We start from the raw sequence: 72,089 nt of genomic DNA on the forward strand, positions 1-72,089 counted from the left end.
ATTACAAGAAACCCCCGGATTTAAAACCACGTTTATGATTTTTAAAAAAAAATTACAATATTAGATTAGATTCGATGTAAATATTTACATCTAACACACTTTATGAATGTAGTATTTCTTGTTGCTCTTGTTATTATTGTTCTTATTATTTCATGACCTGGAAAATTTCAGAGTCTGACTTATTGTTGTTAAGACTCACGTATTTTTTTTTTTTCTTTTAATATATGATTTTGATGTGTAATAAATTCGTGGAACATGCCCATTTGCAGCTTAGTATTGAAATCTTTTCTGTAAAGTCTGTATCCCATAAACAGGGACTGCCGTGTTGTAATGTCTTTCTCCTGAAAGCTTCATGTATTTATAATGAATATTATCATTTCTACTTACATCTACTTAATACATACGTTTCTGATTTTGAATTTATTTCAATATATTTGAATGCGTGACAATTTCAATGAATCTGATTAACCATGGCGTAAAATTTAAGGTAAAAGTCCACTATATTTAATTAGCATAAGGTAAGCTGTGCGGTGAAGCAGGGTTACTCAGGGTGAGTCAGCATGTTGTGAATGTTCCAGTACAGATGAGTTAATTATTGGTAGCATGTGATGTCATGTCACTGCTGTTGTGAAACATGAACCTCTGCTTGAAGTCTGATCAGGAAAGAATCTCTCATTTCTAATTCCGCCGTCTGTACACGTGCGTGCGCGTGCACGGTCGTTCCCGACTGTCCCGCATGGGTCCTGCTTTAGAAGTACCTGATTGTTATTATCTTCACCCGTTCGTTTACGTTCTCATCAGAAGTCCTTGTAAAAGTCGTGCGTTATTGAGAAGTCTTCGAGTCATAGTCTTGTGTTTTGAGTTTAAAATATCCTTGACCTTTGACAAGTGCAAACTTTTGGCATGACAGTCAGAATTCCTACGGAAAGTTTCAATAAAGCCAGGAAAGGCTGATGCGATGCCGATCATACGCCGAACAATAATGCGTCATTCTTTCCTCCAGCAAACTCGCAAGGTTGAAGCAATGAAAAGCCTCGTATAACGATTGTCAGTGGTTATGTTAACTATGCCAGAGTTAGTATTGAAAATGCAGAATAAGTATATCAATGTATTAAAAACTCCAGCAGCCACATTAAAGAAACAGTACGTGAGCTTCTCATGAAGACGTGCTGTTATGTGTAAAAGGTGTTACCAGATCGTGTGTCTGAGTGAGACATTACAACTTTTCTCTCTTTATTTAAAGTTAAAAGCGTTCACCATGGCATTCAACGTGGCAACCTAAAGCTTCTCCTTTTTATGAACCTTTTTCGGTTCGTTTCCGTTGTGTCCATCTCAGAAAATGCTGGATATTTTGAATGGCTGCCTGTTCCTAAGTAAACACTCATTTCCAAATACGATGAGTCCTTTTGAGTCAGTGACCTCAGCACTGTGGAACAACAGTGTAATGTAGAAGCTGCCTGTACTTCTGGACGTGTGGTTTAGTGTACACACACACACCTCCACCGTGTCGGGCACGGCCCCCCGATTACACAATCACCGACCTTCCTGCGTCACTTATCAGTGTCAACAGGAAACACTGCCAATGGACTAACATGGACAACACTGCGTTAAAAACATAATGATGAAGAAGCGTTCATTTATAATAGTTTATCATCGTTATTTCTAGCAGAAGGATTCATACGTGTGCAGTCAGGTGCGAGATTGTATTTCGTGCTGTATTTCCTGTATTTAAGAGCACTCCTTTCTGCGTGCAAGAGGAATACACACTGGATGATTACAGTGTTCAATCCCCTTAACTTTTCCACATTTTGTAGCATTACAACCTGGAATTGAACTGAAATAAACTGGGATGTTTTTACCATTTCTTTTACACACTATGCCTGAAATTTGATATTCGAAGGTGTGGAGTCATATGATCACAAACACCTGAACCACACTGATACACAATGAGCACTAGTATTTAAGTCACGTTTGTATAGCACTCTTCGTCTAGCGCCTGGTGTAAGTAGTGATGTTGTTTATTGTGCTGTCCATGCCATGGTTATGTTCATTCCACACTCGTCTAGTTTGTGTTTATATTACATAGCCCTTGTCCTTGTTCTCGTGTGTTTCACTTGCATCCATCTCGAAACTACTGATCGAAAGGTTGCGAGTTCAAACCCCAGCGCTGCCAACCGCCACTGTTGGGCCATTGAGCAAGGTCAGTGTGCCACTTTAATTTCACTCGTATTGATTCGATTCAACTGATTATGTTAGCAGTAGGGGTAAATACTTACTTACTACAATGCTCCGAACAGACAACATTTTATTCTTTTAATGTGTAAAACATTTCCCAAAAACGTTTGATGCCCAGTTCAATATTATGGCCAACATTATGTGTGTACATTAATGACATATAAATCCATTTGACTTCCAGGTTGTAACACTACAAAATGTGGAAAAGTTCAAGAGGGGTGAATACTTATGCAAGGTAGTGTAGATGAGGCTGATCCAAATTGGTGTGATATTTGGGATTAGTTGCGCATTGCATTACCAAATCAGACTCCTTTTTGGAAGACGACTGCAGCGCAAGACAGAACAAACCTGTCGCTGTGGTCCTGGCTTTTTCATTCGGATTCTCTGATTTTTCTTTACATTATAAATTGAAAAAAATTACAGAACAGTACCGCACACTGAGGGAAATATACCAACACAATTGTGAAGTCAGTACTGAGTGTAAACTGGGGAGAGTTCACCCCTTACAAATCTGGGAATTACGTAATGTATGTAGAGGAAAAGTCACGGGATTAATTTATATAAAGAATTAAAGAACTACAAAATGCACAGTGAGGGTCGATATTCGATCATCAGAATTGTGTGTTCTGAGTGATTAGGTTTCCGTTGTCTGTTTATGGAAGAACAAGAACACTGAACACCCTCACCGCTCTCCGCAGGTCCCCGAGCAGCAGGAAGTGAGGGACGGGGTCAGTCTATCGCTCGGCACAGTCGGAGGTCCGGATCATAGAGGCCTCCAGCATTTCTAATGCTGGGCTGCTGCTTTTAGCACATTGTCACTAACTCCTTAGTTTGTGTGACTGCTGTGAAGAACGTGTAAAGGAACTAATCTAAATGGTTGCTTAGGATATAGTTTACTGGTTAATATTAGTACTAATTAAACAAGAACAACAAAAAAACTGCTCAGTTCTGTGTTTCTTGGTATGAGGAAAGGTCACACTGGTTATACGCCTGAAAGAACAGTGTATGAGCGTCCACATGGGCGAGTATACACACACCTTTTCAAGACAACTGGAAAAAAAATATAAAGTATGTATACTCACCCATGCGAACACTCGGGAAGGTCCAATGACATCCAAGTTTCAGACTCGGTGATGCCCTGGGGCTGCTTTGCATCCTCTGGCACTGGAGACCTGCAGCGTGTGGAAGGCGAGATGGATTCATTAAAGTATCAGGAAATCCCAGGAGAAAACGTCATGCCTCTGTGAGGAAGCTGAAGAGTGGGTATCATTGGACCTTCCAACAGGACAATGATCCCAAGCATACCTCAAATTCCACCAAGGCTTGGTTGCAGAAGAAGTCCTGGAAGATTCTACAGATCCATCACAGTCACCTGACTTCAACCCCATCGAAAATCTCTGGTGGGATTTGAAGAAGGCGGTGGCAGCACGCAAACCCAAGAATATTACTGAACTGGAGGGCATTGCTCATGAGGAACGGGAGAAGATTCCTCAGGAACGCTGCCAGAAGCTCTGCATCTCGTTTGCAGCAGGTCATAACAGCAAAAGGGTTCCTTCAGTACTAAGTCCTGAAGATGCTCGCCATGAAGGGGGTGAATAATTTTGAGACTGGAGAAGTCATTATAAGTTGCATTTTCAGTTGAATTTGGGGAAACCCCTTGAAGCATTCGTTGTGTCGAACTATTCCAATTGCTTTTGTTTGATTTGTTCATTGAAAATAGCTGAAAGTCTGCGTGTTTTGATAATAAACCTGATTTGCAATGCGAGTCGAATCATTTTGACTGCAACTGTATAAACGTTCTGTGTTTGTTGGTATGAGGAAAGGTCACAGTGATAGTGACACGCCTAAAAAGAACAGTGTGTGAGCGCCCGCATGTGTGACATGTAAATACACACTGTATCCCCCCCCCCAATTTTCTAGAAAAGGCGTGTGTATACTCGCCCATGCGGACACTCACACACTGTTCTTTCAGCGGTGTATCGCTAGTGTGTACGTTCCTCATACCAACAAACGCAGAACTCTTCCTCACGATCTTGTTTTTGACGTCAGCACAGCGGGCTAGGTAGAAACATTTCTGCACAATACATATTGGCTCTGTCTTGTCAAAGAAGCAGCGCAAAGAAAAGTTTAACTGAGAAAATTCAGAAAGCCCGTGTGGTTCAGGACGGCTGCACATCTGCTCAGCATCAAAACATCCCAGTTCACCAAAACACTCTATGCTCATGAACCCTCCAGATCTGCTCCTTTACCTAAGAAAAAACTATTAACAAAAGTCTTAACTAAATAAATATGTTTCCAACCTAGACTTATATATATATATATAACTTACTATGCCAATTAACTGCAGTTAATAATAACAGTGGGGTTTTGTAAGAGGAAGCTCTGGCCCCTGCTGTAGCCTTCACTATTCGTGGTACCAACAAAGAGCCTGCACCTTTTGATCGAAGCAGGCGTGGTGGATTAATAAAAGACCAAATGATCGCTCAGGTACTGCGGCACAAGACCATTCAGTGCTCTATAGGTCAATAGTAGTATTTTATAACCAATGCGAAATTTTACTGTGCGGTGTGGATAAGATCGGGGTGATGTGGTCGTATCTTCTGGTTCTAGTAAGGACTCTTGCAGCATTCTGGACTAACTGGAGATTGTTTATGCTCCTACTGGAACATCCAGAAACTAAGGCAATACAATAATCAAAACAAAAGATGTAACTAAAGCATGAACTAATTTTTCTTAATTTATCTTAGGAATATTTCTGAGATGAAAGAAGGCTATCCTGGTAATATTATCTACATGAGCTTCAAATAAAAGTAAAAGGAAGTTAATAAGCATCCAGTGTCCAATGTCCTTTACACATTACTCAACTTTATCTGTCATCTGGCTTTGTTGCAACATACAATGGAAGCGAATGCCATGTTTATGAATCATTTTGCCCAGAGATAGCATATGGAGACAAAAGGGCAACGGGCCTAAAACAGAGCCTTGTGGAACTCCAAACTTTACCTCAGTATTCATAGAGAAGTCTCAGACTTCTACAAACTGATAACGATCAGTCAAATAATACCTGAACCAGGAGAGGGCAGCCTGGTGAGATATTCTTTGACTGGATAAAGGTGTGTGTGTGTGTGTGTGTGTGTGTGTGTGTGTGTGTGTGTAGGTGTGTGAGATCAGTTTTCTCTACCTGAAGAGTTAATTACTGCTTTGTGACTAATGCGTTTTATTAGTCAGACTAGAACCCATAGTAACCTGAAGCAAAGAACTGAGGTATTACACCTCTGCTCATAAATGTGTAAGGCAAATAAGGAATACATCTCCATGGATTTAACAAATATAAATAAATAAATACTTCAGAGGATGTGATTTATTTATGTATTTTTTTGGTACATCAAGACATCTGAACACTGTAATATTTAAAAGATGATAAATAATGACCTCAGATTAACACCAAGCCAGCACAAGAAAGAAGTTGGTTTCTCATTTTTTATTTTTATATTACATAATATTGAAACCGCTTCAATGATACAAAACAACTTTGACACAGTAAATACGCAAATCACGTATGGTTGATCCACGGGAAGCAGAGCCGGCTCAGCCAATCGCATGCGACTGCTCCTTGTGAGTCAGATGGCACTCTGTAGGTAGAGCAGTTGAAGAGACAAGTAGAGCTCTAGCTGTGTCGTTGAGCTTCATCGGTGGAGGGGCTTCTAGAGACGTGCAGAGCTTTCTGTGTCATGATCGGCACTTTTTGAAAATCAAATCAAAAAGTACAGCAATAAATATCCACAAAAAAATCATTCTGAGGTATTAGGGAAAATCAGTATGGGACCCCTCCACAAATGAAACTGATCCAACTTTAAAATACCTGAGGGAAGGTCAAGGCACAGAGCTAAAGCCCATCCAGCATGACACTGATATCAGACACTGAGCGCACACGTAAGCGTGCAAAACACGAGCGACTACAGCCTGTAACAGTGTGCACAAAAGAATCAGTGTTTATCTGCCGTTTTATAGGTGGACTGGACCCTGCCCCACGATACACCAAGGCATTATCGTAGAAAAAAAGTGTACAAACATGAGTAAAGAGATGACCTTCAGCCGTATGCAATACAACCATCCAGGTTCTGTTATGTACCATCATGACAAACTGACAAACAAGTAGCATTAAAAAAAAAAAAAACACTTCAGTTTTTTTTTTTGTTCATTGATAAAAACAGCCAACAGGACACTACGTAATAGAAATACAATATTGTTTTGTCCCTCACAAAATTTACAAAGCAAGCACGTAAAGAAAGGAAGGAAGGAAGGAACGAAGGAAGGACGGAAGGAATAAAGGAAGGAAGGAACGAACGAAGGAAGGAAGGAAGGAAAGAAGGAACGAAGGAAGGAAAGAAGGAACGAAGGATGGAAGGAAAGAAGGAAGGATGGAAGGAAAGAAGGAAGGACGGAAGGAGAGAAGGAAGGAAGGAAGGAAGGAACGAACGAACGAAGGAAGGAAGGAAGGAACGAACGAACGAAGGAAGGAAAGAAGGAACGAAGGATGGAAGGAAAGAAGGAAGGATGGAAGGAAAGAAGGAAGGACGGAAGGAAAGAAGGAAGGACGGAAGGAGAGAAGGAAGGAAGGAAGGAAGGAACGAACGAACGAACGAAGGAAGGAAGGAAGGAACGAACGAACGAAGGAAGGAAAGAAGGAACGAAGGATGGAAGGAAAGAAGGAAGGATGGAAGGAAAGAAGGAAGGACGGAAGGAAAGAAGGAAGGACGGAAGGAAAGAAGGAAGGAACGAAGGAAGGAAGGAAGGACGGAAGGAAAGAAGGAAGGACGGAAGGAAAGGAAAGGAAGGAAGGAAGGAAGGAAGCTAGTTGACTAACTAATAGTACTAAAATACATAATAGTAAAATGGTATCAGTAAATCGTTAAGCGTACCTTATAGCAGATTATTTACAAAGACTATACAACTGTCAAAAAAGACCATGATCCAAAACATGCACAAAATATACCATTTCATTTGAAATATCTGTCTCTGTCTACGTAGATCAACAAATGATCTATAAATACTGTCCACTTTGGAGGGATAGGAACATCAATAAAAATGTTTTTTTTTTTTAGTGTATTTTTTTTTTTTAAATTCTGCACAAAATAGCAAATCAGCAGTGTTTGCTTTGTCTAATGGTCTCTGCACCCAACGAGGACACGACTCCACTCGGACATGACGAATAAACCTTTACCGCGGTGCGACGGCGTGGCGCACTCGAGCCGTTTACAATCTTTTCAATATTTGGGAATACTATGATAGGGATAACAGAATAAGGATTCGGTGTTGAGGTGAAAGCTGCGCTGATTCACAGCATAACCCTACCAGCAGTACCACCAACGCAGCAAATTACTCCAGCGTAAACACACGGGCGGTTCACGGCTGCCGTTGCATTAGCTGTACGGTACTGCGCAAAACGCCGAGGCTTTCTTCTAACCTGCTCTGACGGTGTTTACTCCCTCACTGTGGGTTCTCCTCAACACAGCAATAGCATTAGTGAATCGTAAGCACATGTTTAATACTAGTACCGGTACTACTACTCACATAGTACCTGATGACTAATACGATGAAGTTCTGGCATCAAGCTCTCAGATTTCACCTAACGCCAAAAAAAGGTCAGAGCCAGTTGTTCTATTTTCATGCGTCGCTTGTGTGATGTGGCAGTTTCGGAGCTGGAATGAAGCCGCGCGTTTAGGATTCACGCTCAGCGTTTAGGGAAAAGATCCCCAAGGCCTTACTTTTGGTTTGCTGTAATTGAATAATTTCACATCATCTTGCACAGAGGTCATCTGCAGAGGTTTCGTTCGTGCATTACAGAGTGAACGCAATAAAAGGCAATTGCAACGCACTCGACCCGAGTCCTGGGCGCGTGCACCAGCATGAACATCGTATTAGTGGGGAATCTTTTTTTTTTTTTTTTTTACATTTCCCTTAAAACCATGAAAAACTACAATTAATGCTATTTGATCAGATGACTATCGTACTATTTACATATACAACAAGCAAAAATGCAATGTTGTTTTTTTTTTTTTTTTTAAAAAGAGACTAAAAAACAAATTTCTCTGTGTTGCTTACAATCATCTATTGGTGCCAGTGGAAAAAAAAAATCCCCCTAAAAACCAGTGTTGTTAACGTGTGTTTGTGTCATTCGCGCCCATCTGTGAACATACATAAAAATGTTAAAACGCAATACAGAAGGGCTCCTCAGCCATCATGAGAATGACCTCCTGAAGCACCGCGGCAGCCTTTTCTTCTGCGGGGTCCGAGGCAGCCAGATCAGACTCTTAATTTTGCGTCTCTTTCTCTCTCTTTTCCAAATCTCCTAGAGCTGAACGCCGACGCCGTCCACACGGCTGGAGTTTCACGACTACATCCGCTAAGAGCGCGGCATGTTCGGTGTTAAAAGACGACGTACGATGACGTTGGGAGAACGTTAAGACATAGAGAGAAAAAGAGATCACGTCAGCTGAATGTCCGTTTGTAACGCTGAGAGGGTGTCCTTCAGCAATGTGCCATTGCTTATAATAACCCTCGGTTCCGCATTTTTGGCGCGTTTAGTGGCCGCCTCCAGATCCAGGAGGATTGTGGATCCAGTCAAGAATGATGAGAGACAAGCTGCCAATCATGAAGATGATGCCCACTATCAGGAAAATGACTGCCTGCGGACACAAGGCAATATTCTGATCAATTATCTTAGCCAGCTAGCTTATGTCCAACAGTTTATCCCAGAGACCTTCTATTGTTTGAAAAAAAAAAAAAATCAACAACAATAGAAACCCTCAAAGAATTTGTAATGGTTTTAATGGAACATGTAATGGTCCTTGTGGGTCTCTACTGGTAATTTGTTTCCTTCTATTGCTGGCATGTCTAGTAGATACCATTAAGGACCAATAATTGTAATGGTTGATGGTTTGTAATGGTATTTGTAGTGGGAACCATTAGAATTTCTGTGATGGTTTCTATCGCTTTGTTGTTGTTTTCCAGCAGGGACTACAAGACTAAAACGAAACGTAATTAATCGCTAGTATGTCTGTGCAGCGTTGTACATGAAGTCAAAATGGTAGAGGTGAAACGGTCCGTTCCAATAAGTTACTGGTTACGTTATACGTTAAGGTATTTCATTTTGAAGGCAAACGTACCGATATCTTCTGGGTGGATCTGAACGGGACGCTCTTGACCAGGCGCAGGTAGAAGGCAGCAGGTAGGATGAAGATAAGCATGGTGGCAGCAGAGGCGCCTGTAGCAGGAGGAAAGTGTCTTCATTTCGGTATTATGATATAGTATACCTTCAGCTCATCACTTCTACAAAAAGAAACCCCTCATGACAACAGGTGTGTGTGTGTGTGTGTGTGTGTGTGTGCGTGTACAGGTATAATAAGTACATAAAGTTCTAAACCTGATATGAAGAGGACTACATGTGAGGATCAGGACAAACGGCAGCTTTTTTTTTTTTTGGATTGCTTCTGCAATACTTCTGCCAATTTTCGAAAGAACCCGATTCAACCATACGCTGCATGTCTATGGAGTAATGCTGGACTACCCTGAACAAAATGGCTGTAAGCTGCCTTGTGTTATGCTTATGCAATGAATTTCGACAACGTTTGATTTGTTACAGCGGTCACATAGTTGCGTCATAGTTGATTTAAATGTACTGTAAATATATACACAGTCAATATTGAGCTCCATAACAGATCCTTTGGTTACCACTTATGTCCGAACGACGTTTTAAAACGAGTCAAACATCACTCACCTATAAAGCCGAAAATATCTCTGATTGTTGGGACGCAGATGACGAGAATGTTGTTGAAAGCCAAGATGCAGGCGGCAATGAGGATGTGCCGGATCCAGCTGAATTCTCGCCCGGCAAACAGCAGCGTGGTGATAGAAGAGCGAATCTAAAAATGTTAACACTTCAGGTCATTACACTTGCAAGTCCTTGACCTAAGAAATGGTTCACTGTTATAAAAAAAACCAAAACAACAAAAAAAACAAATAAAATCAGTTCACAGACTTAATACACGTTATGAAAGTTGAACAGTTATCCCTCCGTGTAGACAGGATATTGTGGTTTTGTGGTTAACTGAAAACAAATCGAAAGCAAACAGTAGAGAAGCAACACCGATTTTCAGCGCTATAAAACCTTCAGGGAGGATCAAGTCCGAGAATACTGAAGTAATCCGTACGACGCGTCTTATTAACTTTTTCATTTCGAAGGGAATCCGTTTCGTTTTAACAAACGGACAAGCGATACCCCCGGACGCTGAGAAAAGCACAAGCCGTCTTCAGCCTACTTCAGTGGTAGTAGCCATCAGTTGTGGGAACTGTAACTCGAAAGGAAGGTTGTGTTGTGTGTTCATCCCTACTATACTAAGCAACAGCCTTCTGATGTTAATTAGCATCGCATGCCTTCCATAGACGTGTTTAATGGACAACTATACAATGGGCTTGAAAAACAAGCTCTACAGGGCTATTTCACTACAAGTGTAGGTTTACAGTGTTCATCAACTGATAAACTGTACATCGTGTCCATGTTTACATTTAGCTAGCTAACATGAGAATATCTGCGTATGTAACTTGCTAGCTAGTTGTTTACTAAGCTAAACGACTTTTTTTTTTTAAGTTAAGAAAAGGCTAAACAACACAACACGTAGAGGTAGGATATGTACGTTAAGAATGTTCTGACATGGATTTTATATTCACGCATAACTAGATTTCAGTGGAAGTTTAATGAAAGCCATTGTGTCTGACAAAAAAAGCAGCAGCAGGTGGCTAACAGAGTGCAGCTAACGAGCTGAAGCCAGTTCACAGGACTAGCACTGAGCAGCTCAACAAAGGCCTGGGAAAGCTAATGCTAATTCTAATGCAACGGGCGAAAGTTCACCAGCAGGAGGTGAGGAGAAACCACACACAAACACACACACACACACACACACACACACAGTGTTGAAGCTGTGAAATGCCCTGAGAGAGTTGCATCAGCCAGCTCAGCTCACAGGAGGAGTGGCATCTACTGATGTGTCAGTTTATTATCCAGGATTGACTGTTTGAACTATATTAAACTTTAGTGTTAGCTCATTCAGATCAAAGACCTGGACAAAAGTTGTGTTATACCTAAAACCTCAAATAAAGTGGCGTTAACGAAGTGTGTAATGAAGAAAATTACACATCAGCTTCACACGTTGAAATATTTATTATGTAGAACGACTCAAATCTAAAATAGCATCGATAGCCCTTGAAAGTACTTTGAATCTAAACGAGAGTGTCTGCAGTGAAAGCTGTGAACAATGAAAGGCCGAGTAATTTAAGTGTGGAGGTTAAATATGTACAAGAAACAACAACAACAAAAAAACACAAAACCCCTTCAAGGTTCTTTGGTTGTCCTTCCGAGGGACTCGTTCAAGGTTCTCTGTAGAACCATACAATGGTGTGCTTCTAATTAACAGTAAAAAAAAGCAGATACTACCGGTGATAATGATTAACTTTAGAGAGTATTTCTCGCTCTCTCTCTCTTTCTCTTTCTCAGCTAGGTGTCAAGGTTGTATTTTTAGCATGCCAATGTCCCACTCTTTTGTATGGGATTTTCACATTAAAGAACTGCCACTTGTTACCACCTGGTTGTGACATTTCGGTTGCCCCAGAGCTCTAGACTGAAAAATTTGGCGTCCACTCGTGAACAGCAAAGAGTCTTTGGAAGTTGCAGGTGTGATCTTTGTCCGATGTCTGTTTCTCTCTCTCCTGCCAGTTACCAAGGAGGTGAAACATGTGGCAACAGGCCACTGCAGTATATCACGGGCCACCAGTGGGAACATATCAGACTTTATTCTGGTATGTTCCGATTAAGCCACAGAACTCCGATAGAAGCAGGGATGAATGGAAATGACTAAAACTAGGCTAGAGTTCAGTTCGTAATAATCAGCGCTGCACTGTTGGAATCAGGGTGCGTTAATCCTGAACTAAAGCCGCGTTAGCTACGAAGTTAATCCATCTGCTCCGACGGCAAAGCTAACATTTCAAATTCCAGAGCCGATATATTCAGTATCACGGTGTCAAAAATGACATCCTCGCCTGTTAGCGCCGCTCTGCGCCATATCCAAAAAAGAATGACTGATATGACGTGAGGTCAGATGTAGGACTTCTTTGTTTCTCACTGACTGGGAGGACGGTCTATCCTTATCGATACAGTCCAGTAATATCATGAATAGTTATTTATTTCACTATAAAAAAATATATATACTGGACCTCATTTCTGACAGTCTCAGGATTGGGTGTTAGCATATTATTATCGAACTAACAATGAACTAACAGGCTTGTAGCGCTTCTCGTCCTCATATTTAGGTTCAGAAGCATTACACAGCACTAAAAGCAGCCATTTTGGCTTCTTAGACCATGCAATAATACTGAATATAAGTCTGTGTTCAGAGTGATAAACTCTGGTTGAAAATTTTTACCACCAGGCAAATCATACAATAAACATCAGTCATATTTTACAACGCAGGGGGTGGGGTGGAAGTGGGGGTGGGGGGGGGGCAGACGTAGTAAATGAACCTGTGCCATCCTGTCCAAGCATTTTTTTTTTTTTTTTTTATCATTCTTTATCACTGTTTCTAAGCCAAGGACTCTGCAGCCTGGAGACACAGCAACCGTAATCTCACTTTGTCTCTCTCTGACCTTTCAGAAATGCAACTGCCAAGAAAGCACAATGTGCCTCATATATATATATATATATATATATACACATATCCAGCACTTAATATCAAAATGTCCTCCTTTCCCCTCTTCTCTAAAAGGCTCCAGCGTTCTAACACACACGATCCAAAGTCAATTTAGATGCAAAAGCATGCACACTGAATTCTAATACCGGGACACGGGCACTTCAGAGGACGACGTGAATACGTTCCAACTTCTTCAGTCATCTCTAAGTAACATTCCAGTCATCATAACAGAAGTACGTAGTTCAGTAGTAATAGTAGTAGAGGGCAATTTGACTTAAGTGGAAGAATGTCTAGGTTAAATCCTGTTGCCTTGAGTTGCTACAGCTAGATAGAACTGAAATGTCAACCTCCATGTCGACCTAATGTCTATCTATTTTGACCTGGATGTAAAGAAAAGAGAGAGAGAGAGAGACAGAGAGAGAGAGAGAGAGAGAAAACATTAAACATTTTAGTTCTGTGATTATAGTTAAGAAAAACTGTAGAAGAACTACCGTTGATCTAATGTGCTTGTAGCACACCTAGTGGCAGATGAGTGCTATTGCATCATTTATCGCAAGGTCATACACACACACACGCACACACACGCACACACACACACACACACACACACACACAGAGTCTGCACAGCACCTAATCACCACAGTGGAATATTCCACTCACCCTCACTGTCTGCACTTCCCCCCTCCCACTTCCCATGGATCTCCTGCAGCCATGATGGGCCCATGAATGGGTCCTTATTCCCTTTTGTAGTCACAGGATCGTCCTGTAGTCACAGTACTCTATCCACAGAACCGATGCAGAGGGTGGTCGATACGAGAGATGTTTGGGTTTAGAGATGCACAGCACTGCTTGCTGAAATCATTGTCTCTTAGTCCTAAAGCTAGTTTCAGTACTGTACTGCTTCATCTGCAGTTTTAAATGCCTAAGGCCGTTATATTTATGATGCAAATGACATCCACATGTGTCAGTGTGGTTATGCACCACACCTTTAACATACGTAGCATTGTTGTATGTGTGTGAGTGTGTGTGTGTGTGTGTGTGTGTGTGTGTGTATGAATAAATGGTGCCCTGTGATGGACCGCTGTCCCATCCAAAGTGTAATCCTGGCTCCGGGATCCACCAACACACACACACACACACACACACACACACACACACACACAAGCACCATTTAAGTTGTTGTTTTAATTCATTTTAAATGGCAGAATCTAGCCCAGGTCACTATTAATAGTCTATGAGGAAAAAATAAAAGCATGCAGTCTAAAAATATTCATAATTTCCAAGGCTAATTGCACAATTGCACCCCCTAGTGGACGGTTCATATTACTTTTTTATTTTTATTTATTTATTTATTTATTTATTTAAAAAAAAAAAGTCTTAAACTCAGTCTGTTAAATTATGTGCTGTAATCTGAGTTTGTTAGTGTTATCATCTTACGTAATATTCCGATGTTTTAAACATGTATCAAGCTGCTTTTTTTTTTTCGTTCTAAAGTTTTTAAACTTTAAGTTGAAAATCTATTCGTCTTGAACTCATTTTTAAAATGAATGGAAATAAATCACAGAATTTACTGCACAGGATGGATGGGAAACCATGAAGTGGCTAATGAAAGCCGTTTCTCAACAAGGTTAACACTTGGGCTAACACAAGGGTGTGTGGGACATATTTTTTATATCTTGGTGGGACACCGAATGTCCCCACGAGGATATGAATATCGAGGATATTTTTTTCTTATATTATTTGCCAAGACACTTTCTTTTAAAGTTAGGTGTAGATGCTTATCACTGTCAATGGAAGGTCCTCACAAGGACAGCAAGACGGACGTCTGTGTGTGTGTGTGTGTGTGAGACAGAACCCAACTGGGCCCCCAACATCACGCTCTTGCTACTCTCAGTGCTCGAATATAGCTGCGGCTATATAGGGGCCTCGGCCATGGTGACAGATCTCGCCCCCTCTGCCCTCTGGACTACATAAAACATGAGTACAGTGACATGTCTGGCGCAAAAAGGCACAATGACACACAGACACGTTCTACTGCTGCCATTCAGTGTCCTCAAGATTTTTACAGACACTCAAAGTGCTTCACATAGTATGAGAGGGGGGTCCTCCTCAACCACCACTAGTGTGTAGCATCCACCTGGACGATGTGACAGCCAGAATGCCCACCACACACCAGCTATTAGTGGAGAGTGGTGTAGCCAGTTCAGGGATGGGGATTATTACTGGGCCATGATAGAGAAGGTTCTACCCCTACTCTTTTACGAGAAGTGTCCTGGGATTTTTAGTGACCACAGAAAGTCAGGACCTCGGTTTAACGTCTCATCTGAAAGACGGTGCTGTACTGCGGCATTAGGTCCCACACAGACCACAGGGTGAGCGCCCCCTGCTGGCCTCACTAATACCACTTCCAGCAGCACTGCATTACATTTATGGCATTTGGTCGACGCCCTTATCATATATAAATGAGATAAATGTTAGAGCAACTTACATTTATCTCATTTATACCCCTGAGCAATTGAGAGTTGCTCAAGGGCCCAACAGTGGTAGCGTGGCAGTGCTGGGACTTGAACTCCTAACCTTCTGATCAGAAACCCAGAGCCTTTAACCACTGAGCCACCCCTGCCCCCTTAATTTTGACCATCCAGGTACTGGCCAGGCTCAACCCTGCTTAGCGCCAGTGGGAAACCAAGTGCAGGGAGATATGACTCTGGTACGAAGGAACAAAGTGTGCTTTTAGGCAGGACAAAACAGTAAAAAATATATAAACAAATAAATAAATAAATCTCGACTGCTGAATACTGTAGAGCTATTCAAAAAATGTCACTTATATCATCATTTATTTCCCACTATTCTGGTATTTTGTACATTCCCCATAACTCACAAACATTTAAGAGTCAAATGTAATTAAATACCAAATCTGCAGTTACGAAACGTTCGAAACATAGGAACTCTCCTCAGAATAACTCGCACTGACGGCGAACACGGGCTCGTCTTTATCTGTTACGTCTCAGCAAACGAAACGGCTGCGACCGTAGACCAATTCATCTAGCGTTCCCTGCCCTGTGTTTCCCATAAACCAAATCCTTTCTAGACTTTATTTATTTATTTTGACCAATTTCAAGTCATTTAGTTTCTTTCTAGAAATAAATACTTAAAATGAGCAAAAACGATCCACCAATAGACCCAGACTATTCGGTTTGATGATCATGAGGTCTGTGGTTTATTGTGATCTTATACAATCATAGATTATAATCAGATAATTCTGTATGAAGGATTTTATCTGATAAAATTATTAACCCATGGTCACCATGTGACTCTAGATACTGTGTGTGTGTGTGTGTGTGTGTGTGTGTGTGTGTGTGTGTGGGGTGCTTGGGTACTCACAGGGAAGAGGACGATGGGAACGGTGAGCGTTACAGCTGTCAGCACGGCGAGACGCACACACAGAAGCATGGTGTCAAACTTATAAACCTTGGTAAAGGTGTGCAGCAGCTCTGCCTCCACATTATCTGTGTGTCAAAGCGTGTGTGTGTGTGTGTGTGTGTGTGTGTGTGTGAGAGAGAGAAAGAGAAGAGCGTGGTGAGAACAATAATAATCACATCTCATACATGCTGATAATACAGAACATTACTGCTATGGTTACCAAACACTGTCTGTTGTGTGTGTGTGTGTGTGTGTGTGTGTGTGTGAGGAGGACGTACCATAGAACGTGAGGTAGCCAAACAGCGCTGACAGCATGTACATGATCAGCATGGCCAGAATCGACAGGTTGGAAACGTTTTGCATTTTCCTCCGACTGCGACTGTAAAACGAATGAAACGTGAACACTCGGGGTTAGTGAACTTTCTTTCTTTTTTGTATGTCGATCTACTGAAGCGAGGAATGAAAAGGTACTCACTCTTTGAGCTCGCTGTAAATGGGAAGGATTTCCGGGTGACACACGAAGGCAAACGCCAGAATAGGAATAGTATATGAAGTCTGGAAGAGGAAACGCACAGAAAACGTGTGAGACATACCGAGGCCACGTGTCACGCGAAAGGAATAAAAGACTTTTCCGGACGCACTGTTACAGACAAATAAGCGTTGGCGTGCTGTGTGATGCTAATCAGCACCTTCTAACCAATCAGCTTCAAGAATTCGACAGCACTACGGTATAAAAAAAAAAAAAAACGATGAATCCATCCTCATATTACCATAATGCCATATTACCAACGTTATTATCGTCCTTTTGTGAGTTTTAAATATTGTGTTGTTCGATAAATATTTATACTCATGATAATCAAGATGAAGATCGGATGAAGAAGAAGAAGAAGAAAAAAGACGACTTATTGCTGTTGAAATCGAAAGACACACTGTGAGCCCTCACCTGGGAGTTGAACACAAAGTATTTGGGTGTGCACATGTCCTCGTGGTCGTCCGGGTGAGAGGTGTAGTGGACGCCAGAGACGGGTACGGCGGTAGAACGGGGATCCGGGTGAATGCCGCTCAGGTCTGCGCGAGAGAACTCCATCAGAGCCGAGCTGTTAAGCGACGCATACGGATTCATCAGCTCCGACCCGTTTAGACTCGTATTGGCCGAGTGGTGGAAGAAGAACGGCAGAGGACAAGGGAGCTGGGTCTTCTTATAAATCAGCTGACACACACACACACACACACACACGATATAAATCAATAAAGATAGAGCGAGTCTTTAAAAATTGGAATGCATCAAACAAGAATAAAAACACTTACCACGCCCAGGAAGAAGACCATACAGGAGAGAGAGAAGCCACTGGTGTAGCCCAGGTATCCTGCACGAGAGCGGGACAGACATAAGACACGCAGATGGAAAAATACACCAGGTGAAAAGTTTGAAACCTAGCGAAACAGTGCGAAGAACAGGGCTTACCCAGGTTCTTGAGCAGGGCCAGGGGTAGGATGACTCCAGCAGACACGAACACGACCAGGTAATTCCCGTTCAGATACCACTCCCTACAGCAGAGGAGAAACCACACACCATACTCTCACCCGCTCAGCAATCTCACACGAATCTTATCATACGAATATTCTCAAAGCCACGGCGCACAGGCCGTAAAGGTGAGGAGCGCAAACTTTTGCACGATATAAAATAATTTTAAAAAACCAAAAAAAAAAAACGTAAACACTGATGTAGAATCTATGGGCGCTTCAGTTAAGCAGTTAAGCAAACTAATTTTGTCACATCGATACGGCGCCCTCCGTTAATATTGGCACCCCTGAATATGTAAATATGTGCAAAAAAGAAGGCTGTGAAGAATTGTCTTTAATTGTCGAAGATTCACGAAAATACTCTGCTCTCATGGATATCAAACTATTGCAAACAAAACAGGTTTATAATTTAAAAAAAAAACAAAAAATCAACAACTCTTTTGTTAAATATAGGTGTGCAACAATTATTGTCGCCTATACGAATTCACATGAGAAAGGACTGATAAGAATGACAACGTGTCGCCACCACTCACCCAGAATTCTCCTCGAGTCTCAGGAAGGCTCGGATGACCTCCGGCAGCTCGTATTTCACTATGAACAGGTAGCTGGACATGGCTGGGCAAAGACAGTTTCATCACAATCTGTTCACACTGGACAGCTGAGCAAGTGTAAAAGTCCCAACAGACTGCGTGTGTCAGTTATTACAGCACAGTAAAGACTGAAAAGCAGTCACAGCTGTGCCTCATCTCCTCACCTCCAATATTCTGCATGATTATAGACCCAAACGCCGCCATTTTCCCCGGCCAGCCGAACGCCCTTTCACCCAGCTTTTCATAGATAAGGGAGCCTGGAAAATACATAAAAAAATTATATGCTTACAAAATAACCCCGAACACTCCTACGATACCATTTATATCTAGCAATAGAAAAGAAGACGCCTACGATATCAATTATGTTCTTGTGTGTGTGTGTGTGTGTGTGTGTGTGTGTGTGTGTGAGTTAATGATTACCTCCTTCTTTAGCTGTCACAAGCAGCAGGTGAATAGAGTAGAGTGACAGAATGGCAACAGCGAAGAGAAGAACACTGCAGGACAAAGTGAGACATTAAAATCAGACATTAACCACAAGAAATAATATCAGGGTGTACTTTATGAAGTTCTCAGATTGGTCTGTGTGAAGCGACACACCACGGGTTAACGGACTGTGGTTATGCGGAGGTTATTTTTAAATCCGATGTATATCCAGTAGAGGCCATCAATCTCCTCCGACATTCTAACATCAACCTGTGTATTCCTGTCAACCTTCACTACTTGATATCTGTCACAGTGTTAAAGAGAAGGTGACAGAGCGCATGAGTGAAAGAGAGCAAGAAAAAGAAGAAGAGTTGAAGGGAAGCCTCAGTATCGGGTTACCGGGCACCAGGAGCGTATACACAGAACAGAAATAGCCGCCCGACGTAGGCGAGAGTAGAAGAGTGATGGAGACGAGGCCAAACGCTGACCCGCTAGTCAGGTGAAAACCGGATCTAGCACCGACGACGGTGTCCTCTTCATCCTCAAGCTGTGAGGGGAATGTGAGGGCCCCGCGTGGGAACGTGCGCGGAGCCGAGCAGTCCAGCTGACTGCCATCAGTCAGTCAGTCATTCAGTCAGTCAGTCAGTCAGCGCATGCTCAAGGCAACGATGTCCAGACGGACACGGAAACACAGCCCTCTCTTAACGTCTACCTCTCGCTGTCATATTCTCCGTCTCCACGTTTCAGCGTTTCGTTCAGTCAGCACCCCGGTCCGCAAGAGCTTAGAGACGGGAAGTTCCTTAGCCAAAAATAGTCCTGGCTGAGAAAGTTCTGTAAGTGCACCCTTACAGGAGATGCACTTACGGCTAATATCATATACATGTCACAAAGTCACGGAAATCAAAAACAGGGCTGGATTAACCCTTCTGGATAAAAAGACATAATAATAATAATAATAATAATAATAATAATAATAATAGGTTTCCTTGACTGTCTAAAATCTTTTGCATTCGTGTACTATTCTTCATTTCTTACACAGTCTCTAGCGTTATATCCAGAGCGACACGGGTTGTAGACTAGAAACCAAAACGCTGCTCGGACGTCACACCGTAAACTAGAATCAGATGTTCTCCGGTTCGTATGTATAAACGGCGTCCAGATCTCACTCACGACAAGATTCCGACACCGTTCTGATACCCTACTGACCAGAAGCGCAACCCGCTGCACACACACTTACAAAAAGAGGATGATTCCAGTGTTGGCCATGGCGAAAGAGAGGCCCAGGATCCCACTTCCCATGATGGCGTTACTGAGGTTAAACACAGACATCCCGAAAGACGTATGACCTGGGTGCTGTGACAGAGGACACAAGCAGGAGAGAGAAAGAGAGAGAAATCAATTAAATGTCATCTGTAATGAAGAAAAAACAAAACATGTTTATTTAGTAGCCTACATACGTATCCATATGTGCTTCAATTTGCTACATATTTTTAACAACTGAATAGAGAGACTGGTTGTAGGAAACACCACGGCTCTGGGGCAACTGCTACAGTGAATGCCTTAAGAAATTCTGTGTAATAATAATAATAATAATAATAATAATAATAATAATAATAATAACACTCTTACATATTCTTCATGATACTCCTCAAACTTCTTCTTCTTCACTATTCCATTTGTGAGAAACTTCTGACTCTCGGCATCCTCTTCATCAAGGAACTGGCTGCAAAAAGCGAAGTTACAGATGTCTATAAATTCATGGACAGATCAGATCAGCCTCGTCTGTCTATAGGATGATGTTCCAGAACTGTACGGACTTTGCAGATGTTTCTTTTGAAAAGCTCTAACCTCGTCTTCCTGTTTCTGAGGCTTAGCAATGGTTTACATCTTGTAGTGAAAACCCTCAGTAGCGATCTGATGAAGTCTCCTCTTGATTGTTGACTTTGACACACTTTTTACACCTTCTTTATCTGGCCAACACTTAGAAAGGGTTCTACCTTCGGATCTTGTGATGTTCCCGACCTCGCCAGAGGGTTCTTTCTTTTTAAGAACCTCCCGGAGAGATGATTCGACCAAACCTAATGTTTTTACGGTCTTTCTGATGGGGTTCGTTTCAATTTTTCAGCCTCACGATGACTTGCTTCACTGGCACTGAGAGCTCTTTGGACTTCATATGCCTAACGTAATCAACTCTAGACCTTTTGTAAGTGAAATAACGGAGGAACATCGCACACCTGGCCACGGAACAGCTGAGCAACCAGCTGTCCAATTCCTTTTGTTGGGACCACATATTAAAAGTGCTGTACTTCTTACACCCCAGATGATGGATGTACACGTCCACAAATTAAAGCTCATATTAATTATTTAATTTCACGCCAATATACCGTGTTAGACAGCTAAAATAAAGATAACTTTGCCAATGTGCAAACATACAAGAATGTTTGAGTACATGTGATGAAATTAAGAGCGGTAGATAAACAGAAAGGCAGAAACGAAGAGGGCTGGGAAGCAGATGGACGTAGCAGGGTCTCAGGCTGCTGACCTGTTCATGGTGGCCTTCTCGGAGTCGATGGGTCTGGGGTAGCACTCGTCCAGGCTGTCGTTGCTGTCGTCGTCCACCTCGGGGCTCACTTTCTTCAGCTCCATCCGCTCCATGGCGAGTAAGCAGAGACGATCGCAGGCAAAACGACGACTTCTCTTAATCCTGAGGAGAAAAACGCTGCCTGAAAAATAAGAGCGTGAGCAAATGGGTCAGGAACAAAGAACTTCCAGTAATGATGACATTTAATACAGCACAGCTAGAGCAACATTTCAAAGCGTACCAAAATGTGTTCATGCTATGCAAGTCACACGCGAGTAAACCGTCCTCTCATTGGCCGGAGTGCGCCTGTTTATGTTTCGCTGTTCCGCACATAGCGGTCATCCGTCGAGATGGATAGACGGCAGCTCCGTGAACTTACTGTGACATTCTTTTTAGCCGTAGTTATTGTAATCAATCAGTCTGAGTAGGAATTGATGTTCCACGGAGCGATTAAAGCCCGTCTCCTTGAGACGCTCGCTAAACACCGTGTAAACCTCGGCGCCGTTATGCGTTTTTGAAAGCTGTTCAGAAATATGTCCGTCAGACCAAATATCAGTGAGGCGTTTTCCCTCGTCTCCGGTCCAAGTTAAACCGCAATTCATGTTCCGAGCCACTATTGAAACACACACGCTGTTTACGCAACGCAGTTCCTATCACGCACTGCTACGTAGGTGGGTCCGTCGGGCGTCGGATCGCTTTCTCACCACAAGCCGACCGCTCCGGAGTTCATTCGCAATTGGGCTGAGACCACACCGAGGCCGAGTGTTTGGGTGCGGATCCGAGCGCGATTGCCGTGCTCGTATATCTCCAAACGAACCAAAAACCACGAGAAAAAAATGCACCGGGTTCCGAAGCGAATGCTCTAAATGAGCCAGATGTGCACACACCCAAAGACTAAATCATATGTCAAAATGCTGAAGGACAAATATTTGTTGCCGCTAAGTGAGGCCTCATGCTTAAAAAGAGCATTATACTGTGTTCTACATGAAAAAGAGCTGGTTGTGAGAAGATATGTAGTAAATCTAACGTGTAAAAAAAAAAAATCAATTGTTCCCAACTGGGGTAGTGGACTTTGACCTTTTAGCAAGGCCTTGATGCATTTCAAATGCCACGTTGTTTACGCTGCCAACACATTTCCCTCATTTTCCAGTCCTTCCTGTGCTGGTTGCAGTCTGCTATGATTGAACAAGAAGGAAAGCTGAACACAGTCTATTAATTTGGCTTGACAGCGCTTTATAATGATGTAAAGTGCAAAGAGTTCACATGCTCTGACAGGAGCCCGGTGTAGCAGGTTTAAATAGGACAATGTCTCATCCCATCGAACAATACACAAGCTCTGGAAGTCTCAGCAGAACTCGAGCCACAGTCCAATTATCTTTTTTTTTTTTTGACTGTTGGCGTAATGATGGCAGCATGGAGAGAACACACCGCTCCTCAGAGCCAACGGGCAAGAGCGTTATGTAACACCGCACCAGGCGGCAAAGACGTCTGCACAGCAAATTCATTCATACCCCAAATCCTCCTCTTCCTCACACAATGCTCCCTTGGTAGAACGTGACGTGTTGCAGTCAGAGTTGTTTCAGACCCCAGAGTTACATTTATGGAAAGCTACAACGTTTCCAGCAGCACTGGAGCTACGGTAGTGCAGCAGTGAGGTGCGTCAGCAGCTGTGCAGGGAGAAAGTTCTGAGCAGTAAGATCACCGAACGAGGTGTGGTTTGTTTGCTCGTGAATAAACCTAGACGTGAACGCTTATACGCGAATCGTTAGTTTGTTTCTATACAGAACAATTCTGAGTGTAACTGAATAAAATCCTCTTTTAGTTTTTATTTATTTATTTATTTATTTATTTTTGCATGACATCTAAAAAAAAAATAAAAAAATGCACATTTATTTTCATTTATTCGCAGGTAGTACACCTAACTGGTGAGAAGGAGTAACTCGGTTCAAATATTGGAAATATCACGCATATAGTAAAATCTATCTAGTGTTTCCTATTATAAGATTATAAAAACAACCCGCCCCCCCCCCCAAAAAAAAAACAAAAAACAAATATAAAAATATCACACCTATTTCTAGAGATTTCTAACAAGTTTCATAATCTTATATTTGGTTTACTGTAATCTTATAATAAGAAATGCTAGATAAATGTGACTACAGTCAGAATATTTTCATGCTGTCATTTCTGCAGTGTGTATTATCCATTAAAAACACATATTAACCCCTATGAAGCTCTGAAGATCACAATAATAGCAGTTTTCATTTTATTTCCCATTCATACTTAGATCTTACAACTTAACGCAAATGTTCACAGAGATCCCTTCTGAATGAGAGACACCGCTGGTCTGCTCCTGTGAGGAATGCAGACCAGCCGGGAGCCGTGTGAACTTTTACGACAGTAAAAAACACTCGCTCGGCTCAAGCTTGGACTCATTTCCCATGTTCACAGCTAATACCAATCGCACAACCATTCCAAGAAGCACACCACCCCCTTGGGGGATAAAGGCAATTAGACTCAGACGTCAGACGTACTGAAATACTACCGCACGTACAAATCACTGACAGGAAGACAGTTCAAACTGCACGTTGGTTGATTTCAGTGTAAAAGAAGCCGTTTCGGATGAATTCGGGTACTCACGTGCAGGGTAGGACTCTGAGCTGAAAGCAGAAGTGTGAGCTTTTACTCCTGCAGGTGAGTGGCAGCTATAAAGAGCAGAGGGTGGGCCCTTCTCAGCCAATCGGGTTTTCTTTCACCCTGAGCTCTTGTCCCAATGCACGCACCCCCCACCCCACCTCCCCGAAACCTGCGTCATCAGCCACAGAGGGCACACAGGATCCTAAACTTGTAGACAAGATAACACGCGTTGCATCAGCTGCTCTTTGCTCCGTCCTTCTGGGACACTAAGGATGAGTGACATTTTTGGATATTCATCCACATATCAATTTATTCATGATCACATAAGAGTGCACATAGCTGCACACACATGTTCAATCATGCACACACACACCCACACACACACCCACAGAGCTGTCTGGGTGTGTGAGGCAGACAGACGTGCTACTAATCACCACAAAGCGTCTATCTCACGCATACACATTCACACTGTAAGGCGAGCGTCCACCCACACGGTGATGATCTGAACCTCACGTTAAAGTGACAGAACCAAACGATTTTTAAACAAAAAAGAAAAAAAAAACCGAAGGCACGTATAAAATCTCCCTTTGAGCCTCGTCTGGTAAAAGATACGAGAATCGCTTGGAGTTCTAATCGTTACAACTGAAACATAGACTCGGACTAATCTCACCGAACGTAATGAGTTCATCTCCCAGATCAGTTTTTAGAAAAAACAAACAAACATATCAAACCACATCAATCCATAGCAAAAGAGTTGCTGCAGAATATTATCCAATGTGAGAAAGATCTCTAAATGAAAAGAGTACCATGCTGGTAAAATAATAAAAGTCACTCTTACGTTGTTGGTCTAGATGCGTTTTCTTATCTCAAGGAGAAAGAGCTTTCCTTTGCTGATGCTCATTCCTTATATGGAGTCAGCCATCTATAAAGTCCATAGCTCAACCCCCTCAGACCAATCACAAGCTTTGGCTCAACTATCAAAACAAAGCAAAGGTTCCCCACTACACCCCTGGTGACATGCTAAACTCGCACCAAGTTCAAATTGCCATGGATAGCCATCCAAAGCCGAGCAGGACTATCTCCAAACTCTCCTTCATCTAACACACGAGATGCTGCACAAGCCAAATGGACTCTTACCCGTGTACCTCACGAGTGTGACCTGACCTGCTCCCGTAAAATATGCAAATTAGCCTTGTTTACGGATGTCGTAAACAATAAGGACCATTACTTCATGTTTCAGCTTTCGCACCTTAATATAGGATAAATATATAATATCACCGACGTATAGGCGAATCTACGGACGCATTACGGTTGCACAGCAACGCATCACATACGTATCTGACTGAAACAGACCATCCGGATTGTACTATTCAGATCATAAAACTAATAAACGGATGACCAAATCGCAGCGTCGCCGGATGGATTGTACGTTCATCTACGCCGTCTTTGTACGCGATGGCGTCCGAAATTTGTGGATCTCGACGGGGTGTGACGGTTTCTCCAAAAAATCACAAAGCACCTACAAGGAACTGGACTTCAGAGTAAAATCATATAACCATTATGGCGAAGTAAACAAAACACCTCCGGAAACTCCACAGCTTGAAAACACCACGGTGGAAGCAACAGCGAGGATATCGTGCTTTAATGTCTCTGGAAACATGAAGAGAGGGAAATCTGCATCGAAAATGTTAGTGTTAGTATCTAAAGGGCAGTTTACACACTGATAGTGCGCTGTTTCAGTCACAGCGAGATGGCTCGGACATCATAAGCGCCAGGTGGCTTACGCAAGAGAGCTGCCTACAACACTACCCTGATAACGCTGGACAAATAACGTTACACCATGCAAACGTTTACAATACTCCTTTCATGAACTGCAGGTCAAATGGAAGAACATGACATCTTAGCAAGTGAAATGTAGTCAAATTTCTCTCATATTTCCTATTATAAGGTTACAATAAGCCTCATATAAGATTATTAAACCTATTTCTAGACATTTTTTACTCACTCATTTACTCAATGTCTTGTGTTCTGCATCAATAAATAACCCAGTCTACATCGTCTCATTGCTATTTAATGTAATGAATTAATTTATTTATTCATGAAGGTCTCTAAAAAGATCGTTATAGGACCTTGGTAACAGGAACTATTTAGAAAAACCTCTTGTGAAAACACTGCAAAACAAAAAGGTGTCTCATTGAGGGAAAACATCTGGAATATTTGAATAATCTTTGAATAGTAAGATTACAATAAACCAAAGAGAAGATTATTATACTAATTTTCCTATTCTGGCAGATTTGTAATCTAGATAGATTTGACAGTAGCTTTGTAATGCATGCCATCATTTCGAAACATTACAATGCAGAATATATTTGTAATGATGCTGTCCAGACTTTTCGGCTGCTTTCGTGACACATCTGGATCCCTTAGCTGCACTTAGACCTGTTGGAGTTACAACGTTAAAAGTCTATGAAATGATGGTAGTAAAATAATGCTCCGAAATAGGTTCACTGTATTCACGTCATTTTGTCGCCAAAAAGAAAACCCAGGCTTCGGAGAAGCAGTTGAAAGTATTCAGGAGTCATATGCGATATATGAGAGTCCACATCGTTGTCGTTGTTCATGCACCGACTACAGGTGGGTGAAAATGCACAGGAAAACCCAACTGCTGTCAACGTTTGGAGTCATAGAAAGGTGTTTTTTTTGTTTTCTGTACCCTCGATTGGCACTCTGTCCACAGCCTTGGTGAACTTATTTATTTGCTCAACTTTAGGACGAGTGGCACAGCTGAACATGAGATATCAGTTTAACTAACACCTGTCTTTAGTAAAATACTTGAAACGGCCTTGAGACAGAAACTGGCCACTGCCGTCCCGCTCAAAACATGTGACATGTACTTTATATATTACATGCTACTCATCATTATTGGGGATCTCGTTTTCTTTTTAAACTCCACTAGTTCTGACAGTAGTGCTAATAATAAACGTGCTGGGAAACCTCGGGTCCTGACATTCATGTGGATGTTACTTTGACACGTACCACCTATCTAAACATTGTCGCAGACCAAGTACACCCCTTCATAGCAACGGTATTCCCCAATATCAGTGGCCTCTTTCAGCAAGATAATGCGCCCTGACACACTGCAGAAACTGATCAGGAACTGATCAGAGTTCAAGGTGTTGCGCCGACCCGATCGTCTAGACATCACAATTTAGCCCTTGTCAAAGTCGCTCAGATCCTTACGCTTGCCCATTTTTCCTGCTTCCAACACGTCAACTTCGTAAACTGACTGTTCGTTGCTGCCTGATAAATATATCCCACCCCCTCCCCCGTCGACAGGTGCCACTGTAACGAGATAATCAATGTTATTCACGTCAAATGTCAGTGGTTTTAATGTTATGGCTGATCTGTGTATACAGCCTATGCACACATAAGTAGCTTTCATAAGTATTGAGTTGTTTTTTTTTTTTTTTAACTATACTATGTAGCTACCTAACACTAGTTAGGCTACATAAATTAGTTAAACTTGCAATCTACAAACACGCACATGACCGTATGGTAAAGAAAATGTTAGGAATGAGACGGTCAGTTAACGTTTGTTGACATTTACACTGGTAAGTTTCTCTTTTCGACCACACTCCATCGCGTCTCTGTCCGTTTCGTAAAGGGAGCCATGTTCGATAAAGACAATTATCATAGCCCAGGAGCCTCTTGATTAAAACGCAGAATCGTGACACTGTTGTGAGGAAGCACGTATAAGAGGTTGTTCGCCAGATATCACGGCGTAAGAGCAATTTAACATCGGCCACTACGTGGTTCTGATGGTTTGCGGCTTACGGATCCAGAGTTCCCATTTCGATCCTGGGATGGAGTTATTGTCTCCGTGGAGTTTCGCCTGTTCTCCCTGTGTCCGTGTGGGTTTCCTCCAGGATCTCCGGCTTCCTCCCACCAGGCCATCTGGACTGGCGTCCCATCCAGCATATATTCATGGCTCGTGCTCAGTATTTCCAAGACGGCTCCAAATTAAATACGACCCTGACTATATAATAAAGCGGTTACTAAAGATGAAAAATGAAAAAGACCTCTCTAAGAGATCTCTCCGGTTTGGATGCGTCTCTCCCCACGGTAGCTTCAGATTCCTGTTCGTGGCTGACAGGCGTGGGACCCGATGTGGTCTTTCTGCTGTTGTCGCTCATCCACCTCAAAGTTTCGACATATTGTGCGTTTTGAGATGTTTTTCTGTTCACCACGCTTGTAAAGGATCATTATTTGAGTTACCGTATCCTTCTTGTTCAGCTCGAACCAATCTGGCCGTTCTCCTCGGACCCGCCCTCATCAACAAGGTGTTTCCACCCACAGGCCTGCTGCTCACTGGATGTTTCTCGCACCAATCTGTATAAACGTTGCTGTGTGTGAAAATCCCAGGAGATCAGCAGTTTCCGAAACACGTAAACCTGTCTGATCTGGCATCAACAAACACGCCGCGGTCAAAATCAGTGAGATCACATCCTGTAAACATGAGCCGATGCTCTTGATCTGTATCTGCATGAGCAACATGATTGACTGATTGGATAACTGCGTGAATGTGTAGATGTTAGGTGTTATTAATAACGTGGCAGGTGAGTGTAATTAATAACAATGCAGGTCATTCGACATTCATAAACCTCACAACAGCACGCTCAAATCCCTGCTTGATACACCAACGATGCTACACGGAGTTCCTGAGACCTGGCTGGCACCAGGTTGGGGGTGCACAGCTAAAGGAAGGATGTGGTCTTCTCTGGGAATGTACAAAGCTGGTATCTTTTGGTCAGTTGTGTGAATATGTGTTCAGGTCAATGTAAGAGGCCTCAGTGTAAAGTTCACATACTGAGGTTTGTTTCCAGTGACTTATCACAAACAAAACTGTTGACATGCTTCTTTAAAATAAGCATTTGTAACCGGATATATATTAGGCCAGACAATAACTGGGACGATTGCAATACACAAAAGCAATACAACCTAAAGAGGATCAGTGCTTGATTTCTAGCATCTCAAATATCTAAGACTATTGTAAAACAATTTGTGGTCCTGGAAAAAAACAACAACAACCTGAATGAGATTTAAAGCATTAGAGAGTGTAATAGTCCACACTAGACAATCTTGCATAGTCCCCCCCAACCCCCCCAACACACACACACCCCCCCAAAAAGGTCATCAGTGTAGACGACTACATTATAATGATCATTTCCAGTCTTGAAAATGGTTCTAGGAGTGTGATGATATGGCAGCACAGAGAATAGAACATATTATTTAAAGCTTATTTATTAAAGGTGGCGCAATTACCGTGTTTTCGTTCCTGCTACCAGTTCTGCTAATGAACCCTCGGATATCAGCCAATACTGATACCCGTCCCATATTGTTTTCTTTAAAAACTGCTACGCTTCAGATGTTTCTGCTTTACTGGATCGCATTTCAGAGCTCGACTCTTTCACACAAAAATCACTTACATTGTAAATTGAATAAATATAGTATAAGGTATAGACTAAATATAATAAAATCAACCTTAACACAAGGGGGAAAAAAACAACAACATTAAGTCCGTTTATATGTAAACATTTCCAGTTCTAAAAAAAAAAGAACATTATTTTCAAACCTTCTATTTGTTACAGGATCCGATATTCGACATGTTTTCTTTGATATCCAATCCAACATTTTTTTTCGATACCGATACTGCGTGCTGGATCAGTGCCATCGCTACTACTTCTTCATCTTCATCTTGTTATTATTATTATTATTTTGAACAATGTTCATGTTACAAAATGGTGCAGTTTCTTAAAGATGACCGCACCGCAGTATTATAAGTCAGATTTATACACTGTATAGCTGATATACACTGTATGGCCAAAAGTATGTGGACACCTATCCATCACACCACACATATGTGGTTCTTCACCAAACTGTTCTAAGCAGACCATGGAAATGCTGTAGAATTACAATTTCTCTTCACTGGTACTAAGAGACCCAAAACCGGTTCCAGCGTGACGAAGCGCCTGTGCGTGACGAAGCGAGCTCCATGAAGACGTGGTGTGTTAAGGTCGGAGTGGAAGAACTCTTCAGAGCCGTGATCTCTCAACCCGAATGAACACCTTTGGGATGAACTGGAACCGGAGCCTCCTCGACGTCGCATCATCAGTACCTGACACGAACCTCGCTAACGCTCTTGTAGCTGAATGAACACAAATCCAAAATCTACTGGAAAGCCTTCTCAGACGAGCAGAGCTTTTATTATAACAGTGCAGGAGGACTAACTCTGGGATGTAATTTTCATCAAGCACATCTGGGTGGTGTGAGAGTCACAAAGGTGTCCACAAACTTTTGGATTTCCAGCCTACTTTTGTGCAATATTTAAGATGTGATCTTTCAGAAAACACAGCCTACTGATAAGATTAAAGCGGTCTCGAGAGCTACAGCTGGTGTGAAGTAGTGGGCGGGGCTCACTCTTGGTGTACATTAGGAGTTGCCTCCCATGCACAGAAACGTGTTTTTATTCTTCTTGTAAATAAATAAATCAAACAATAATCAATCAATCAAGCCCAAACCAAACATGCATGTTGACCTTAGTGGACAGCTAAATGGTTAAATGCTAAATGGTTTTTATTTTCAATCAGTAACTCGAACGCAGTCTAAATAAAGCACGAGCATGATCCGAACCTCGACAGAAGACCAAGCTGTACATTATAATGAGGCTATATTTTATATATAGACCTAGCCTAGTGAGATTTCACCACAACACTAAAAATAAATAAATAAATAAGTAAATAATAATAATAATAAAAACAAAAGAGCCACCCCCCCTCCCACCCCATGTCGGTCAAAATACATCAAATAAATAAATAATATCCAAGAATAAACTCGATTCAAACCTTGAACCAACCCTCCTAGTGCATGCAGTAGGTTATTAATTAACAAGTACACACTGTACCTTAAAACAGTGCAGCCTACTGTATATCCTTAATGCCCATCCATGCAGCCTTGACGGCACTGGTGTAAATAAACAACAACAAACAAAACAAAAACAACACAACAACATTTTGCACTTCGCTACTTCTTCCAAACAAATCTCTTTCCAGCCCTCATGGGTACACGAGTCGGAACGGATAAGCCGTGCGGTTTTATTTATGTGCACGTGCTATTTTCACGCGGTGAAAGGGGTTGTAGAGGAATCGCGCGCGCGCATGCAGGCAGACACAATGCAGCGACGCGTCCTCGCGCCAATCAAAACAATCCAGACTGTTTGAAAGAGAATAAATAAATAAATAAAAAACACCCAAGTTGACAGCAGTTATGCACAATGCAGTGATGCACAGACCTGTATCTTCTGTATCTTTGTTTTCATAGAGTTGCTCGAGTACAGTCACACACCCCTGGTTACTCGTGCAGCTTATATCCGTCAACCCAGGCAATTCTACAGTAATAATAATAATAATAATCATAATAATCATAATAATAATAATAGTTGTGCTTTTACTATAGTTTTGTTTTGTTTTTTTTTTCATTCCCAAAGTCAAACCTCTGAGCCACTTTGCATAAGATCACCCACACAGGTACATGCAGGTTATTTATGAAAATGATCAGCTGCCATAACGCAAGCATAACATTTTGCTTGCAGTCGATGCAAAAGCGTTAAAAGAAATTACGATAGGCATCTAAATAAACAAAACTCACCTGGTTTGGTCAGGGAGAGAGAGAAAAAAAACAACAACAACAACAGCACACACTTGAGATCTCTGAGATGAAGCCGGCAACTGATCTTCAGCTCTTCTAGTCCATACCCATTTAAACCAGGAGAAGAGCATGGAAATTTCCACCATGTGATGATGCCAGAGCCCTCCTACCGCATCAGGTTACAGCGACACACTCTGATGGTGATCGCCTCTATACCCAGTCTGTCACTGAACAACAACACAGCAAGGCTGATGCTCAGGACTTTCTTCCCCATCAGCTGTCTTTGGCTCTCAAGATTCCTTGAGCGAGTCGTTTGGAATGTGGTGTCACTGATTTTCTAATTAGATAAGATAAAATAAGATAAGATAAGATAATAAGATAGTAGCGATACCCTTTATAGCCCAAGGAAGTGTTATTGTTATCCTTCAAAACTCATTAAAAGCAATTAAAATGGTCTTTAAACTACTCGTAGTAGACCTGTAGGTGTCTTCGCCTGTTGTTGCAGGATATTAGTAATGGTCTCCAGTAATCGTATTCTGTCCCAGGTGGAGTGCAGTTATGGAGACTTTGAAGTTTAAACCCTCACCAACCAAATCTCCAGCCAACAGTGCTCATTAACTGACCGTTAATGAAAGAGCAAGAGGATGATCAACAACAACAAAAAAAGAGCTAGCGTATATGTCTGTACTGTAATTATATAGACCTGATGAAACTGTCCTTAGTTCCATGGGGTGGGAACGGTGGCTTAGAGGTTAGCAAATTTGCCTCACACCTTCAGGGGTTGGGTTTGGAATCCAGTCTCCGCCCTGTGTGAGAGGAGCTTGCATGTTCTCCCCATGCTTTTGGGGTTTCCTCCGGGTACTCCTACAACGCTCATTGGGTAATTATTTCGTCGAAATCTTTCTGCTGTTGACCCTTTAGCTTCTGAAGAGAAGAACAACTGATATTGCATTTCTTGCCATGGAGTCAGCAAACACCTCTAGCACATTATGATCAGAATATCAAACTAATGTACAGTAAGCTAAAATATATATATTTTTTTAAACCCCAAAACAAAACACTGTTTTATAGAATGTGCAGCAAGCTTGAGCGAGTCATTTAAGAACCCAATTCCACACCATTATTCATTTATAGCATTTACAGCAGGTTCGTTTTCTAGTTATTTAATAGTTGCGGTTTTTTAAATACGTGATTGGATATAACCTGCAATGAGGAACGCGAGTGTTTAGTATTACACAGTCCACTGAACTGCGTTTCTAGCGAAATATATTTACAAACCTTCCCCTTTTTTCTACAGCAAAAAACAGTTCAACGTTTAATTCACCCCGTTCGTTGCATTAATTTACTTTTTTTAACATTTTAATGATAGTCAGAAAACAGTCATGTGATTTTCACCTGTTCGAATCTGGCAGTGAGAAAAAAGAAAAAAGAAGAAAACCACAGAGAAATGCGTAGAGACGCATGTATAGAGATGCACCACACACAATCCTCCACGATTTTTTCAAATCTGATTTCACTCTGTTAACTGGAGACAATGTTTAGTCATTACTGGAACACGTCTTCCTCGTTCACTACTACTACGATATTGCGATCTGTATTATTGCACAGAGATTTGCGCATCCTCTGATAAATCTGCACTTATTTATTGCATTTGTTGTCTTGTTGTCTTTTCCTGCGATTGTCTAGTGTGCTGTTTATTGTTCAGTGTTGCGCTGTACCAAACTCAATTCTCACCAAAACCGTTGTATGAGAATTAAAGACTCTTGCATCTTATGAGCGTTATGTGTTAAAGGATATTATCTAATATTTTTGAAGGCAGTTATTTTTCTGTGGCGTGTGGTATGAGTTTCCCTGAATCAGACTGAAATCTTTTGTATCATGTCTTCTGGCTACACTGTTAGTGTAGTAACACTAGGGCGGCTGTGGCTTAGGTGGTGGAGCGGGTTGCCCACTAATCATAGGGTTGGCGGTTTGATTCCCGGCCCACATGACTCGGCACGCCGAAGTGTCCTTGGGCAAGACACTGAACGCCAAGTTGCCTTGCATGGCAGCTCTGCTACCATTGGTGTGTGAATGGGTGAATGAGAACCAGTGTAAAGTGCTTTGTAGAACCGCTAAAGTTAAAAAAGCGCCATGTAAGTGCAGATCATTTAGTATACGGTACATAAAGTCAAGTTGGTTTTATAATAAAGTGTTTAGTGTCTGAACAGATACAAACCAACCCAACACAAATTGTGTTTTACAACAGACAAACTGTAAGATGGTCTTTGCAGAACCTTAATAGAAGACTGATGCAATAAAACAGAGAAGTGAACAGGTCAAACAGTGCAGATCTTTTGAGACTGCGTGGAACATCATGACATTTTTCTCGTTTGCAAGCTGAGTTTTGCAGAGTCAGTTTTCTTCCCTATATATTTACCATTCTTAACCCAATGAAAAAGGTCCAAAGTTGACATGGAGTCCTGGACTTGTCAGGGGTGGATGAAGCATGTGACCGTTTGGTTGGGTTACTCTCTGTGTGGCAGTGGATACACTAAATTTCCCTAGGTGTGAACGAGTGTGTGAAAACATGTGTGCACCGTGCCCTGTGATGGACTGGTTTCCCACTCAGGGTGTATTCCTGTCTTGTCTCCCCAGGATAGGCTCCAGATCTTCCCTGGCCAGGATAAAGCGCTGATTAATTACTAAAGATGAATGAATAAGGTAGACTGTGCTCCTGACTGTATATAAACAACATGTTTTATGTTAAGGTATTAGAATTATTTGTAGCATTTTCCATTTGTAATCGCTTGTTCCCGTTGTACGTCACAGAACTGTACAGTAGCGAGTAGTAAGTTCCTGACATTCGGTTTGTGCTGTAAGGATTGTACAAAAAAATCTGCTTCAGCCAATCATCTAATTAAAAACTACTAAATGAATAAAAAGGAAACATATTCTCAATCCAAAAGTATACATCAGTTAGTGCACTCACTGATCATCTTTGTCCTGTGGTGAAATACACTCAGTGAGCACTTTATTAAGAATACTAGGTAGGGCCTCTCTTTGCTCTCAAAACAGCCTCGATTATTCATGACATGGATGCCACAAGATGTTGGAAACATTCCTTTGAGATTCTGGTCCATGTTGACATGATTACATCACGCAGTTCCTGCGGATTTTTCGAATCTCCCGTTCTACCACATCCCAAAGGTGTTCTATTGGATTCGGATCTGGTGACTGGGAAGGCCACTGAAGAACATCAAACTCATGTTACTCATGTATGTTCATGAGTTACTGTTACTGTCATGTTACTGGTATGAGATGACTTTTGCTTTGTGACATGGTGCGTTATCGTGCTGGAAGTAACCATTAGAGGATGGTAAATTGTGGCCATGGGGGGATGCACACGGTCAGCAACAATACTCAAATATGCTATGGCCTTCAAGCCATGATTGATTGGTATTAACAGCCCCAAAGTGTGGCAAGAAAACATTCCCCACACCATTACATCACCTCCACCAGCCTGGACTGTTGACACAAGGATCCATGGATTTATGCTGTTCGTGAAAAATTCTGATCCTCCCATATGTGTGCTTCAGCAGAAATCGAGATTCATCAGACCAGGCTATGTTTTTCCAGTCTTCACCTGTTCAGTTTTGGTGAGCCTGTGCCCACTGCAGCCTCAGCTTCCTGTTCTTGGCTGACAGACGTGGAACCCGACGTGGCCTTCGGCTGTTGTAGCCCATCCGCCATTCACCTCACGGTTCCACGTGTTGTGCACTCTGAGATGCGTTTCTGCTCACTACAATTGTACAGAGTGGTTATGTGAGTTACTGTAGCCTTTCTGTAAGGCCCAACCAGTCTGGCCATTCTCTTTCGACCTCTCTGTCATTATCAAGGTGTTTCCGTCCGCAGAACTCACCGGATGTTTTTTCTTTATTGCGTCATTCTGAGTAAACTCTAGAGAATGTTGTGCGTGAAAATCCCAGGAGATTATCGAAATCCTCAAACCAGCCCATCCGGCACCAACAATCATGTCACGGTAAAAATCACCGAGATCACATTTCCCCCCATTTTGATGGTTGATGTTAACATCACCCGAAGCTGCTGGCCCATATCTGCTGTGCACTGCTGCCATGCAATTGGCTGATTAGTTAACTGCACGCATGAGTAGATGTTCAGTTGTTCCTAATTATGTTTGTGTTGAGTGTATCTCTATCCTGATGGGAGTAGTCTCTTCCAGGATCACAGTGTCCTCAAGCACAGAACATAAAGGCTTACTGACTATTTGTTGAGTATGACAATAATGTAAATCATATATAATCGCATTCTCAGTGACCATCTCTCAATCCAGTTGAACAGCAGTGGGAGATTTTGGACCAACACACTCCTCACCACCATCATCAAAACACTACCTGAGGAAATATCTTTTAGACAAAGGGAGTTCATCCTCCACTACAGTTCCAGAGGCAGAGCTGGTCTTGCAGCTCATGGTGGCCCAGCACCTTATTAAGACACTTAATGTTGTGTATATTTCTGGGTTGTTTTTTTGTTTTTGTTATTTGAGAAAGCTATATTCTTGCTTCCTCATGAGTAGCATACTGTGGATACACACTAGTACTTTGTTTGAGGCTGTCATGCGCCTGGTATTTGCCTTAATGAGTCTTCACAAACAAAACTAATGTGCCCTCTATACTAGTGCAGAGTGTTCTCTGTGTACTTTTCCTTCAAGAACTTGGGCATAATTCCAAACAGGTCAGCTAGAGAAACAGACACAGGATCTTCAGGTGCCGTCATAGTTTACACCCAGAACTGTTAAAAAGTAACACATGGAAAATTTGTACAGGTTGGCATACACAGTCAATGAGTGAAATGTCAGATATTATGCCATGTTCTTGTTTTGAACAAGCTGATTCTTATGAAAAGTTTCAGTGAGGCTGACGTATGATCCTGGTGATTGTTGCTTTTCTTTCTATTTTGTAAAATTGCGTATACTTAGTAAGATCAGCTCGGCATTTATACTAAAAGTAGTTCAATTTCTATTGGAAGAGACTCTTGAGAGTTTGCATGCTACTTGTAAGAGATACAGGTGGGTCTGAGAGTTCAGATCTTTACTGCATTTGCATGAAATACACCAAAATTCTTGAACACTGCCTGTGGGAACTCCATGGGAAACACACAAACATGTTAGCACTTTTTGCCACTGCCAATGCTTGAATGTAAAAAAAAAAAAAAAAAAAAGACCTGCATAAATAAACACCAGAGTGAATGAAGTAAGTCTTCGAGGCATATGTAGCATCTGTGTTTATCTGTTTGAAACAGAACCCACCTAACTTTCCCCCACTTCCCGTCACTGCTCTAAATATGCACTCAACCTCATGACCCTCGCATCTTTCCGACAGAAGATCGGAAAGGAATGGCAGCTTCAAGCGGGCCCTGGTAGGAGATCCCTGGTGCTCCACTGTTTGTGATACACAGTAAAAGCGTGTACACAGGTGCTGTTACACTCCGGGGTTTACCACAGTGATGCTGTTATCGAAAACATATTTTTCAAAAAGTTGTTTTCTGGACTGGACCTGCAGCTGCAATGTGAAGGGTCATGACAGCACATGTAAAGACAAACCATTCTGGGACAAACTTTTTATACGTCAATTGTATTACTGGTGAGCCAACAGTTATATATAAAAAAAACAACAACACAGATGTCTATCAATGTACCTATTAGTAGTTCTTCTGAACTTCCACCAGACTTCATCCTAATCGCACACAGTCTTTAAATGATTTATTTGTTTTAGATGTTCATTTTTATGACTTCGCATTATTGGGCCCCATAAAAAAAACACTGTAGGTTTCCAAACATCCGCCACAGCCAAAAGCATCTTTTATTATTATTTTTGTGATATCAGTTAAAATCAGGCATGTTGGCAACCGTTTTACTGCTTTGCATTAGTGATCTTGGATCGTGGAATGATCGGAATGTGCACTTCAGGTCAGACCAGTTGCTCTTTCTTTCAGTTAACTTATTTTGTGTTGTGTTTGGTTATTGTCTAGAAAGTAATTGCAATAGATCACTTAGATTTTGGCCAGAACTTCCTAATACCTGTAGCACATCAGACGCAGATATACTGTAGCATCACGTCAATCCTTAAATATGACCCGTGTTGCTGTGCGGCTCCCGGCTGTCTCACTTCTCAGCCGAAGGAAGATGGGTTTTGGAACCTCAGGACTCTGGGCCGGCCGCTGTCGAGGCAGCCAGCCGGCTCAGATCCTGGGGGTCCCGTATGGATCTCGAGGGGAAGTCAGAGACGAGCTTCTCGCTTTTTCCTCCAGATCCAACTCTGCTTCTGGGTTTTGGAGCTAGTGAAGCAACTTCTCCTTCCGGTATGGAGAGTCTAACCACCCGCTCTGACTCGGAGGAGCCAGAGCGGAGAGCCAGTGCATCATTTTTATTGGAGTGGAGCATGCTGCAGGAGCCCTTCAGGGGGCTGACTGCACTCACTGTGAAAAAAAAAATATCACCAGCTGTATACCTACAACTCTCACCTGGTTTCCCACTGAAGCTAAGCAGGGTTGAGCCTGGCCAGGACCTGGATGGGAGACCCCCTAGGGAAAACCAAGGTTGCTGTTGGAAGTGGTATTAGTGAGGCCAGTAGGAGGTGCTCACCCTCTGGTCTGTGTGGGGCCTAATAGTGGTGGGGACACTGTACTGTAAAAACAGTACTGTCCTTTGGATGAGATGTTAAACAGAGGTCCTGACTCTTGGTAGTCATTAAAAATCACAGGATACTCTTGTAAAAGGGTAGGGGTATAACCCTGGTGTCCTGGCAAAATTCCCCTATTGGCCCTTATGTATCATGGCCCCCTAATAATCTCCATCCCTAAACTGGCTATATCACTCTCCTCTCCTCTCCATTAATAGCTGGTGTGTGGTGGACATTCTGGTGCATTATGGCTGCCGTCGTATCATCCAGGTGGATGCTACGACCTACGTGTGTACTGTGGTGGTTTGAGATGGTTCCCCCCCATACAATGTAAAGCACTTTGAGTGTCTATAAAAGCACTACATAAAGCTCAGGTATTATTATTATTATTCATCCATTTTCTGTACTGCTTATCCTTACTGCATCTGCACAATGAAGCAGCTCCACTCTCAGCTCTCTCATTTCTCATCCGGTATGAGGGGGGGAGCCAGTAAGAAGGAGAGCAGAAAACTCCCCTTTTCCCCGGAAGTGCACCATGCAGTGTCGCGCTCCTGGGGAAAGCCATGTTAATAACCCCGCTACGGCCATCGTGGGAGATAAACAGTGTAGCTATTATGCTATGCTAATGGTGGAGGAGGCATTTGTGAGCCACCTCTCTCCATCGATAGCAACAAAATCAGGGAGGCTGGCTTTGCCATCCAGGCCGTGAAAGACTACCTTGGCATTGGTTGGCGAAGCCTATGCAGCAGCAGGTCTTGCTTGTGGATCTCAGCGTACACTGGCATTGTTTCAGGCCTACCAGGCAGACCTGCTGAACTGTGAGGGAGGCACAGAAGACGAGTGTGGTGGCTTGCCTCCCCCCCCAGCAAGAAAGCCAGGGGGACCGGGCAGCTACAGTCGCAGCCTGCAGGTAGGCCTGATTTAAAAATGATAATCAGTGCCAGAAAGGCAAAAGAAGCGATCCTCAGAGGCTGCAGAGGGAGGTATCAGGGGACGAGAGGTTGTTAGGGCAGTTAATCCCCAGTACTACTGTAGGGCTCCCTTAGTCAATGTCGTCCCGAGTTTTCAGTTTTCTCTGGTCAGCGAGCTGTCACAGGGCAACGAAAATCTGATGTTTTCCCTCCAACAAAATGTGGAAAGTTAACGTTACTAAAGACCATCTGGCAGCCTGGACACTACTGCTAAATGTCTCCATGGGTTATGTCCTCCATAGAAAAGGGTACTGGGTCCAGTTCATAGCTTGACCTCCCCCGTTTCAGTGGCACGGTTACCACAGTAGTCAGCACAATGCAGAGCCTGAAATTAGCCCAAGAAGTAGATCTCTCTTGGACAAAGGGGACATAGAACATGTACCTCATTTTCTGAGGGAGAGAGGTTTTACAGCCATTATTTCCTGGTCCACAGAAAAGACAGGGTATGTGGCCAAATTCAACCGTACTTATCAGACATACAGGTTCAGGATGTTGACTCTCAAACTTATCATTCCACAGACTCAGTTTGAGGATTGGTTTGTGACGATAGATCTAAAAAAGATACATATTCCATTGCCCAGTCACTGGAAGTTCCTGAGGTTCACGTTTGGAGGCAATGCCTATCAATATCAGTTCTTCCTTTTGTTAGCTTCATCCCTTGGCACTTTCACAAAATGCAAAGTCACCAAGGTAGTTTAGCACATGGATGCCCTGGAGTCTCAAAGGAACCAGTGCGGCATCCATGTGCTAAACTGCCTTGGTGACTGGTTAATTCTAGGTCTCGGTCCAGGAAGTTGGTGAGTTGTTCAAATATGAGGGTGTGTCTATCTACAACATGCATAGGGCAATCCTATCAACATGGAGCAAGATAAAGTTAGGTCTGGGCATCCCCTCCAGTCTCTATGAAACTGTTGTGGCTTATGGCAGCAGCAGCCAACGTCATACCATTGGGCCTGTTGCACATGAGACCACTCAGTGGTGACTGAGAGTAATCAGTGTCACGCGGCGATACCTACATGTTCTGAGAACTTGGAGGTGTCCCTGGTTTCTAGCCTCAGGTCACATGGTCAGGGGTGTCTCTCATCGCAAAACGATATTTTCAGACGTCTCCCTCATCTAGTGTGGCATGTAAATTGCCTAGAAGTGTGCGCTGTGCTCCTAGCACTGAATTCTTCTCCTCAGTTGAGAGATCACCATGTGCTCGACAGTACAATGGTGGTCTCATATGTCAACCACCAAGGAGGATTACATTCGTGCCCAGCCTCAACTAATTCTTCTCTGGCAGAGGACAAGTTTTGTCAGTGAGTGCAATGTACATTGTGGGCAACCGGGGCTGAGGTCCAGGGATTGGAGGCTCCATCCAGAAGTGGGTGAGTCCATATGGCGGAGGTTCGGCCGAGCGGACATGGACATGTTCGCGTCCGAGGAGACAAAATGCTACTCGCTGTGGTTCGCCCTCACTCCTCCCTTCACCAAAGAAAAAGAGAAAAGGTCAGGGCTGGACGCCAGGGTACACACGTGGCCAAGGTCACGTCTGTATGCCTTTCCCCCGAACACTCTGCTCCCACAGGTTCTAGCGAGAGTACACCAAGATCGTGCTACGTCTGCTGCTAGTAGCACCCGACTGGCCAGCTTGAATTTGGTTCTCGGAGATAATATCTCTGCTGGACGGCACTCCCTGTGAGATTCCTGTTCACAGGGATCTATTGTCTCAATCCAGAGGGTTGATTTATCACTTTCAGCAAGAATTATGGAAACTGTGAGTCTGGCCCCCAAGGAGCTCATAGATTCCGGTCTCTCAACCGAGGTTGTAGAGACCATGTTAAACGCTAGAGCACCATCCATGTGAAAATTGTACGCATTCAAATGGCATCGTTTGCGAAGATGTGATTTTAAAAAAAGAAAAGTAGAGATATTATCTCAGAGACCCATATACATTTCATTGCTTGTAATAAGCACAACTTGCTTAAATGTAGGCTTTTTGGTCTAGTTTTAAGATCCAACAACATTTTTAGTGACTAGATATCTATGCTCTTTTCAAGAATTCTTACCAAGTTAGGTTTGCTTACCCCATTGACAGATTTTCGCTTGACTTTAGTACACTTCAACTACATTTAAGCAAATGAAATATTTATAAAGCACATACACAATTTTCATTTATTCTTAAGAAGTATTTATTTATATATTTATGTATTTATGTATGTATTGTCTGTAGCTATTAGGCACAGTAGAGTCATTTGAAAACGAGCAGTTTGTATTAGAAGATATTCAGCCTGTCTGGTTGATGTACACGGTATGTGATATGATATTTTTTGTTAAACCGATGACGTTACACGCTGTATGACATTTCACAGCAAAAATGATGAAGAGATGCTCGTGTATATTTTCTCTCATGTCCATTATGTTATTTAGAAATACGCAGAGACATATCATCTTGTTTTCATGAAAGAAAGCAATGACTAGTGACGAATCAATTAAATCCCACAGTAATGTGGCTGAAACAATTTTACAGTTGCAGTCATGTAGTAAATTAGTATGTTCATTAGGCTGATCGTCGTTGTGCCAAATTTTACTGTTCATTTTCATTTTGTTCGCCGTTTTCTGATCGGACGAAATGCCTCGGTTAAAAAAACTATTATTATTTACCAGGGTCTGATACATGGCCTGTATCAGAATATTATTATCATATGGCCTTGTTGAATTGTTTCACACATACAGTATGTTGCAGCTCAGTAAAGCGATGTGCTCAATCCTGCTCCCTGCTGCAAGGAAAAGAAATGATCTTTCTGCATCTGTTCCCTCCTGTCAATCTATAAACAGTACATTTAAGGCAACGTTACAGCTTGAGAGGAAATACACATGCTGTGTAATGAGATATTCATGCAGGAGTGCTGAACCCAAGTTAGGTAACGTGAAACTTTTCTGTAATTGACTATAAACTCTGTAAACATACACGATTCTCAGCTCAAATAGAAAATCACCTGGATTTATCTTACATTCTGCAACTACAGTCTAAAATCATAACCTTCATTAAAAACAAGTAAACATACGACAGAATGAACTAAAATGCAATGTGTAATATTTTGGGGCTTAACCCTATGGGACACTGTTTAAACACGAACATTTTCACAGTAGTGTGTTTTTTTTTCCTCTTATTCTTTTTTGAAACACAGGTTTCAAAATTATTGGCACCATTACGATTATTATTATTATTTGATGAAAACTCTCCTAGAGAGAATCTTTTACAATACTTGGACATGCAGAACATCTTAAGCTCCTATATGTTCTTTATTCTTGAGCCTTAAAGCATCAGTGATCCACAATCATTTACAGTGGGTGCTTTTCCTTGTACACGGTCACAGAGTTGGATGCAAAGTTTGATTTTGGTCTCTTGGGTCTGATCACAATCCAATTATATTTTCAATGGCAGGGCAATGCATTTTGTGGGTTGCACTGGGTGTGTGTGTGTGGGGGGGGGGGGGGGTGTTGTTGGGGAGGTGGTGTCTGGCATTGTAAAACTAGTCGAGAATCAGCTATATATGCCATTCTGAAACAGTGATCTTTGGGCTCAGTGTGTGTTCAGTAACTGGCAAATTTTCAGCTGCTCGAGCCTTTTAAAATAGCCTTTTTTATTATGGGCATGATCTGTGAGTGCCATCGTTGGCCCGGTGAAATTTTGTCCGTTGGACCCAATGTTGCGCCTCCAGGGCCCACAGACTTTCAGCTACCTTAGTTTAAATCCAACACTGGCAGGGTTGTTCTGAAAAGTATGCCTTATACTGTGTAGGGAGAGCCAACAAAGCCATCCTAAATAGACATTAGGTGTGCTACCTGGGAAGTTTCCCCTCAGTGTTAGTTTACTATCTGAGATGTTTCCCACACTAGACAGCCTTTGTTGTTTTATCTCAAGCAGCACTGTAGAATTCTCAGTGTTTTCACATACGTATAAGCAAGGTCTATTTAAAATAGAGAATAGCTATAAATGAAATAGAGCGGATATGGACCATCATTCTAGGACCAATGCAGAGTATAAAAAACTTCTTGAAGAGACCAATTAAGCAATATCGCAAAAGCAAGAGTGCTATTGTTCTGAAAAGCATCACGGCTGTAGACATGAGGCCGCAGGTAATCGTAGGTAATCACGGGTAATCACAGCCAGTCTGATATTCCGTTCAACCGAATATAAGAATACAAAATGTACAAATATTGTGTTTATTTGTGCTCAGTCAATAAAAATATATCCCAAAGAAGCTACGGCTGGATAGAGCGTTTGCGTGTCGCCATGGTAACGCACAGCCTGACAGACAGCCTGTAGTAGGTGTAGTAACGGTTTCCGTGTAAAGAACTACTGCCAGAGTCGGAATTTTACGCAGCGAAGACAGACAAGCGGGGTGATACGCACAGTGACATGAGGCACCAGGGCTGTTACTAAATAGCAGTCCAATCACTTGTCCAATCAAATTAGTGGACTGGAACTAATTGTAGTATAAAGATAAATAATCCAAGATGGGGGGCAGGGGTGTCGTTACCACCATGAAGTGGATTGTTTTTTGTATAACAACAACTTCTGGAGTGTTTTGGCAATGATTTAAATGCTAAATTGATTAATAAATGGTAAATCACACAGTTTAAGTGTTTATAGTTAAGATTTAATGTTGTATGATTTGCATCTTTTTTTAATATCTGCGATAAACATTCATTACTTTACCCTTCTCTCTCTCTCTCTCTCTCTCTCTCTCTCTCTCTCTCTTTCGCAGCTTGCCATCATTTTACTGAGGAACCAAAAAAAAGCATAAGCACTTCTCTCCTGGGAAACTTTACAAAGCACTATGACTGTTACGCAGCGCTGATACTGGAGACTCCTTCCATACACGTTAAATAAAAATCTCCTAACAAACAAACAAAATAATTCACCACATCCACGACACAGACTTTTTCTTTTTTGTTGTTGCCGTGGCGACAGTCCCTGTGTATGAGCGGTTACTATAGGAACAGTACAGTAACAGGCGCATTGATATGAACCTATCGGCCGTGTTACAGCCGGGACTACTGTCCTTCTGACCAATCAGATTGGAGAATTTAACCGCACTGTGGCGTGTTACCATCATTCCTCTGAAATTACTGAACGGTTTCATCTAAATCTGGGGGTTTTCGGTGATCTGGCAACATTTTCCTTCCACCCAATTATCCTGGTTTTTACATCCAGCACCAGCGGCATGGACGAATGGGAAGAGGGCTTGTAGAGACGTGCAACCGGCGGTAACCAAGCAGTGGCCGCTTTTTATAGCTGAGGACAGTTACACTGGCGCCGAGGAGGGAGAGGCAACAGCTGGGGGATCCATAGTAACCGCAGATAAACATGAGTTACTATATCAGGTAAAAGCTCACTCATTTTTGGCATGAACACGTGATTTCAACACTTTGAGAGAAATAAATGAAGGATTTGAGCTCAGGATGAAATTGTAACTCGTAAAGCTCGGTTGTTTATTTCGTAACTTTTTTTTTTCTTTTTTTTCTTAAATGCCTAGCGTTAGCTTCCTGCGTTTACAGCATCGACAGACAAACAGACTGAGATTTCTGTGTCGGTTAAAACACACACACACACACACACACACACACACACACACACACACACACACACCCCTTTACATATGTGGAACATATACACTCCTGTGTGCTTATTATATTCGGAGTGTAAATGCTTGAGGAAAAAGTGTGAATGTAGCTCAGAAATAACACACATCTGTAATATTCCCCGCACGAGGCAGAGGCAGAGGCAGCTCAGAGGCAGAGGCAGACTTAGCTAGAGCTAGCGTCGAAGGATGAGAAACCTCAGAGCATCCAAACTGGCATTTTACTACACTTTTAACTTCTAAATCTGATTAAATATCTGATTAAATATCTGATTAAATATGAGTAAACAGACTGTCCATGTGTAGAAATGCCAGGAGTGAACAAAAACATTGGAGCTCCAACAACAACAACAACAATCTTCCAATGCTTTTGTAAACAAACATTCTTAATATTCATAGGAAAATATTTGAAGGTATTTGTATGTTTTGAGAATGTTAGTAAAGATTAACTGGATCCAAGATAAGGATTTCATGATTAAATAAAGCCACGCGCTCAAGTAAATTGGAGATATGTTATATATATACCATAAGCTCATAAATACATTCATGTATAAAAGAGTTAAAGCAAGTCACTGGGTGTGAATCAGGCCATTTAAAAAGAAAAATGAATAAAATATATTTTTTTCCCCCGTCCTCCTTTTTGACCTCGTTTCCTGATTTGGAAATGGAAATAAAGGTTCTGTCTGATTAAATATCCGTAACGTTGCGTACTCGATAAAGCCAGACAAAATGTAGGGGATCTTCAGGGGAAGATTTTCTCGCAGGAAAGGTTTAGTCGGAGTGTCATTTCTTTACCGTTTAATCAAGAAAACGCCGTCGTAGGTACAGTATAAAAATGTGATGTCAGTTTAAAAATAAATAAATAAATAAAAACGAACAGAAATCCAACAGTTGTAAACATCTGGAATGTATCATTTCATGACCTCAACTGAAACTCCTGGTTGAGAATATAGAAAGTCATTATTTTGAGGCGAACGGTGCACAAACGTGTATGGAAGTTTATAAAGGAAGTTGACGTGTGTATCATAATGACGCTTATACTGACACGTACATCTGGAAACAAGCTTTTCAGGGAGATGTGACGTGACGTGACGTGACGTGATTGTGCTCAGATGGTAAATTTCCGATCATTTGTTGGTCGTGAGTGAACAAAAAAAAGTTCGATGAGATTTCTGCCTGTAGTGTCTCGCCTTAATCCTTGATCAAGCCTTGCGTCACTGTGGCTTAAACGTGAGGACCATTTTGTGAGGACCAGCGACTATATGTAGTTTGTGGAATGCATACGATGGACGTCGTTAGAAACTGGAAGGGTTAGGGTTTTCCACTTGTTCATCATCTTTTAGCCTGACCGAGTTCTGCTGGGAGGTGCAGTGCAGAACCGTTTAAAGTTGGTGGATGGGAGGACTTCTTGGACAGTTTCTGGAGAACTGGTTGAGTCTATGAATGCCCTATCCGTGAGCTCATGTCTGGAGGTCTGTTCTGAATTTAAAGAACCTGCGCTGGAAGGTAAGTAAGTTAGAGGAAGCGATGAGAATTCGGATATTAATTCGGATATACGGTTGGTTCTCTCTTAAATAGCCAGTGGTCGCGGAACTAGATTCGGCCGTGCAGGGATTTACGCGTGACGTATTGGACACGGGATGAAGGCGGAGAATTAGGGTCAAATCATGATGCAGAGCAGAGCAGCAAGTCCAGATGATCAGGTGCTCTAGAGGAGTTCCCGTCTCACTAATCCTCCCTCGCCTTCGCCTCAAAGATCAAGGAAGTGCAGCTGAACACGGGTCAGAAAAGCCGCTGTTGTTTATTGTCTTATTGTTTTCATCCTTCGGTGTTCTGGTGACTCACACTGCAGTACTAGCAGCTTTGGATTTGGTGGGAGCTCTACTTCAGGCTTCAGGACTCGGAGGAACTTACGTGAACCCATGTGGAACGCTGAGATCTCACTTTGGCCTCCGAACCATTGAGACACCAATTGTCAGAACTTTGTCTTCAGATGTCTTCAGTTGCAGTGGTACTAAATGGCACCGTCGATCCAACTTGAACTCCTGACCAAAGATTTTCCTTTACGATGCATGATTAGGACTCTTGGTGAAGTCTGAATGGCAGCCGAACAATAAGCTACCGAAAGCACGAGGCTGGAGCAGCCTGTTTCCGTCATCTGTTGCTCAATGGCTTCGGTTCCCCGAATCTTCAGGCTTCTGTCATTTAAGACCGCAGAATGTCGAGTGTCTAGATCGTGTAATAATTCTACTGTAATTGCCAGCTGCTCAGTTACATGTGATTAGGATTCTATTACAAGTGCAAGTGCTCTAAATGATACGGATGACCTCGTAAACTTTCTTTCTTAAAGCAAATAACACTTAATATTTGCTTGTATATCTCTTGCTTGTAATGACTGCATCAAGCCGGCGACTCATGGACATCACCAAACTGCTGCATTTTTCTTCTGTAAAGCTCAGTTGGGTTTATGAAGGTCTGGTGATTGACTTGTCCAGTCTAGAACCTTCCACTTTCCCCCCCTGATGAAGTCCTGTCTTGAGGTGGAAGTGTGTTTTGGATCGTTATCTTACTGCATGATGAAGTTCCTCCTGATTAATTCGGACGCATTTCTCTGTAAACTGAGAGACAAAATGTTCCTGTAAGCTTCTGAATTCATTCTGCTGCTCCGTCATGAGTTCATCATCTATAAAGACTAGTGAGAATGTTCCAGAAGCAGCCGTGACACTACCTCCACCATGTTTCACTGGTGAGCTTGTACGTTCTGGATCATGAGCAGATCCTTTCCTTCTCCACACTTTGGCCGTTCCGTCACTTTGGTAGAGGTTCATCTTGGTTCCGGAACTTTTGTGGATCATCTCTGTGTTTCTTTGCGAGTTCCATTCTGGCTTTCCGTTTCTTACTGCTGATGAGTGGTTTCCATCGTGCGGTATATTTCTGCTCTCGACGTCTTCTTCGGACGGTGGAATGTGAAACCTTCACCCCTGCCCTGTGGAGGTTGTTGGTGATGTCACTAGCTGTTGTTTTTGGGTTTTTCTTCACAGTTCTCTGTGTTTCTGTCCTCAGCTGTTTTCCTTGGCTGACCTGTTACATATCTGATTGTTAATACACCAGCGGTTTCTTTCTTTTTCAAGACATTTCATGTTGTTGTCTTGGCTATACCCAATGGTTGTGCGATGACACTGATAGATTTTCCCCCTTTTCTCACACACTGCTCAAATAAGCACATGAAACTGAAGGCTCAAACCAAGAGTAGAGCTTCAGAGCTATTAATCATCAATCGGTCAGTTTAACTGGGCAAACCTGGATAACATGAAACCCCAGTCAGTCACATGTACCAATACTTTTGATTGCTTGAAGAAAAGAAGCCATGTTCTAAGATGTTTAACACATCTGGATATAAATATCAGGAAATGAAATTCTGATCTCTCTTGCTGATAAATCTCTGCGTCTTCGAAACACGTAACAATACATGGGTTTTTATGAATGGCCTGCATCGTCATCGCCATGACGACACACGCATATCGACTCCTAAGCTTGTCCCTGCCGTGAGACATGATGTAGTAGAGTCTCGTACACTGTAGACATTAGAAGAAACAAACATATTTTACAGTTTGAAAGAGTAAGCACCAAATTTTAACATCACATCAGCTGCTTTCTGGCCGTCGATGATTATTGAATTATACGACGATCTCAAAACATCGTAAGACGTATTGGGCGGAATATCACGAAGCAGAATTCATCACGATATCGACGATTATTATATCGGAGTTCACATCGAAGTCATTGGCAACAGATGTGGTTTTGATGAATACCAAAAAGTCCTTGAACACAGCCTTAGAGGTTCCCTGAAAGTGTGTGTGTGTGTGTGTGTGTGTGTGTCAGTGTGTGACCTGTACTCTGTTGAGATTTCTTCTGGAACCTTTGTTTATTCTGGTCTTGTTTTGCTCAGCGGATTTTTACTAATTACACCCCATGGTGTCTGGCTGATACAGAAAAGTGAGCGATATACACACTTGTACGCAGAAAGCCATGCCCAGAGGTGTGTGTGTGTGTGTCCCAGCAACGTTGCGATCCTCCCTCTGGTGTTTTCTTTGTTTGGAAACGATCTCTCCTCTGTGTGCTCTGTGGAAGAAAATGAGTTAGTGCTATTAGATGTTGATGATGATAGTGATGATCTGCACCCTGGTCAAATCTGACTGGATCGGATATTTCAGTATTGGATCTAGTGCTAATATGATCACCGCGGTGTGTTAGAAATCTGCTAGAGACTTCCAGAGAGTTTGGATGAATGATTTATCAGACGTCAGAAACGTATAGATGATGGTGATTGAGTTTTTATTTTTAATTTATTAATTTTTTTATTATTATTTTTTTTTACGGTGACGTTTCCATGCGCTGTTTGCTCAGCGTGTCCAAAGGATGTTTGAAAGGTGTTGTTGCTATAGTGATCACCAGGGCTCAGGGGAGGGGGAAGATGATGAAGCAGGGAGGAGGGGACGACCTGATTACCTGAGACCCGAGTCCTGAGTGCAGGTGAGGCTGTCTGATCTGGTCGCGTCAGGACTATACTCACTCACTCACTCACGCGTGCTATGGATTCAGTCTCGACGTCGTCTCGGACCGTCTACAGCCGCTGGTCATACAGGTACATGCGTACAACCTGCACAGAGCAACGTTTGTTTTTACGTAGTTAGGAAGCTGTACTGCACGATCTCTCTGGTCTGTGCATCCTTCTTTAATCATGTCAGAAGTACTTCTCAGCTGGTTTCAACCGCTGTGCCGGAGTATCAGACGGTCTCTGTGCTTTCACTGCAATGCACAGGAGTGCGTGTATCTCTGATAACACGTTCTCACCGAAACAGTGACCGTGGACTTTGACTTTGCTACGACCTCTAGGTGTGAGGTCACAGCGGCGGTGATCATGTGATCCAGCTGAGCGACGGGTGACGATATACCATCCATATCATGATGATGTGTTGTCACGATACGTCTTTCGGAGATATTGCACTAGCAAAAAAAAATCGCACTAACAAACTGATTCGAAGGAGCTGATTTGATGTTAAAACCTTATATTAATCATATAGCGGGGTCAAAAAGTCTGACATGACATTGAAAATCTGGGACTTGGAAAATTTAAAAAAAGTTCTAGCTCGCTATTTAAATGTAAGCGAATATGTGATATCGACCATGTAAACTGCTTCGTACGAAAGATCAGATTTTCCTCGTGTCTGATCTCTTCTCTTCTAACAAAGCATGCGATCAGACAACACGCCGACGGATTCAGTCTAAAACGGATTTTACGCGTGCCGGCGGAGTCCGCGCCGGCTCGAGCGCACGCTGTCGTTAAAGCCAAAATGGAGACGGAACAAATACGAAGAAACTCTGACATTCAAGTCAATACTTCAGAGATTCTACTATTCTTTTTTCTTTTTTTTTTCTTATTCTAAGATTTTTTTTTTACTTTTCTACTTTTTTTTGTCTAACAATATAACTAATGAAAATTGTATGAAATGAGAAAAGAGTGCAAAATGGAAGCATTTTCACTAGCAGTCTCAGATTTATAGACTTATATAATATATAATATATATATATATAATATATAATAGTGAGGTCCAGAGGAAGGGGTTTATATATCGCTCTCCTTTGCTGTTGTAAAGTTATGTTGTCTGTTTTCAGCATCACATGCTGCAGGAGCTCATCTAGGCAGTTCTTTCGTTTATTTCACACCTATTCATCCCTCTTTTCCTCCCACTATTGTCCACATCCGTGTTAAAAAAGCGCGCTGTCCGGCTCAGATGGCATTGTTCTGCTTATCACCTGTGCTGAGTGGAGGAGAGTTAGTTCTGTTCTCGCCGAATGCAATTAGCTTTGAGGATAATTAGGTGGAGGATGTGCTCGACTCGCACTGTTCTCTCTGTGCATTGTTCAGTTTTCTAGCAGGGAGCATAGTGGGTGGGTGGGTGGGGGGGGTGTGGGGGGTTGAGGCGTAAGGCTAAGGGCAGCTCTGGACTATGGCTTTTTATTTATTTATTTATTTATTGTTGTGTAAGTATCCATGGTTACCAAGTAGGTGTCAGGCTTGTGTCCGCTGTGTCACACACACACACACACACACACACACCATGAAACATTCATACAATGAAGCCTTAAGTCAAGGCGCAGCACCGGTGTTTTAGAGGAGAATCCAGGCAGCATGTTGCGCTCACAGCAGAAGACCGAGAGGTACCGAGAGGATCTCTGCATTAGTGACCGAACCAGAACCAAGCCTCGCCGCATCCTCACTAACTTCATGTGTTGTGTTTATTCCTTTCATGTCCGTCTCTTATGACCTTGGGGAAACAAAGACCCTCCAGCTCGAGCAGCTTCTCCTCCGCCGCCACTGCCAGGTGAGACCGACGCACATCCACTCCATTTCCACCAGAGTCCTCACAGTGACTAGCGCCTGATCGCGTAGAGAGTGACGTTCGGGTGGAAGGTTCAGTATGAAATTGTGTAGGAGCTATACAACGATTAAAAAAAAACCCCATGCTTTACAGGAATAATTATGCGTGTAAACGAAATAAAAATATATTCTCGGGAATGATCATGCCGATATATCCTTTAGTTTTATAACGATTAGAGATGGTCCATCTTGACAGGGCTGTTTGGGCAGGGTTCGGAAAATAAATTCACTTGCTCTACTTGGCCCTGGAAATGTGTCTTTTGGTTTTAGGTCATCTTTCTTGCTACAGACAAACGCATAGTCGTGTGAAAAAATAAGTACACTTAAACCTTCTTAACACCCTCAAACACCTTTCATATACACTATATGGCCAAAAGTTTGTGGACACCTGGCCATCACACTCGGTTGGAAGCTTAGAGCCCCAAACCGGTTCCAGCATGACGATGCGCCTGTGCATGACAACGCGAGCTCCACGAAGACGTGGTGTGGAAGAACACGTCAGAGCTCTGATCTCATCCCGACTGAACACCTTCGGGATGAACTGGAACCGGAGCCTCCTCGACATCGCATCATCAGTACCTGACCTCGACCTCACTAACGCTCTTGTAGCTGAATGAACACAAATCCACAATCTAGTGGAAAGTGAAGGGGGAATAACTCTGGAATGGCCATGTACTCTATCTTATGCTGCATTTGGCTTCCCGTGTATATGGGAAGATGGAAATCAGAATTACATAATGTTCCTCCTCTGTGCATTAGAGCAACAAAGTGGGAGGGGAAAAAAACATGGATGCCTCGTTGTTTGTCTTTTGTTAGCAACAAGCTAGCCAGCTAACTGCGATGAGTGATGTATATTTACCTCCTCAATCCAGTGAACTGTACAGTCAGTGTTATTATAGGTTTAACAAGCGAATATATCTACATGTTGATGGATCTAAACATGACGTATAGGCAGTATACCTCATTTTAAAGGTAAGCAGTGCTGTTTTGTTTACTGTTCATGATGCGAGCAGCCATGTCGGTCTGACGTCACTTGCTGAACTCGGGTTTTCCTCGTTTACCTTTAGTTCGAATGCAGCGTAACGTTCTGATGTGTTCGAAGAGGTTTCCCAGCTGCCATTTGATGCCTTATAGTTCAATTCCATGCAGTTTTCATTTGTGTAGCTTTTTTTTAATGTGAGACAACACGTTGAGGAAACCTTGAGAGGGACCAGAAAGGGATCGCATCCTCTTGTGGATGATCTCGGATAGTCGGATTCTCAATCGGTACAGTTCTCCGATGTAGAAGAGCAAAGGTACACGGTCCTAATTGTATTGAAATGATGTTTGGTACTTTTTGATTTCTTTTGATTTAAGCCATTTTGTAGCATTTTGTGGTTCCTGTTCAGCTGGAAGAACCAGATCAGACAAGTTAAGATTAGATGTACCTTTATTGATCCCCCGTAGGGGAAATTCAAACACCTGTACAGTAGAAATAACAGAAACGATAAAACAGATCTGTGTGTATGTAGATATGCTGGAGTTCTGTTTGTATAGGTACAATGACGATTAGCTGTTGAGTGTGTATCTCTATGAGAGATGAGACCCACGTTTTATTTTTCGTGCTGATGTCTTGAGGTGTTGCTTCAGTATTTCTAGATAATCCTCCTTCCTCATGAGGCCATCTATTTTCTGAAGTGCATCGATCCCTTTCCCGACAAAACACCCCCACAACGTGATTCTTCCACCACCATGCTTCACAATTGTGGGATGGTTTTCTTCTATTAAAAACCCTCGTCCCTTTTTTCCTACACGCGTGATGCTGATCATTATGGCTATTACAGTATCGGTGCAGTATTTAGGTATAGAAGCGCAAAGACAAACTACTAAATTCATTGAAATTATGTTCAGTATGATCTAGTGTCGCAAGTTTTTATGACTACAACACAAGTTTGGAGGAGATGCAAAGCTACAGTATGCAGAAGAATACGTCGTGACGAAAGTTTCATTTAAGGGAAGTTGGTCAATGGAGTCATTCTTCTACGTGTTTTAGATAATCAAAGTTGTCACATGGTTCCAGACCTCAAAACCCAACGTAATAAACACACAAGAAATTCACCAGACTCAACAATATAAGTACTGTTAAACGGTACTACAAGCACCGTAATGTTACTGATCCAGCAAGTCGTCTGAAACCCAGCAGGTCTGAAATTTTAATGAATGCGGAGATATCTATGCCCGTGTGGTGTTTGTGTTCTGTGTTCTGCTCCAGTAGTAGGTCCATTCATTGAAGCCAGGTCATCGTTACTATAACGTTCTTTATTCGTCAATGTAGGTCAATGATTAAGGAACGTTTTTTTTTTTTTGTTTTTGTTTGCAGCTCCCTGAACGATGACGGCGTTAGCTTGAGACAGCAGAAGCTGGAGAAACAGGTGAGAGAGACTGATTATTTTATGTACGGTTTTTTATGTACGGTTTTACCATCATTAAGGTCACCGTGTGCACCACCTCCCTGTGGCATGTCCAACAAATTCACCGTTTATATCAGCCACTCAGCAACGTTTTCATTTCTGTTTAAAAATGAAATAACTCATTGATTGGCCAACTTTATTTAAAGTAATTTCAAGCTCAAATTCCAAACCAAAAAGCTGCTAATTTACAAAAAAAATTGGAAAAAATAAATAAATAAATAAATAAATACATACATACATACATACATACATACATACAATTATTGCTTAAAATGTTTGTAAATGAAATAGTTTTATAATACTGTCTAGAAGCATTTTGAAAACAGATTTTTACGAATGCAGTATCTAGTTTTTAACACAATGCAGAAATGTCCCAAAATCTGCAAGTGCAAGAAGTCAGTACGCAATCAGAGGGAATTCAGGTCTCAACTGCCACAAAGTGCAGGATGTGCATAATGAGTAGTCTTCAAACTCTTTAACATGGTAAGTGCGGTTTAGGACGTGGCCCGAATGTGTGTCTCGTATCCTTCATAGCTTCGTGAAAGAATGAAACGCCTCAGTTGCTGTGCTAAAAACACAGCGTAGAAGATCCAGATCCAGAGATCCAGAGATCCAGAGTTTGGTGACTTCTGACCTGCTCGATGGTCTCCACGTTATATAACGAATCAATCTGGTCCATCGTGAAACATAACCGTTTAGGGGTGATTTTTGAGAACGGGGGTTTGGGCACTCCTTTGGAAACGCTAACGAATAAAGCCGTTCGAATGCTATTCCACATTCGCTCGTTCTGTCGACTCTGTGTTTTGTTTTGCTGCCCTGCTTTTCTTGTTTCAAGTTCTTGCCTTAGATCATGCAGAGAACACTTGCAACAAACACTGACTATCCAAACACGGGTACAAGTGCATCCCGAACATGTGCCAAAAGCCATCTGCTCTCTGCATACCAGAGATATGATGCAAACATCCTTTATCCTGTAGGAAATACCCAGTAATACCATAGTACTTCCTGTATGTGTTTTACACATTCCCTTCGGAGTTGTTCTGCCACTTCGATTGTCATCTGTCTCACTCATTCACTCTCTGCCACTCATCTTCTTTCTCTGCTGTCTCTAATCGTCTTCTCTCCATCTCACTGTCTTTCTGTCTTCCGAGACCTTGAGAGGAACCAGACTCGAACGGAATCCCGTCCTCATCTGGGTGACGCAGGATCGTGTGATTTTTATAAATAATTTCTCTTCTATAACTGTAACTGTGGAGTCAAGTAGTGCTAAGTGTGTTGAAGGGAACTTTAGTATGAGCATCACAAGGGCAGTGGTAGCTCAGTGGTTAAGGTGTAGGACTACTGCTCTGAAGGTCGTGAGTTCAAACCCCAGCACCACCAAACTGCCACTGTTGGGCCCTTGAGCAAGGCCCTTAACCCTCAACTGCTACATTTTTATGTATGTATGTTTATAAATGAAATAAAAATGTAAGTCGCTCTGGATAAGAGCGTCTGCCAAATGCTGTAAAAAAGCGTGTGAGTGAGGTTGAGGTCAGGCGCTGATGTTGATGTGATTAGGCTCCAGTTCATCCCAAAGGTGTTCAGTGGGGTTGAGGTCAGGGCTCTGTGCAGGACACTCGAGTTCTTCTACCTTCTTCCAACCTTCACACACCACGTCTTCATGGTGCTCGCTTTGTGCACAGCGGCATCGTCATGCTGGAACAGTGTTTGGGCCTCTGAGTTGAGTGAAGAGGAATTCTTAATGCTGTATCATACAAATACATTCTACACAGTTGTGTGCTACAAACTTTGTCGAAACAGTTCAAAGAAGCACACGTACGGTGTGAAGGTCGGGTGTCCACATACTTTTGGCCGTATAAAGTAACGGCACATTTTCGTTTTGAGAACACTTTTATCTGTACTTTTACTTTAAAAACCATGTAGAAAGGTTGAGCTGAGAATAAAGGATGCGTTTGTTGAACCCCAAAGTCGGTAGTAAGTTACATGCTGTGAGACAAAAGAAGAAATGAGGAATTGTATGTTAAACTCTCGCTGGCAAAACATGTGAGGAAGCGCTTGGACAGCTGTGAAAGAAGGAAAGGTAATTCAAGGACAGAGGCCTCTTTGTGCAGCCTCTAGATCCTGTTTCTATAGGAACACATGCTTTTAACTCTGCAGTGAAGGGAAGTGCAGAATCTGTTTCTCCTCCTCTTTTATCAAAAGATTCAGGATGGTCTGCTGAGCTTCCCATGATTTATGACGGTTGCTGTGCTTTAGCTACCCAGATGTCCGATTCAGACGGTGAAATTCCAGGAAGCATGCGCACTCACCATCCACTTTATTAGGAACACCTGCACACCTGGATATTCATGCAGTTATCTAATCAGCCAATCAGGTGGCAGCAGCACAGTGCATAAAATCATGCAGATGCACGTCAAGAACTTCAGGTAATGTTCACATCAAACATTAGAATGAAGAAAAAGTGTGATCTCGGTGACTTTTTAACCGTGGCATGGATGTTGGTGCAAGATGGTTTGAGTATTTCAGAAACTGATGATCTCCCGGGATTTACATACACAACAGTCTCTAGAGTTTACCTGTGTACTTCTGTGTCTTCTCTGTGTGTGTGTGTGTGTGTGTGTGTGTGTGTGTGTGTGTGTGTGTGATATGTGTATATATATAAAATGAGAGAGAGAGTATTGATTTTTAGATTGCCAAGTCCCTTGTGAAAGTATTGGAACAGCAAGGCTAATTCTTTTCTTTTTGCTATACACTGAGTACATTTGAGTTTGAGATCAAAAGCTGAAGACTGGAACATGTGACTGATGGGTGTTTCTTGTTGCCCAGGTGTACCCTGTTATAGATTGATTGTTTAAACAGTTGATAGCTCTGAATATCTACTCTTGCCATTTAGAAGCTGAGAAAAGTGAGAGAATCAATCCGCATCATTACAGAAGCATTGGGTATAGCCAATACAACAATTTGGAATGTCCTGAAAAAGAAAGAAACGGAAATAGTTGGCCGTGGAAAACAACAACAGCCGATGACAGAAACCTTGTGAGAGCTGTGAAGAAAACCCACAAAACAACAGTCGGTGACATCACAACCAACCTCCACAGGGCAGGGGTGAAGGTTTTACAATCGACCATTTGAAAAAGACTTCGAGAGAAGAAATATAGAGGCCATACTACAAGCTGCACACCTCTCATCAGCAGTAAGAATCAGAAAGCCAGATTGGAATTGGCAAAGAAATACAGAACCAAGATGAACCTCTACCAAAGTGATGGAACGGCCAAAGTGTGGAGAAAGAAAGGATCTGCTCATGATCCAGAACGTACAAGCTCATCAGGTGGAGGTAGTGTCATGGATTGGGTTTGCATGGCTGATTCTGGAACATTCTCACTAATCTTTATTGGTGATGGAACTCATGATGTAGCAGCAGAATGAATTCAGAAGCTTACAGGAACATTTTGTCGACAGTTTACAGAGAAATGCATCCGAATTAATCAGGAGGAACTTCATCATGCAGCAAGACAATGATCTAAAACACACTTCCACCTCAACACAGGACTTCATCAGTGGGGGAAAGTGGAAGGTTCTAGACTGGCCATGTCAATCACCAGACCTTCACAAACCCAACTGAGCAGCAGTTGGGTTTGGGTTGAGGAGACTGTATGGAGAAACCCCCCCCCGAAACAAACAACAGCTGAAAGAAGCAGCTGGAAAATCCTGGAAAAGCATCACAAAAGAAGAAACCAACAGTTTGGTGATGTCGGTGGGTCACCGGCTTGATGCAGTTGTTGTAAATAAGCGATATGCAGTTGGGTGGTCTAACACTAAAGGTGCCATGTTCTAAGTTGTTTAACACATCTGGATGTACATATCAGGAAATCTGTTGTCTCATTCATCTTTTGATCCCAAACCCAAATGTATCCCAAAACCCAGTGTATAGGAAAAGCTAAATTATTGGTCTTGCCGTTCCAGTACTTTCGGCAGGGGCCGTGTGCCTCTCGTGTTTAGTGCTGGTTCCCAGTTGTGTATGTGAAAGCATGTATGCTTCAGGGCTGTCTGAATGACTGGCCCTTTTTATGACGGCTCATTTCTGTAGACTTGGCGTGCCTCTGTAAGACATTTGGTTGTGATACGCTTGCGGTGAGGTGAGTACAGAGCTTAGTGATTTACTTCAAACCATTGGAGAGTAGACCTTAGGCCCTCTGGCTTCAACCGCTGTGTGTGGAGTGCAAGATTCACTAAACGCTACAGGATGTGACCAAGTATTTGCTTGCATTTCTTAGGTCAGAAATAAGCCGCTCTTTTGCAGTTGAACTCTCTTCCAGCATCAGTGTTGTGTGTGTTTGTGTGAAATATCTGAGTTTCTGTTGATACGTAGAGAGTGCTGTTGGAGCAGAAGCAGCGGCGAAAGCGACAGGAGCCGTTGATGGTGCAGCCGAACCCGGAAGCTCGTCCACGCCGCTCTCGGCCACGCCGCAGTGAGGAACAGGCTCTGCTTGTCGACTCCCGCCTCAGCATCACCAATGATGTCATCTTTGATGGTAAGGAGGGGGAGGTATCTGGCATAGTAGAGGGATAGTAGAGGGAGGATTTGTACACTTAAGTACATAGCGTTATTTTACAAAACCACATGGCAAGGGGGTGCTATCAGGAGATCACCTCAAGCAAGCTTCAAAGGTGACTGGTCCCCAAACTTTGCGTTAGAGTCAGAGCCTCATGGGCCACAAAGACATTCTATACAATTTTGTGCTTCCAACAGTGTGGCAACAGTTTGAGGAAGTTTTGGCACCCACTTTTCTCCCAGCATTACAGAAAGCTCAAGCAGTGGTGTTAAAAGATCCTTGTTCTCCAGCAGGTATTGATGGACCTGCAGCTTTTTTAGGTCCAGAGGCTTCTGAACTGGGCACAAAGGTCCAAGTGCAGACGGTCAGCCCGCCCCAGAGTCTCTCTCCCCCTCTACCTGAGGAGCCTGAGAGAGACGGAGACACTGAAACATTGCTGGAACCCAAAACGGACATACACACACTGCTGCAAAGACGGGGTGAGTACAGAAGTACACACAATACACCGCTGGAGTCAAATCAAACACACCGTGGCTGCTTCTGAATATGAGCTATGTACTGTCTGCACTCCACTGTTGAGTTAAGAGCGTACTGAGACAATCAGTGAGTTCTGCTCGCTGTTATTTACCAAACTCTCCTCTGAGGGACACCGAATCCCAAATTCACCCACACTATTTGTAAATCCAACAGCAAGTTATTTGAGCTGGACTTTCTTTCTTTCTTCCTTTTCTGGCGGTCTCTAACCTGAACTCATCCCTCTAGCTCTAAGTTGTGGCACATACGCAAGAATCTCGTTTATCTTGTTCATTTATTTATTTTCTCCCCAGGACTCTCAGACAGCATGAACTACGATGAAGTCAGCGACGATGATAATGATGATGAAGACGGAGCCGGTTCTCTTTCCCCTAATACAGAGTCCACACGTCCTGCCTCCGCATCTAGTACCAAGTCCAGCACAGTACGGTCCCCAACTAGGGCTGCACGATTATGGCCAAAATGATAATCCTGATTATTTTGATCAATATTGAGATCTCGATCATTTATCACGATTATTCATTGATTTTAGGGACAACATATTTTTATTGCACTTTCACATTTAAATAAACAGACCGCTGCTTTCACCTCCATGTTGTGCTACATTCCTGATAATGTACAAATCTTTGCATGAAATTAGACTGATCCTTAAAGTGCATCATCTCGTAGAAGCAGAACATAAATAAAATTGTACCCAAAATATAGGATGAGTAAAAGTAAAAATGCCATCAACCAAATGAAAATATGCATCAAATATAACAATATTCAACCAAATAAACAATTCAGGCCTATGCAGAAAAGTCAATCACTGTGTTTACAGGAGAGACGTAAGACAATTTCTTTTAATTACAAAAATTTAGGAGCACAGTTGAAGTTGAGGGTTTAAAATAAAAAAAAAAAAAATTTTATTAATTTTTTTTTTAGAGATGGTAACGTTAATGTAGGAACATAGTGTGAGCCATGACACATTAATTTACCTTCTGATAAACTAAATGTAATATTATCAGTTAATTTTACAGACTGTATGCAGAAAACACAATAAACATCAATATTCAGTGTTTGAAGTCGGCTCCTCTTAAATATATTTAAAGCTACACTATTAGACATTTTCCACTGTCATGGTTCTGGGCTGGAGTCAGTTCTCGAACCGCTCTGTGTATATTGTGTATATATCTGAATAATCTCATATAGGATGTGATTGGGGGAGTTCATTTACCCGTCAGATGCAGAGCGCTTTAGTTTAATGGTGTTCATTACTGATGCGCCGATCAGGATATTTACAGCTGATACCGATCCAGATACCTATCTTTTTTTGTTTAAGCTTTAATCAGGAGGTCATAAACAGTTAAATGTAAGCTCTCTGCTCATGGTCACTGTTAATTGAGTTAAAATAATAGCGATGAGAAATACTGTTGGTTAATTGATAAATAAACAGCATGAAATATTTATTTTTAAATATCTTAAACAATAAAGAGTCCTAATTAAAAGTAGACTAACACAAACATGATCCATATTAGGAAAAAGGCTAATAGCTTTCTAAGGAGATAGCGAACTAAGCTTAATGTCAAACTGATATTAAATGCAACCCATAGTAATTAAACATTATTTCATTTATCATTTTATTTATATTTTATGAAGTTATTATAATATCAATTTTATATTAAATGATTTATTTATAACTAAGCACATTTTCTGTCTTTACATTTTATTAGTTTTCTGTTTGTTTATCAGTTGTTCCTTTCAGATGGGCTCCCCAGTACAGTGTTGCCATATCTGCTGATGATATCGTTTTTTGGGGGATTAAATCAGGACAGTTCAGGACATTGTGTGTGATCAATAAAAGATGGCAGTTTGTGAGATTGGGAAGTTGAGAGCAGCAGATGATGTACAGAGTTACTCTCGTCATCATAATGGCTTCTCTGCAGTATTTCCACACTTGTACAGTGGACTGAGGAGATGAAAAGCAGTGTGAAAGTAACTGTTGCGCAGTGTAGATGCATTTTGGACTTCCTGTAGTTTTTATTCCGATTGTATTATACAACTCCGAACAGGTCACTCACACCGGTGCGAATAAATATTTATTCACAGTCGCACAAAGTACTTTTCAGTCAAGAATGCGAGTGAAATGGTCGCACTGTAGAGTCCTGAGTTTATCTGCGAAGTTTTTTCCTGTTCGGCGTGATGACGTTTAATGTCCCCGACAACCTCTGTAGTGCCATTTAGCATCGTGCTAGTGTCATGATTTCCCCTCGCGCAAAGCACTGGAGCTTGCAGCGAAACTGGCAGCTCGAGCGCTAAAACGCTAACACTGCTTCCGAGTTTTGGCACTACAAAATGACGTCATCCCTGCGCCGCTCTATGGCGATTGGCTATAAGTGTAGGAAGCGCTTGATTTAATCTGTAGTGGAGTTTTCTATTAGCGGAGGACGCACTTTAAACGTTAATATTGCAGTAGATCATGTTCGTTTAATCATGGGCAGTCAAAATCGTAATCGTGATCGGTATCCGATTAATTGTGCAGCCCTACCCCCAACTCTATACACACGCACAGGTTTTTGTTGTTCCACTGATGCGTTAGGACACTGTATATCTGTTCCCATTAGGAGTGTGTGACTGTGGCCTCACCCACGGCAGAAGGCCCCTCCATTGAGGTGGACAATCTGGAGGAGTTTGTGCTGCGACCGGCCCCACGTGGCGTTCCAGTAAAGTGCCGTATCACACGTGATAAGAAGGGAATGGACCGTGGCCTATATCCCACCTACTTCATGCACCTGGAGAGAGAGGATGGCAAGAAGGTTAGAGTGTGCAGAGTGTTCAGGCGTAGACGGACATGGCACGCGTACACTGTTTTATCTCTTATGTTCAGCTCAAACATTTGGAACGGTGGTAAACAGACACAAACAAACTATTTTTGTACACATAACATGTTCAAGGCATTTTAATCCACACTGGTCTGTATAGATATGAAACAATAAGGTGATATTATTCATCTATTTATATACACTTGCTACCAGGATGATTGAGATAAAATCTATTATTTACACTTAGATTAGACTTGGTGTTTCTCTCGGTCTTTGATTTAGTTTTTGTCTACATCTCTCTCTCTCTCTCTCTCTCTCTCTCTCTCTCTCTCTCTCTCTCAGTTGTTCCTATTGGCTGGTAGAAAGAGGAAAAAGAGCAAGACCTCCAACTATCTGATCTCAGTAGATGCCACAGATCTGTCTCGCGAGGCCGAAAGCTTCGTGGGAAAACTGAGGTACGTTCTTCTGCGATCTTTCCGCTTTTCTCCAAAGAACATCACAAGTGTGGACTTTGCGTATTAACATGGGTCGTATTTTATACTAACAAACTCTGATCAAACATCTTCAGTCTACATGAACAGCTTTATTTAGTATTACTCCTTGATTAAACCCAAGGAAGAAGATTGCCTTGTCACAGTGTTTCTAGGTACAAAACCGGACACTGGACCACTGTCGAATGTTATAGGTTTTCATTCATTATTCCTTGAATGCTCTGAATCTTCTAGAGGAGAGACTGTATGCATGAAGTTTTACCAAAACCAGTACAGTATTTAAATCTGAAGATTTGAAACATCTGCGCGTCTCTTTGCACGCTACGTCTGCCTTCCTTATTATTTCCTTATCATTTCTCCTTCTGTTCACATTGACTTTAGATCGAATCTGATGGGGACGAAGTTCACTGTGTATGACAACGGCACAAACCCCAGCAAGAACTCTGGAGCTCTGCTGGAAGAGAGCAGCACACGGCAGGAACTAGCAGCTATCTGCTACGTGAGTATGATTATACACGGTCTTATTTTGGACAGGCCAGAATTGCAGCTGGATGACCATACGTGCTATACTCTCACTCGGTAGGAAACCAACGTACTCGGATTTAAAGGCCCGCGCAAGATGACCGTCGTCATCCCTGGCATGAACATGAACTTCGAGCGTGTTCCCGTTCGTCCCACGAACGTACGTCTTTATTGTTCTGTCTGAAGTTGTGTGAGCCATGCGTATTTTTAGTCCACATATTAAGGCAGGTATAAAAGTTACCCGTCATAGTGCCGGATTTCCATCACTGTCGCACCGCAGTCCAGTCGGTGATAACGTTGTTAACTAAATCCACAGGAATATATTTAAGTAGCGAATCATTTCATACAGGCACCGCTCAGTAAAAATGAATATTCAACTGCATTCAAAGATTCTCATTTCTTTCTTATTATTTAATCGTTGTTAACAGGATCAGGAGTCGTTGTTGAGTAAATGGCAAAATCGCTCACTGGAGAACCTGATCGAGTTGCACAATAAAGCTCCGGTGTGGAACGACGATACGCAGTCCTACGTGCTCAACTTCCACGGGAGGGTCACACAGGCTTCGGTCAAAAACTTTCAGATCGTCCATGATAACGATCGTGAGTACAGTGACGTTCGCCGACCGCGTGCTCGTTTCCTTTTCTCTTCCTCCAGCACTGTAACAGCTATCCCTTTCATATTGATATATATTTTCCCTCCGTGCTTGTGTCTATGCAGCGGACTACATCGTTATGCAGTTTGGTCGTGTTGCTGAGGATGTGTTCACGTTGGACTACAACTACCCCATGTGTGCACTGCAAGCCTTCGCCATCGGCCTGTCCAGTTTCGACAGCAAACTGGCCTGCGAGTGATCCGTGCTGTCTGTAACTTCACACTCTTCCCTCGATCCGTTCATTCCATTTATTCCACAGCAGGGACGGGTTTTTCTCCTATATTTTTTGGTCTCTCCTCTCTATAACTACCGCGCCCCTTCCTGTCTAGTCGTACTTTTATGCGCGAGCTCTGCTTACGATGAAGGAACCCGCCTTAACGACAAGATTTTTTTTTTCAAGGAGAGAAATGAAAAGTAAAAGTAATCTATCGAGTAAAACTGCAGCATTTGTACGGAATATGGTGGAGTTCTGTAGTAACGTCCTTGCATACTCCACTGCTGAGACAAAATAGTATTTTCTTAAATTCCATTCGATTTTTATTCCTCTCGTTAAGATCATTTAAAAGAATGCAGTATGTAATTAGGAAGCCATCATGCCACTTTGTTAGAAAAAGAAAGAAGAGAGAGAATATTTTTAATTACGGGAAAGCGATCATATGTATACGACGAGTGTACACGCTGAATGTGTTCTTTTGTGCTAATGTGTGTCACGTCAGCTCTGTTGGCTATAAAAGATGCAGTTTACATTCGACCAATGGCAAAGGGACAGTTCTCGCCACGCTCGCCAGTGTGAATAGCGCTTTGGTGTTTGTTACGCTTTGATTGGTCTTGTACAGCTCTTAAATGGTCTGTTTTTAAACTCGGATTTTAAAAATGCGTTTTTTTTTTCTTTTCAGGAGCACGAGTAGGGTACAACCCCCCAAATTACAAGATCTTCATTACTACCAAAGTTCTTGTGTAAATACTAGGAGGAACGATTTAGGAATAAATCTTTCCGTGTCCGGCTTGTTAAATGACGCCCAGTATCTGTATTTCTCAGTGTCTGTGTGTCATTCTAAGGTATAAGAGATCGTGGTCGCACAGAACAGCAGTGTTCTGAGCCACAAACAAACAGGAATGGAAATTCATTTTAATCAGTATGGCAAGGTAACCGTCATACCAATCATACACCGTGGCTAACCGTGACACTGTGACATCCTTGCTCAAAACGCTGTGGTCCAAATTGTGAAAGTCTCGATAATCACCTAGATCAGTTGGCTGAGGTGGCAAAATCTGCAGGGCATTTGGTCCTCCACATCTGTAATTAAGAGTTAGGCGTCAGACTGCAGTCCTGTTTGAAAATGACGTCTAATTGAACTATTCAGTTAATTGCAAAAGCCAATAGAGGCTGAATTTGGTGCGGTAGAAAGAGAGAGACAAATCTCTGCAGCGTCGTGACCCTCCAGGAGCATGTTTGATACTCCTGCTTTTAATGCTTTTGTGTGCCTTGTTGTTTAATATTTGTAAAATGCAATGAAACGATCCCCCCCCCCGCTTAAAATGGAAACACGAATGAGAAGAATGTTCTGGTAATCGTGATCTGTGAATGGAGTCCTAATATGTTACACGTGAAGCACATCTATCCCCTGTACGGTTAGGGAACAACTCCTAGGAGCCGTTCAGGAAAATAGATTTTAAGAATCATCGTAATCAAACGAGCTGATTGTAGCTTTAGCTGACAAATCCAGAGGTACACGAATCGACTCAGGATTTAAGATTGAGTTTGGGACTTTGTTCTGGAACAGACCCTGGTAATTCTGGCTTGTGTGTGTTTACTGTATGTAGTGTGTGTGTGTGTGTGTGTGTGTGTGTGTGTGTGTGTGTGTGTGTGTGTGTGTGCGTGCGTGCTTGTGCAATGAAACGGCCAACAGTTTAATGGAACTATCGCAAAGCCTATATTTTCCATTTTAACATTTTGGTGTGGAGGAATATTTGCAGAAATTCTATTTTACTTACGATGTGTTCGAGGGACTCATTTTTGACAATTTGAGATCATGTAATTTTCAGAAAGTGTATTATATGCTGACTTGTACATAGGGCTGTAAATAAAATGTCAGTGAAACAACTGCTTCTGCTATGTTGTTGGGGAAACACATTGTGTCAGATTTATGGATTTGATATGGAAGAATTAACAGGATGCTTCCCATGTCTCTCATTTGATGTGCAAGTACAGCAAAGGTGTATTAATTCCTTTCACAATTTCTGATCAAACTGACAAAAATCTTATAATGTAGGTGAGTGTAGTGCCCTCTTGTGGTAATGTAAAAAAAAAAAATATATATATATGATTCAGTACATGGAGTCAGTACACGGAATCACATCATTTTCAATCTCCTGAGCTGTTAAATTAGAATTTACCTGGATGATCAACGACTGTGTTTACGTGTTGTGAGAGTTGTTCACGAGTCCCTTGTTTGTCCTGAGCAGTTAAACTGCCCACTGTTCTTCAGAAAAATCCTCCAGGTCCTGCACATATTTTACTTTTCCAGCATCTTCTACATATTTGAGCCCTTTCCAACAGCGGCTATATGATGTTGAGATCCATCTTTTCACACCGAGGACGACTGAGGGACTCGTACATAACTATTACAAAAGGTGCAAACGTCCACTGATGCTCAAGAAGGTAACACGATACACTAAGAGCCAGGGGGGTGTAAACTTTTGAACAGGATGATCGGTGTGAATTGTTATTATTTTTGTTTAAAGAGCTTATTGTTTTCCATTTAGTACTGCCCTAAAACATGTTGGCAACATATAAAAATAAATAAATAAATAAATAAATAAATAAATAATGTCCTAGAACCTATCCACATAATCCACAATAGAAAGCATTAAACACTCGTTTTCGACTGCAGTAACAGGTGGTATGCATGCTAACCTTTATACATAGTCGCCAAACCACTGGATTTGGACAAAACACAAAAAGGACCCACACACCATGTGCTGGTAAATGATGAGGAAACTCTTACAGTATTCCAGCAATATGTCAGGATACTGGGGATGTTTTCCTTCCCTGGATGAAAAAAAGACAGTGTGAATCCTTATAATCCTGGAAGTCTGAATGAAACTTTCACCAGAGCCCCGCTAGCCAGCACGATTGCCTCCTCCAACATGGACGTGGGGTTGGATTTTAGGAGGCAGAAAACATCAACTGTATACAACAAAAACAGAACAATAAACAAACAGAACAATAAACAAACAGAACATTCCAAAAATCTTCTTCTTGAGAAGAAAAGCTTCCGTTAATGACTTTGTACTTGGAATTCAGGACACTGAAAAAGGTTCAACCTTGAGGGCTTTATGTTCTGCAAAACCCAGTTCTCAATACAATCTGAAAAGTTCAGCTTGACGAAAGGCTTTTCTCACTTCCCTTCAACATCACTTTCTACTTAAGAGATAAATTCGCACCTTTAATATCTGTATCCCGTGTTGATATTTCCGTAAAGCTGCTTTGAGACGATGTCTATTGTAGAAAGCGCTGTACAAATACAATTGAATTGAAAATTGAATTGAAAATTGTATTGAAGTACTTCCTCTGTAATTTACAGAGCTGTTGCTCAAGGTTTTCCCCTGGTTCATCAGGTCGGAGCGTTCGTGCTCCAGTTGAGCGTTGGACTCCAGAAGATTCTGAATGTTCTCACACAGACCTGAAAGTTCAATGACCAAAGAGTTTTTATTACTTCTGCACTGGAGATGGAACCGAATATAATTACAGCAGGGGAAATAAGGATTGCAGGCGGCAACATTTTTCTTCAGTAAATATATTTCCAATGAGGTTATCCACATGAAATTTTCACCAGATATCAGTATTAATTCAAGAAATCTAGAAATATAAAGAAATCCAAACATTAAAGTCCATAAATAAAGTTATGGTGTAATAAATTGGAATGACACGGGAAAAAAAGTATTGAACACATTAAGAAAAGGCAGTTCTCCAAAGCAAGGTAAGCCAAGGAACCAGCTGAAATCCATAAGTAATTACACCCCGTTTCTGTGCAAATTAATATCAGCAAAGCATATTTAAAGATTGATATTGATGATGCCTTGTTTGAAGATTCAGCTCATGCAGCTTTGCAGTAGGAGGAACGTGTTTTAGGGACCATTGCTAAACTGTCAGGAGTGGATCATCGCTTGAGTTATGGTGTTGCCCAGTGCAGTTTTATTTGATCTCTATTTTAGAGCTTCAAAGGGAAATTGGAGACGGGTCTGGAATTTTTTCCAAGCAACTACGAGGCACATAACGACACATCTTTCCTCCATTCACGTCGCTCACGCCACAACACCGCGCATCTCCGAAACCCGTAGCAGAAAGACAACAAAAATGGCGACGTAAGAGTTTCTAAATGTGAATGGAACAACAGAATGAACTCGTTAATTCTATTACAAGCCCAATTCCAAAAAAGCCGGGACGCCATGTAAATAAATGTAAATAAAAACGGAATGCAATGATTTGCACGTTTAATCAGTTTAAACATTGGATATGTTTTCTGTGTTTGACTGTGAATAACATATGGGTTTATGAGAGTTCTGTTTTTATTTACATGTATTTACATTTTACATAGCGTCCCAACTTTTTTTGGAATCGGGGTTGTAAAAAGACCTCTATATTTATTAGACAACCCACTCGTAAAAGTGCCAAGTACACTGTTTTTGTTGTTCTTTACTTTGTGCAACAGAAGCTCTACTTCACTGTCTGTGAAATTCATCTTCGTAGACCTTTTGACACACTGTGTGTCATCTGTAACAAGAAGTGCCACATGCTGAGTGCTTGTCTCTTTAAAATGAAGCTGTTTATCACATACTGTGTGTGTTGTACAGTTTCAAACATGCTGTAAGAGTTCTCTGACAGGCGTCACCTAATGCTCTTGACCAGGACGGAACCAAATAACACCAAACTCTTAGAAACAACCCCACCTACTTCCTTTAATTTATTTATTCATTTTCATATGGTTCATTTACATGTGATTCATTTACATGTGATACATTTACGTATGATTCATTTACATGTGATTCATTTTCATGAGATTCATATTCAAGTGATACATTTCCCCCCACCTACTTCCAGTTGCTTTCATTTCTCTGGAAAAATTGGCAATCCCTTTTATTACCACTAGATGTCAGTGTGTGTTCATTCAAAATGCTCAGGCTCTTGAACAACCTTAAGAGCGCGCGCGCGCGCGTGCGTGTGTGTGTTTGTGTAAACCTTTTAAGGTTGAAATAACCCCATGAAGACAATAATACACAAGAATTTAGAAAATTTGCAGCTTTAATTTGTAAAACGAAAAGCTGCATGCATGAAAGTTTAGTTTCCTTATGTACTCACTGGCCATTTTTATTAACTACACCTTTCATGTATGGTCGTATGTACTGGAGGCCTTTAAGACCTCAACTTATGAGTCGATGCAGGTTTCCGAATGGAAGCAGGCCTCTCCTGCCCTTTTCCCAGTGATCACTTGAACAAAAAAAGAACTGCATGCCTTGGCGGTAAACTCATGCGACGGTAGCCAGATGACTCTGGACTGACCTTGGGTTTGAACCCAAGGTTTCTGAACCCAAGTAAGTCATATAACCTTCCTTTTTTTGGTGAACTCTGGATAGCTGCCAGGGTCCCTGACATCCAGAAGCAACATTCAGTTGCTGGGAAGTTTGTGAGGAGGTTGCAGTGAAATGATGGCCATATAACAATGGTATTTCTATCAAATAGTACATCATACCAGTCATGCTATCATCCTGTCATTTGGTCACTTTGTGAATTTGTTGTCAGCATGTGTGCACAAGTTATCCAGCCAATATTCACCGCCCTTCACAGAACCGTGTCTGCGCTCGCAGAGTGCTAAAAAGGTTTTTTTTTTTTTAAAAAAAATCTCCTCTCATTAGCCAAAACATTGAACTGTTGCACATTTGTGATGGTCAATCTCACTCACTTAACAGAAATAAACCTCCATTTGATTAGAACTTGCATTTTTGGCTTCCCACACATCGTTTCAGTCCTCCATGCAAATTGAATTAAACGCACAATTTCACAAGGTGTGCTGATGCTTATTAAGTCCCAGTTACCTCTATTCCAGCATGTTCCGCCAGCTTTAAAATCACTTGGCATATATACCTCATAAGAAAAATACAAGTTCAGAGTTTCTTCTAAAGCAATTATCCGACAGCAACTTTTACATTGTTGTTGTTTTTTTGTCAAGTTGTGGCTCTGCAATGGGTACTTACTTGACCAGACACATAGACGCTACATACACACACTGGAATGCAACTGTGTCAGTTTTGAGGCATGGTGTAGGGATGACCAACAGGATGGCAACAAGCCTGAGGGCGCTCACACTGCTATAGAGGTGTCAGGCCCAAAAATATCTTTGCTCCAGCTCTCGCTCAATGTTACTGGGTCTGTTCTCTTTTCAAATTGAGTCTCTCAATTTTCAATTTCCCCATCACCAACAAAAAGATTTCAAATGGAGTTTAAAGGTGCTACATCAGTTCAATAAGCCAAAGCTGATAGGAGCTATGGTGCAATTCAGCTTTTCCACTTCTCATCCCTTATTTTAAGCTGAGAGAGAGAGAGAGAGAGAGAGAGAGAGAATATAATCACAGGTTAGTTCCAGAACATAAATCTGTACAAAGAGATGCTTCATATCATCATTATGTTTCCAACATGTCACTCTTATGTGCTGTTATGTCCATCAATTCCTCTTACCACAATCCCATAGTGTCCACTTATTCTTTAAGAAGTTTCTACCGAGTGAGTGAGCACTGCTCGTACATTTTCTTTCTTCTGCCACATTAATTTCACTTTCCTCACTACACTGGAAAAAATGCTATCTTAGCAGGAGAAAAGATCTCGAATATGGGCATCTAATATTTCTCATTATAAATCATTTTACACTTGGGCCTCTTTGTATCTAATGAGAGTAGAAGGGCCAAAACATATCCTATGTATCTATACGAATGCAAATGACCGTTCCTGTCCAAATGTGCATTGCGCATGAACTGCGGATTACTGTGGTGGTTATAAAGCTCAGTACTCAAGAGGGCGGTAAAGAGTCTTTAAAACATTTTGAAATCATGAAATTTGAAGTTGGTATAATGCTTTATAAAAATCAGAGAGACATCCAAGCTTTTCCAGAATAGAAGGATAGCCGTAGCCACTCGCACAAACTAACATCTTTGCCTGGCTCAGAAAAGATCTGTCCTGAAGTTGTTTCTTCTTGCACTCACTTTCTTGCCTGGCATTTTCAATTGCTGTTCCATTAGACTACAGAGCTGATGACGTATCCAGCGGTGCAAAACAACTTAGAGCGTGGAACCTCTTAGAACACGGCACCTTTTGTTTGAACCCACCCAGTTGTTGAAAATATTGGAACATGTGACTGATGTGAGGTTTCTTGTTGCCCAGGTGTGCCCTGTTAAGTTGATTGATTAAAGAATTAATAGTGCTGAATGTCTACTCATGGGTTGAGCCCTGGTTTTGCCTGTGAAGACTGCATTTGTTGTTAAAAATGATAAACCAACATGAAGATCAGAGAGCTGCCCATGGGAGAACAGAAAGCCATTTTGAAGCTGAAAGAAGAGGGAAAATCTGTCAGTCATTGCACAAGTATTGTGCGTAATCAATACAACAATTTGGAATGGGCTGAAAAAGAAAGAAATCATTGGTGTACTAACATCCAGACACCACACAGTTCGACCAAGGAAAACAACAACAACTGATGACAGAAACATTTTGAGAGCTGTGAAGAAAACCCCCAAAACAACAGTCAGTGACATCAACAACAACCTCCACAGGGCAGGGGTGAAGGTATCACAGTCCGTTGTTCAAGAGAGGACTTCGAGAGCAAAAATGTAGAGGCAATACCACAAGAAGCTCAATTAATAGATGCTCCATCTATTGATATTAATGAGCAAGTTGATATAGTAACATCATATATATCTCGGTGGATAACATCATTCCTACTAAGTAGGTTACCATATTTCCCAACAACAAGCCCTGGGAGAACAAGGAACTCAAGGAAATTTTAAACAAGCAAAAGAGAGTTTTCTACATCGGCTCTGAGTTTTTAAAACAAAAGGAGGTCAATAAAGAAGTTTGGCGTGCTATTAAAACTGCTAAACTGAAATATAAGAACATGATTGAGCAAACTTTTACTCAGGGGAACCTCCATACAGCCTGGCAGGGTCTTAAGAACATGGCAGCAGTTAATATTGCTCCCACTGCTCATAAGAACATTCGGGTTTCAGGCAGCAGTCCAACATCTCTTCCAAATAACCTCAACTGTTTTTACACCAGATTTGAGACAGATAATAGCTCTCAAGTGGAAATAATCATTTCTACTCTAAATCCTGGTGACTCACTATAAGTACAGAGGAAGTGGCGCGAGCTCTAAAGAAGACCAAAGTTAAATCTGCACCTGGGCCAGATAATATCTGTGGCCGAACCTTAAAACATCGTGTGGAGCAGTTAGGG

At 41.9% G+C, this 72,089-nt stretch overlaps 2 protein-coding genes across 12 annotated transcripts; one reads left to right on the top strand and one right to left on the bottom strand.

The window, feature by feature from the left end:
- Positions 1–5,701: 5,701 nt before the first annotated feature.
- Positions 5,702–32,883, bottom strand: slc38a4 (solute carrier family 38 member 4). 5 transcript variants are annotated; one of them, XM_053642208.1, is made up of 19 exons: positions 32,629–32,883; positions 32,334–32,474; positions 31,857–32,193; positions 31,501–31,596; positions 21,480–21,660; positions 20,567–20,660; positions 20,175–20,290; positions 18,935–19,008; positions 18,679–18,771; positions 18,458–18,539; positions 17,866–17,948; positions 17,709–17,767; positions 17,344–17,610; positions 16,876–16,955; positions 16,679–16,779; positions 16,362–16,486; positions 10,016–10,160; positions 9,405–9,502; positions 5,702–8,924 (listed from the first exon to the last, which is right to left on the bottom strand). In XM_053642208.1, exons 5-19 carry the CDS (start codon positions 21,590–21,592, stop codon positions 8,820–8,822), a joined length of 1,635 nt encoding a protein of 544 aa, XP_053498183.1. In that variant the 5' UTR covers positions 21,593–21,660; positions 31,501–31,596; positions 31,857–32,193; positions 32,334–32,474; positions 32,629–32,883; the 3' UTR covers positions 5,702–8,819. The 5 variants fall into 5 exon arrangements, with proteins under 5 accessions (XP_053498183.1, XP_053498186.1, XP_053498187.1 ...); XM_053642211.1 differs by lacking the exons at positions 31,501–31,596; positions 31,857–32,193; positions 32,334–32,474; positions 32,629–32,883 and adding an exon at positions 31,114–31,460; XM_053642212.1 differs by lacking the exons at positions 31,501–31,596; positions 31,857–32,193; positions 32,334–32,474; positions 32,629–32,883 and adding an exon at positions 24,991–25,515 and having other exon boundaries at positions 21,480–21,656.
- A 10,962-nt stretch (positions 32,884–43,845) lies between these two features.
- Positions 43,846–65,691, top strand: tulp3 (TUB like protein 3). Of its 7 annotated transcripts, XM_053642218.1 has the most exons (15): positions 43,846–44,121; positions 44,265–44,883; positions 51,485–51,526; positions 53,942–53,993; positions 56,235–56,458; positions 58,120–58,306; positions 58,402–58,564; positions 58,876–59,064; positions 59,413–59,543; positions 61,723–61,914; positions 62,263–62,375; positions 62,793–62,910; positions 62,995–63,093; positions 63,362–63,533; positions 63,652–65,691. In XM_053642218.1, exons 7-15 carry the CDS (start codon positions 58,450–58,452, stop codon positions 63,783–63,785), a joined length of 1,263 nt encoding a protein of 420 aa, XP_053498193.1. In that variant the 5' UTR covers positions 43,846–44,121; positions 44,265–44,883; positions 51,485–51,526; positions 53,942–53,993; positions 56,235–56,458; positions 58,120–58,306; positions 58,402–58,449; the 3' UTR covers positions 63,786–65,691. The 7 variants fall into 7 exon arrangements, with proteins under 7 accessions (XP_053498193.1, XP_053498192.1, XP_053498191.1 ...); XM_053642217.1 differs by lacking the exon at positions 58,120–58,306; XM_053642215.1 differs by lacking the exons at positions 56,235–56,458; positions 58,120–58,306 and having other exon boundaries at positions 43,848–44,121; positions 58,879–59,064.
- Positions 65,692–72,089: the final 6,398 nt, after the last annotated feature.

This window comes from Ictalurus furcatus, chromosome 14 (assembly GCF_023375685.1).
Source record: "Ictalurus furcatus strain D&B chromosome 14, Billie_1.0, whole genome shotgun sequence".
Taxonomy (NCBI): domain Eukaryota; kingdom Metazoa; phylum Chordata; class Actinopteri; order Siluriformes; family Ictaluridae; genus Ictalurus; species Ictalurus furcatus.

What these genes read in the sequence shown, in the direction of transcription:
- slc38a4 (XM_053642208.1), bottom strand. Translation starts at nt 21,592, where the DNA reads ATGGAGCGGATGGAGCTGAAGAAAGTGAGCCCCGAGGTGGACGACGAC. An exon ending in ACTGGAATCATCCTCTTTTT is followed by an intron (nt 19,009 to 20,174) that starts GTAAGTGTGTGT and finishes TTTGTCCTGCAG; the next exon opens with TGTTCTTCTCTTCGCTGTTG. An exon ending in GGCCCTGCTCAAGAACCTGG is followed by an intron (nt 17,768 to 17,865) that starts GTAAGCCCTGTT and finishes GCTCTCGTGCAG; the next exon opens with GATACCTGGGCTACACCAGT.
- tulp3 (XM_053642214.1), top strand. An exon ending in CAATGATGTCATCTTTGATG is followed by an intron (nt 58,565 to 58,875) that starts GTAAGGAGGGGG and finishes CTTGTTCTCCAG; the next exon opens with CAGGTATTGATGGACCTGCA. An exon ending in CACACTGCTGCAAAGACGGG is followed by an intron (nt 59,065 to 59,412) that starts GTGAGTACAGAA and finishes TTTTCTCCCCAG; the next exon opens with GACTCTCAGACAGCATGAAC.